The following is a 72089-nucleotide window of genomic DNA, read 5'->3' as shown; positions in this document are numbered from 1 at the left end:
ATAGTATAATGATCACACTGGCAAATAATTGATAATTTCATAATATCATCAAATATTCTATCAGTGTTCAAGTTTCACATTTTAAAAATTTCTTTCAATCAGGATCAAAAAGGTCACACTTCTTTTCCCTCCTTTTTTTTTTCAATGTTATTTATTTGTTGAAGAACCTGGGACATTTGTTCTGTCGTTTCCCACATTCTGGATTTTGTTGAGTGCATGCCTGTTGTGTTGTTCAACAGATTCTTCTCTTCTGTATTTCCTATAGAAGGTAGTTAAATTTTGAGGCTTGTTATGATACAGTTTAACTCCCCCTTTTTTTCTTTTCAAAATTACTTCATGAGTACTAGTGTGTAATTTCATCGGGAGGTACAAAATGCCTGATTGGCTTTTTTTTTTTTTCCTCTTAATAGCAGCTATTGGTGATTATTGCCTACTTATTTTTAAGGTTTGGCAAAAACATGTTATGCACGCTGTATTATCCTGTAGAAAGAGAAATTTACCTTATTGACTATTTTGGGTACTATAGGTAGTTCATATAGGAAAGACAGGTTAAATCCTCAATTTTTTCCTTTACCAGTTTTCAGAGTTTGAATATGAATTAGCTTTCTACTATCTTCTAAAGGTGACCACTGTTTTTTTATTATTATTTATTATAATATATTATAGTTATTTAATAATTACTTATCATTAAGTACTTATTATTATTTAGTATTTGGTATATTTCAGCCCATTGCAGTTACTTTTCTCATGAAAGTGGCTATCCTTACTGAAAGGAAGCTTCTTCAAGTTGGTTCTGAGTTCTTTTTGACAACTTTTCTTTCTAATATGGTAATGTTTCTGGATTATTTAATAAATTTCCTGACTCAAACTACCAGAAGCCATTTCTCAAAGGAGCCTTTGTTCCTTTTAGTGGCAAATGATATTTAGAGACCAAAATGAAGGTTCAAGGGTGATCATGGCTGCTTGTTTCCAGGTCTTTTCATTGGACAGCTAGGACTTTTTTTAAAAAAGTAAATACATCATGAGCTCATTCTGATATTCATAATTAAGTATCTATAGGATTTTTACTTAACCTCATTGATCCTACATTTATTTTTCCTTTATTCCATACAGGAAATCCCAGTTCTCAAAAACACCAACATAATTACTTATTTGTTTTACCACATGATAGACACAGACAGCAGTGTCAAGAACAACATCATCAAGGGCACCTGGGTGGCTCAGTCAGTTAAGTGTCCAACTCTTGGTTTCGGCTCAGGTAGTGATCCCAGGATCCTGGGATTGAGCCCCACATCAGGCTTTGCACTCAGGGCAGATCCTGCTTGAGGTTCTCTCTCTCTCTCTCTCTCTCTCCCCCTTTGCCCCTCCTGCTCTGTGCTCTCTCTTTCTCTCTCAAATAAATAAATCTTAAAAAAAAAAAGAGCAACACCATCAGTGACTGTATACAAGGTCATTGTTCTAAATTGCAAATCTGATCATTTTACATCTTTGTCTAAACTCCTCATTGCTTTCCCATGCCCTGAAGAACAAAACCCAAGCATGTTAATGTGCCATAACAGGTACTTTGTGATCTGACCGTATACCATGGGCTTGTCTGGAAATGCTCTGTTCCTCCTTCCCATTCTATTGAACTCTGAGTCCAGATCAGAAGCCATATGTCCTCTTTCCTAGCACAAATCGTTGCTCTTTCTCTGTGTTCTTCTCTGCCTCATACAGGCTTTTATTCCTGCCTTTACCCAATGGAATTCTAATTATTTACATTATATGTGTGTTCTCTACTAGATTGTGCAATGGCAAGTCCTACTTAATTTTGTATTCCCAGGATCTAAGTTAAGTCCATGATAAATAGAAGATGCTCAATAAATACTTGTTTAATTGATCTGATTTAATATGACCAAAGAGGTACAAAATCTAGCAGTCTTGTTTTCTGATATTGAAGAAACTATTCACAGTGTTTTTAAGAAATTTATTTTCTGCTAGTAATATCACCTTGCTGGGAATTAAAAAGAAGCACAGGAAAATTGTTTGCAAAGGCATAATTGCTCTTGTATCTTTCAGGCTTAGGGTAAATACAACGATAACAGTAATAGTAATATCTGCGAGCATCAATGAACCTCCATTCAGTGACCCTGTGGTCATATCTCTAACAGGCAGGATACTGGAGGGTCTTCAGTGTCTGTGTTTTGCACTTCTGACAGATTGCATTTGTGATATTTCTCTCATCAGGCTCAGTTCTGCCCCTACAGAGAACCAAAGCAGAGAGTAAAGTCATTCTCTGATATTCTTTTCTAAGTTTTAAGCATTAGCTTTTCAGAGTCATCAGGGAAATGAAAGTTAAAACTACAGTAGGATGGAGGGGATGGAGAGGTATAAACTTCCAGTTGTGGAATAGATAAGTCACAGAATGGGGGGTACAGCATGGGGAATATAGCCAATAATATTGTGATAATGTTGTATGGTGACAGATGGTAATTACACTTATCATGGTGAACACTGAGTAATGTATAGAATTGTTGAATCAATGTGTCATACACCTGAAACTAATATAACATCATGTGTCAATTATACTTCAATAGTAATAAACTACAATAAGATGAATGTACTTACCCACTAGAATAGCTAAAATTAAAAGTTTTTTTTTATTGGTTTTCAACTGTTCCATGCCAAAGTATTCATATGTTAATAAATTATGTTTCATTTCCCCTTCTTTTTTTCTAATAGCATCTAATAGATGCCATGCCAGTGCTCTCCCCTACCCTCTTTATTCTTTCATATTTTTCATTATTGTTTGAGTTGGAAATTTTTGGATCATCTATTTTTAAGAGTTTCCTGTAGGTGAGAAGGGGCCAGAATAGCAATCTAGGCTAAGTGATTTTGAATGTTTTCTAATGCACTATCTCTCTTTTCTGTAGTCACAAAATCAACTGCCTTCCTCCAACCTAGGTGGCCTTCGTGATTCTTTATAGAGCCTTGCCTTTTTCCATTTATGTACCTTATAGTTCCAGAAGGGCTTTCGCCAGCCCACTCCTATTCCTGAACCTACTTTAGCAGACAAAGGATATGGCTTTGCACTCAAAAGGTATTGCTCAGTTGAGAAGCAAACATTTCAGTGTGTGTGTGTGCATTAATGGTATGTATCAGTACTGGATTCTCTGTCCTCCACCGTCTCCCTTGATGTATCTTGAATGATAACTGGTTTTATCATCTGAAGTCAGCAGGCTTAGTTCAGGAAACCACACAGTGCCATGAGTGTTTCTGAGAACAGGGTGTGCAGAAGAATTCTAGGAGTGCCAGATGTTAGAAACCAACAGTAAATATTCACTCCCCAAAGGATGGGCTGCTCCTCAGTGACGACTGCTGTGATCAAAGAGGGCAGGTGTGATGGGACAGTTGAAGACAGAAGGTTTAGAACATGTTTGGGTGAGGACTCACACAGAGGTGGCAGATTCTATAAAATAGCACTTCTACAAAAAAGGGGAGTTAGAAAGTGGAAATCAGAAGCAGGACCCTCCAGTGAAGGTGGCTTCTTCACCAGATGTGGTGAAGACACCATAGAAGCTTGGAGCTGATGATAGGGACCTTTTTGAATCAAATTAGGATCTCAAATTTAAGTGAGGCTTTGTCCCCAAAGTGGCTTTGATCATAGTAATAGAGGTTGGAGGACTTTAACTGAGAAACTGGCTACTCCTTCCCTCACTTCAAAAGATCTAAGTGAGAAAATCCAACTCACCCAAATATGATTAGCAAAGTAATTTTGCAACTAGAACTAGATCCAAAGAAAGCTACTCTAGGAAAACAAAAGAGTAAAAAAGAACTGAAAATAGATACAAAACTTCCCTGCAGACTACAAATACTCATTAGAAAAATATTGCTCCAAAGCAGAGGAATATTCCAACACAACATCCCAACATGAATAAAGGTGGATAAATCATAATCCCAGAAAAGAAAACAATAAAAAAACAAATACAAGAACCCAGAGAAGACAGAGCCAACAAAGGGAAGGTTATAGCCAGTCAATGAAGTATGTGAAATGATTAACTAGCAAAATTTAGGAAAGAAATAGAAGACACAGGGGCGCCTGGGTGGCTCAGTGGGTTGGGCATCTGCCTTCGGCTCAGGTCCCGATCCTGGGGTCCTGGGATCAAGCCCCCGGGATCGAGCCCCACTGAGCAGGGAGTCTGTTTCTCCCTCTCCTCCCTGCTCATGTTCTCTCTCACTATCTCTGTCTCTTTCTCTCAAATAAATAAATAAAATCTTAAAAAAAAGAAGAAATAGAAGACACAGACACAAATCATTTTGTAAATAAAGACTAAATTATAAGGAGCATAAGAGGAAATAGATACTCTAGAAAGTGTAACACAAAATAGAGAATATACACACAGTAAAATTGAAGAAAGTGAAAGAGAAATAAGCAAAAAGGTTTTTTAAAAGAGAAAGTGAAAATTATAAAAGATAGGCAAAACTTTTCAAAATAAAATTAATTTGAGCTATTCCATTGCAAGAGAACCAAAAGAATAGAGTAAAACGTACATTATAAAATGTTCTGAAATGACTTGAATTTGTGTATTAAAAGGCACATTCAAGATATGAGGGAACTTTCCCAGAATGACCAACACCAAGACTTCCTACTAACACCAATCATACAAACACTCGACTTACCCTACTAATACTAGTAGCAAACGTTGGGCATCTGGGCAAAAATATTGTGTCATTTCTAAGTGAAAGAAAGCCAAGTTGGTACAGCCACAGTCAGTGCTAACAAATGGAACAATACCTATCAGATACTAAAGGAAAGAAAATTTAAGGCAAAAATTTTAAATCCATTCAAGCTGTCTTTCAAGTGTCAAAGCTACAGGCAAAAATTTCTGCAACTTCAAGAACTCAGGGAATATTGTCCACATTAGGTCTTAGTGAAGCATCTCCCAAAGAACAAAATTCATTCAACCAAAAGATGATCAGGCAGAACTTTATCAAAAGGACTGGGGGTGAACGTTAGAACTAGGACTAAAACAAGAGTTAACTTAAGGGGTACAAAATAAAATGTACGTATGAATATGGTATTTATATACATTTTCAATGTGGAGGCTATTATTTTAAAAATTATAGTTCTTAATATATTTTTATTCTAGTGCCTGCCTTTATAATTAGACTTTTCTTAAGATTTATTTCTTTTATTTATTTTAGAGAGAGAGAGAGCACACACAGAGGGGGAGAGGCAGAGAGAGTCCCAAGCAAACTCCAAGCTGAGCACAGAGCTGGACACAGGGCCGACCCCATGACCCCAAGACCACGACCTGAGCCAAAATCAAGTCAGGTGCCAACTGACTGTGCCACGCAGTGCTATGTTTACAATTAGACTTTTGTATAATACCCTTAGAACCTTCTTTATTCAGACAATATCTTCTGATTCCTATTATGAGCATCAAGTGAGTTAGCTTGTAACTTCTTCCTACTCTCTTTTCTCTATAGCTTTCTCTACCCAATTTTAGTCAATAATATCATTTGCTGTGGGCTAAATTGTGTTCTCCCAAAATTCATGGGGTAGATATATGCTTAGTTTTACAAGAAAATGCCCTACCTTTTCCCAAAGTGGTTATACCACTTTACATTCTCACCAACAATGTGTGAGACCTTCTGTTGTTTTATCACCGTGCCAGCATATGATATTGGTGGCTATTTTAGTTTTAGCCAGTCTGATGAGTATGTAGTGAGTGGTATCCCCTTGTGGTCTTGGTTTGTATTTCTCAATGATGTTAAACAAGTTTTATGTATGTTCCCATGTTTCTCCCCATGATGAAGCTTTTTCTTTAGTACTAAATTGTCCAAGCCCTCAAAATCCTGTTGGGATTATGACTCAAATTGCTTTAATCCCTGTACATTGATTTGGGAGGTGTCACAAACTTAGTCTTTCTCTCCTCTTTCCATTATTCAAATTCATTATTTTATCTCTTTCAGGAAACATTTTTATTTCATATAGTTTTCAAATTGCTTTTTTAGGATTATCCCTAGATATTTTATGTATTTGTGGATATTATAAATAAGAAATATATTTTTTAATGTTTTCTCTGTTTACTGATTATATATTGGAAAGGTTGTTCTGTAGATATTTATCCTATATCCAGCAACATTATTAAACTTTCTTATAAGTTATAATACTTTTTCAGTTCTAGTTATAATCATATTGCATTAAGTAAGTCTTTTTAAACAGATATAGCTTCTTTTCCTTTAGTTTTTCTATTGCGTTGTCTGGAATAGTGGTTCTCAAGGGGAGTGATTTTGCCCTTCAAATGACATTTGGCCATGTCTGGAAACAGTTTTGATTGTCACAACTATCTGGTAAATAAAGGTCAGGGATGCTGCAAGACATCTCAGAATGTATAGGACACCTCCCCACAACAGAGTCATTTGGCTCAAAATGTCAATAGTGCTGAGATTGAGAAACCCTGCTTGAGAACATCCAGTAATATACAAAGTAGTGTTGAGGTTAAAGCAGTCTTGTCTTATTCTTGATTTTAATGTGAATATCTATTATTAATAGGCATAAAATTTGATATGTTGGTAATAATTATAAAAGTAGGAATTTATTCAAGAATACTTTGTGAACTAGTAATTCTCCAGTAGTGACAAGCTATTCGTGGCAGTGGTTCTCTCTCTCTCTTTTTTTTTAAAGATTTGATTTATTTATTTGACAGAAAGAGACACAGGGAGAGAGGGAACACAGGCAGGGGGAGTGGGAGAGGGAGAAGCAGGCTTCCTGCGGAGCAGGGAGCCCAACACAGCCCAACTCCATCCCAGGACTCATGACCCAAGCTGAAGGCAGACACTTAAGGACTGGGCCACCCAGGAACCCCAGTGGTTCTCAAAAAGAGGAAGTTGTAGAAAAGGTGTGAAAAGGTAAGTAAAGAAGTCTATTATGTGGTTGATTATTGCCAGGGGACATGCCCTTCCTCACTGGAATTACTAAAGCATAAAGTACTATGCAAGATTAACTAATATCAGCTAGATTACACCGGACCTGCATCCCTTTCTTTTTTGCCATTAAAACAATATCACTCACAGCGAAGGGCTTCTTTAGGTTAGACGCTTCTGTGAACTCAATATTTTTATGTCTGAGTAGGTCGAACTCAGCCTGAATTCTTATTTTCCACATCAACATTTTGAGGATTTTTTCAATTTTCTCTTTTCATCTAATATTGATGAGAAAGCTGTTATTAATATGTCAGTTATCATTCTTTGTAAATGATATCCTTTATAGGGAGCTTTGTTATCCTTGATGCTCTAAAATTTCACTACCATGGATCTTTTTTCCTCAGTTTCTCTTTCCTCCTGGAGCTCTAATTAGATCTTTTGTTGAAACTGCATGTCTTAACATCTTAAGTACTATATCTTTATTCCTTTGGCTGAGAATTTCTTAGCTTACTTTCAAATCACTTGTTTGATTAGCTATGTTTGAATATTCAGTTTATTTGTTAACTTGATTTCTTTTTACCCCATGGTATCTAATTGGTTCTTATGACTACTTTTTCTTGCTTCAAAAAAGATGCTCCTTTTTGTCTAAGATTAAATGTTTTAAGATTCTGTCTCAATCTCACTGTTCATTGTAATTGCTTCTATCATGTATTGGCTTTCCTCAAGTTTAAGAATTGGCACTATTTTTACAAACTAACGGAATACATAATCTGAGTAGGTATTTTTCTCGATATTTTACAATTTACTTAATCTTGTCAACTATGAACTAAATACTATTAACCCCACTTCATAGACAACTAAACTGAGTCAATGAGTGAGGTAAAAAATTTATTCAAGGCCATGAAAATAGTAAGTTTTGGAGCAAGTACACAGTCCTATAGAGCCACCTTTCTTCCCAGGTCATACTATTGACATGAGGCCCTTGGGTCTGACCCAAGATTGCATGCTCATACTTACTCCTAAAGCAGTTACCCTAGTATTTCCTAGTTGGTGCACAGTGGGGTGAGTAAGGGCATCCACGTACTTGTCTTCAGTGTCTTAATTGCCTGTGTACCCTCCAATTCCCTAAGTCTACCTCCAGCTATGAAAGGACACTTGGGTTGCAGCTGCCTGTCCACTGTCCACTATCCACTTTTAGGTAGCAGCCACCATTTCTAGACCAAGAGCTCTTGTTTTCAAGTTTAGCTTTGTATTTAATTAGAAAACCCTACTATTTTGTAAACTCAAAATATGTATACAAGCTAAGGGGGAGGGGAGCTATAATAAGACCGAAGGAAATTACTTAATTTCTACTGTATCCACTTGGACTGGTTGAATTTATCAAATCTTGACTGTGCATCTGGGTGTCTTGGGACAATGAGGGAAGGTTTTTTTGTTTTTCGTTTTCCTTCTTCAAGTCTAATGTGCCCCCGCTTCCCATCCCTGAGAAGCTTTCACCAAACTCTCAGTGATGGAAATAACCCTCTTGTACTCCAATAGCAATCTCTTTAACACAAAATTGTAATGCAAAACCAAATTTATTTCCATGCATAACAGTGAAGATTGGGATACTAGATTAAAAGGAAAGCAGTCTTCTGTCAAATAGAGATCAAGATTCTTAAGTAGCTGCCTTTGGGAACTACAACAATGGAGGACTTGCTGTCTTGCCTTCAGATGTTAAACCTCTGCCTGATGCTTCCACAGGCTCTTCAGATGTGCCTTCCTCCGCAGTCAGCCTTTCTAATTCCTTCTGATAGCTATGCTGGTATTCCAGATACTTTATGTTCCTCTTCTGTTTAACCAAGAACTTTTTCAGGAATTCTAAGAGCTACAATACAATACCAAAAAAAAAAAAAAAAAAAAGAGAGAGAGAGAGAAGGGAAGGACTCAGTAAAGACCTTGTCTGCAATGGGATACGACCTAAGATCTTTCTACCAACTTCTAGTGAGTGCATGGACCAGCAGCCCTGGGAGCTTGTCAGAAATGCAGAATCTCAAGTCTCACCCAGACCTAAGAAATCAGATTTTAAGACAGCACTAGACTATTCACATGCATATTGAAATTCAAAGAGCACTGATCTAAGACATTCAAGACCTCCAGGTGAATACAAATATCCACTTTTAATGAATATGAGTGTTAGGGTATCTCATCAAAAGTACAGATTAAGTAATGAGTTCCTAGTGCAATGGTTTTTCACCCTGTTTATTTGAATCACGTGGAAGTTTTGAGTAGGCACCCAGATCCCTTTTAGATTTAAGTGGTTTTAGATTTAAGTGGTCTGGTGTAAGACTTAGTCATATGTATCTCTTCAGAACTCCTCAGTGAGAGCAAGGGTTGATAACTTTTATTAGGACATTTTTTTTTCCCACTGACTCAGAGAAGGCAGGGGATTGGTAAGAAAGTTACCACTATAAGGTAGAGTGTTCATCATTAACCAAGAAGACTTCAGAAAAGTTTATAGGATAAGAAGTCACCATTAATGATCAGTTTTGCAAGGACGCTCAAGGATAGTGGTTCTCAAAATGTGGCCCCTGGCCAGTAGCATCATCACCTGAGAACTTGTTAGAAATGCAAATTTTTGGATACCACATAAAACCAATTGAATTAGGAACTCTGGGGATAGGGCCCAGCAGTTTGTTTCAGTAAGTCCTCCAGGTGATTCTGTTATCCATTAAAATTTAGGCACTTTTGGTCTAGGAGATTTATAAGCCAGCAACAGAAGTTATTTTGTTTAATTATCCAGAGTGTATTATTCCTGGAAAGTCTTCTCCATCTTGTGTTGAGTTGCATTCCTCCAACACACCTACTCTTCCCACATCAACCAACTCCCAGAAATAAGTTCATATACTTACTTGGGGAGAAACAAGCACAGATTGGGTGATCCACTGTTTTGGACCCATGTCTTAGAAGTAGGTCATAATGAGAAGTGAAAGATAACCCTGCTTTCAGAACCAATTAACTACTTACATCAGTTTCGCTATTCTTAGAAGCCAAGCTCTTCAGCTCTTGTAGGTGCTTGTGTAACTCTTTTTCCATCTCCAGAGCAATCACTATAGCTTGTAGGTCAGTTCCCCAGTACTCTATGTCAGGCCTCTGTTGAAGAGAACAGGGAGTCACTTTTCCACCTCAGAAGCTTTGTTACACCCTACATCCTGGGTTGGATTATGACTAGGTTTACATAGGCTAGTAGTTTCCAAACATTGTGGCACAATGGAATCAGCAGGACATCTTAAATACTCATGTCTGGCTTTCAACTGCAGAAATTCTGGGCTAATTGATACAGAGTACAAACTTGATATCAAGATTTCCCAAAAGCTCACTAGGTAATTTTAATGTGTTACAAAGCTTGGTTACCACCAGCAGTTACATGCACTATTACATTAGCTTTGGAATTCTGTGATGGTGGTTCAGTTCTGTTGCTAGCAGACATTTAGTTCTCTTTATAAAGCTGGAGTTAAAAGAACACATCAGGTAACTAGGGATGTTTCTACATGTAATACCCCCCAATTAAGATTTAGACTGTTTCTTTGGAGTGTATGTCCTAGTGAAAAAGATTTTGTTTTACTGCATTGGAGACTCAGCCATATTAAATACCTGAAATGTATCTGAATTAGACTAAAGATCTAATATAAGATGCTAACACATTTAGGAAGAAGCCATTAGGAGAGAGTGTCTCAAACTACGTAGAGCATTAGAATCACCTGACAAGCTTATTAAGCTACCACTCCTTGGGGCCCACCCCCTAGAGAATCTGAATCAGTTTGTCCCACTGGGTCCATGAATTTGCATTTCTATTAAGTTCCCAGGTGATGCTGGTGCTGCTGGTCCATTAAAAAAAAACAAACAAGGGGCGCCTGCCTGACTCAGTCTGAAGACCATGCCACTCTTGATCTTGGGGCCGTGAGTTTGAACCCCACATTGGCTGTAGAGATTACTGACATAAATAAAAACTGAAAAAAGAAAGAAAACCCAAACAAACAAAATCAAACAAGCATTTAGTGGTTATGATTTACTCACAGTAATATGAAGAAGTTACAAAGAAGGTATATGCTTGCGCTCAAAGTCAGTGACTGTAATTCCATGTAAGAAAACAAGTAACCAGGGGCGCTTGGGTGGCTCAGTCAGTTAAGCATCCAACTCCTGGTTTCAGCTCAGGTCATGATCTCAGGGTCCTGGGATTGAGCCTCACGTCAGGCTCCACGCTCAGCACAGAGTCTGCTTCAGATTCTCTCTCCCTCCTCCTCTGCTTCTCCCCCTACTCATTCTCTCTCTCTCTCTCTCTCTCTCCCCCCCACCTCTTTTCTCAAATAAATAATCTTAAAAAAGAAAAGAAAAGAAAACAAGTAACCTTACAAGTTAGGTAGCAACTAATCGTTGAGTTCTCTAGACCCAGCAAAAGCCCCGTGGAGATCATCATAGTTATACAGTCACCTTAGTCACCGGAAGGCAGATTTTACTCTGACGCTCTTTTAGGTATTTTATGAACTGCTTTGCATGTGCTCTCTTCACTTCTGCTTGGTCTTGGAAAAAGGGGACATAAACAGGTGCATCAGACTCTTCATCATAGTAACAGGTCTAGAAGAGGGGGTGAGAATGGCAACAGAACGGAGGTGAGAGAAGCTGAATTTCAAGACTGGAAATTTTATACAAGCTCACTTCATTATTTCTGTGGTCTTCTGAAAGAGGCCTTTGTTCTTTCCCTAGTTTGTCCTTTGACTTCCAGACTGCCCAGGCTGTCTCGTTATGCTGGTGCCTAATTTTCGGCCATTATGGCCTTTTTAGGGGTCAGATTTGTGAACCGGACATGCTCATACTTATTTCCAGTAATCATGTGGACTCCTGGCAGAAGTCCAGTATAAATTGACATTTTAAATATCGATCTATTTCATCAATCTTAATACATCTACATTAACTCTAAAATAGTATATGGGTGAAAAATTGTTTATTCAGTCTTCCCACATAGTTGATGCCCATATAGCATTGGGAAACCACTGGAAAGAACTGTGATTCTCCTTATCATCTCCCATAGTTTGCCATCGCAGCTCTGAATCACTGCGTCACAACACAGCAAAACCCTAGCCACTACGTTACTGTCTCATCTAGTATCAAACAACAAAAACAGCCATAACCACCATTACTAAGAATATAGAAGATATGTCATCACCCAAATCAAAGTTGAACCTCTCTCACAATGCCTCAAGAACTCATACTAACCATCGTAAAATAAGCATCACTGATGTTCAGCTCATAAGATGCTACATAATTAACAGCAATCCTACACGCCTCACAGAGAGGTTTCTGAGCCTTGGATGCCATGTCAGCTTTAGGGAAAACCGGGCATAAAAAGCGCTATCCATTAAAGTAGGAGACTTCTTAAATACTAACAGGCAACATAGCCAGCCCACTTCTATCCAGCTGCCAACTAGATGAAATTCCATTCAGCTGAGATTAATAGCTACTAATCTACCAATGAGGATGTTTCTGTGTGAAAGAACCAATCTGACCAAAGGAAAATTAGGGGAAAGTGCCTCATCCTCCTAATTACCCCAGCAGTGTTCAGCATTCTCCCTCATGTTCACTCTGACAATGACTTGAGAAAGCTGATACACTTCCTGAATAGGGACACATTAATAGAGTAGCTGCATTACATCTATTTTTTTTTTCTTTCTTCAAAAACTATGGCACATCATGCTAGGTCCTTTGGGGAATCCAAGAAGACTGACTACACTACATTCTTTGCCTACAAATGATACATCCCCCACCCCATAAGGCCTCAACACACATAATTCGTCTCAAGGCAGGATATGATGGAGTTATAAAGTGTCAAAAGCATATTTAGCTGAGAGGATTGGGGCAGATTTTATTCATAAGTTGGCATTTGAACTTGGCCTTGGAGGGTGGGTAAGAATGTAGAGAAATGGAAATGGAAGCAGGGCATTCCACCTGGAGAACATGCACGTAGAGGCTGTAGGGGCAAGATATAACAGCGGCTTCTCCAAACTGCAGTAAGACTGCTTCATTTGGGAACCTTTCGGCTCTTTCTTCAAACTGTCCCCAAAAGTCCCTACTTGTCCCATCATACAGCTTATTTGCCTCCTTTGAGGGCAGAAACTGTTTTACTTACTTTGGTATTCCCACAGCCCATCATGGAATATTTTGTAAATGATAGGTACTAAATCAACATTCACTAAATAAAAATATATTTTACATGTGCAGCAGTGTAAAATTTCCTACAGTCTGGTGGATTCTTAGTTCGAGGCTTAGCCATGTTTAGTTGAATTGAAAAAGAAGGGACAGGTCACCAAAAGTCTCTCTCTCCTCCTCCGATTTCCCCCTCTTCATTTTTCCCTTCCTACTATCTTTTTTTGTTTGTTTGTTTTAACATATAATGTATCACTTGTTTCAGAGGTACAGGTCTGTATTCAACAGTCTTACACAATTCACAGCGCTCACCATAGCACATACCCTGTCCAATGTCCATCACTCAGCCACCCCATCCCTCCCACCCCCCCCCAAATAAAAGATCTGTCTCTCTAAGGTAATGAGGAGGGAGGGCGTCTCCTAAGGGGGAGCTCTTCTAAGAGAAGTACTCAAGCATTCCAAGTTGGGCCCAGTCACAAAGATAAGGTCATTAAAGGGAAGGCATCATTGTCAAAAGTCCTATTATTTGTCACTTTTGTTCTCTGACCCAACATTGCCCTTTACCCCAATTGAATTCATGCTTTAATCCCAGGGAGGTGCTTTAAGTAGGTGCCTCTCAAACTGTTATTTGAATACGAATCACCTGGGGTTCTTGTTAAAAAGCAGATTCTGATTTAGGGGCCTGAGATTCTGCATTTCTGATAAGTCCACCAAATGCTGTTGGTCCATGAAACCCATTTTGAGAGCAAGGGTGCCAAGACATGGCACACAAATGGCACTGCTGGGGAGCCCTCTACTGGGAGAGGAGAAGGGGGCCTTCCAAGCTGCTTTTCCACACACCGCTTTGGCCTGTCAGCACTTGCAGATCCTTCATGGCAGCCGCCAGGGAAGGCAGCAGGCCGCTGGCAAGATCTGGCCTACCAAGGTTACAGCTGGGGAAGAGGAAAGAAATGAGAGCTGACTGGTTGTGCTCGGAGTCTATGTAAAACATTACCTGAACTCCCGAAAGAATTTGGGGAAACTTTTCTGACCTGTGTGACCAGGTGGGGAAAAGCAGCTATAGATTCTGAACTAGTAACTGTTAATATGACCCCATCTACAAAACAGTAAATTTGGAAGTTAAAGATTTTTACTTCCTGGGAGGTAAGATGAGAGTTTGGATATTTTTAGATGATCTATAAGATCTTTTCATGTAAACATTCCATGACCTACCATTCCATCTAGGCCAGAACAAGGAACTGAATACATAGGAAGAAAATGTTCCTGTTCTTATGGGTTAAATAAGATTAAGAAACATTATCATCTGATCACTTAAGAACAACGTCACCAATATATAGGAAAAAAGAAAAGAAACACATCACCATTAGTAACATGTGGGTGAGTATGGGAGCTTTATTGGTGATTTTTTCTTTTTTCTAATTTTCATGTTTTTTCAAACTTTTATAATCTCTCTTTATATTTTTCATTTTGAAAAAGAACCTAATAAAACCTTTCTAGGGAATTAACATAATGCTTTTCTATAATGGAAACTTCACATACATAGTTATGAATATATTATTTGTTTTCTAATTATAAATGAAGTGTGTGATCATTACAAAGTATTCCAAAATTTCAGTAATATATAATGTAGAAAGTAAAAGCCCATGGGTAATGCCATGGTCCTGATATGTACTTTTAAACCTAATTTGATCCATAACACCACTACTAAATTTTGGTAATGAAAGGAATTGACTTTTGAATTATCAGTTTGTTTCCTGTGATTAAGAGTCTCTTATATTTTGTCTCCCTCTCCGATTCTCTGATTTCCCCTTGTTTTATTTTTTCCTCTCTTCCCCTGTGATCCTCTGTTTTGTTTCTTAAATTCCACATATGCGTGAGATCATATGATAATTGTCTTTCTCTGATTGACTTATTTACCTTAGCAGAATACTCTCTAGTTCCATCCACGTCATTGCAAATGGCAAGATTTCATTTTTTTCATGGCTGAGTACTATTCCATTGTACACCACATCTTCTTTATCCATTCATCTGTCAATGGAAATCTGGGCTGTTTCTATAGTTTAGCCACTGTGGACATTGCTGCTATAAACATTGGGGTGCAAGTTGCCCTTCATATCACGATATATGTATCCTTGGGGTAAACACCCAGTAGTGCAATTGCTGGATCATAGGGTAATTCTATTTTCAACTTTTTGAGGAACCTCCATACTGTTTTCCAGAGTGGCTGCACCAGCTTGCATTCCCACCAACAGTGTAAGAGGGTCCCTCTTCCTTCACATCCTTTTCAACATCTGTCGTTTCCTGACTTGTTAATTTTAGCCATTCTGACTGGTATGCGGTGGTATCTCATTGTGGCTTTCCCTGATGCTCAGGGTTGTGGAGCATTTTTTCATGTGTCTGTTGGCTATTTGGATGTCTTCTTTGGAGAAATGTCTGTTCATGTCTTCTGCCCATTTCTTGATTGGATTACTTATTCTTTGGGTGTTGAGTTTGATAAGTTCTTTATAGAGATTTTGGATACTAGCCCTTCATCTGGTATGTCATTTGCAAATATCTTCTCCTGTTCTGTCGGTTGTCTTCTGGTTTTCTCGACTGTTTCCTTTGCTGTGCAAAAGCTTTTTATTTATTTTTTTTTAAGATTTTATTTTTTTGACAGAGAGAAACACAGTGAGAGAGGGAACACAAGCAGGGGGATTGGCAGAGGGAGAACACGCTGAGCAGGGAGCCCAACGTGAGGCTCGATGCCAGGACCCTGGGACCATGACCTGAACCGAAGGCAGACGCTTAACCAACTGAGCCACCCAGGCTCCCCTTTAAGCTTTTTATCTTGATAAATTCCCGATAGTTCATTTTTGCCTTTGTTTCCCTTGCTTTGGAAATGTTTCTAGCAAGAAGTTGCTGTGGCTGAGGTTACAGGGCTTGCTGCCTGTGTTCTCTAGGATTTTGATGGATTCCTGTCTCACATTTAGGGCTTTCATCCATTTTGAGTCTATTTTTCATATGGTGTAAGGAAATGGTCCAGTTTCATTCTTTTGCTGTGGCTGTCTAATTTTCCCAACACCATTTGTTGAAGAGACTGTCTTTTTTCCATTGGATAGTCTTTCCTGCTTTGTCGAAGATTAGTTGGCCATGGAGTTGAGGGTTCATTTCTGGGTTCTTTCTTCTGTTCCCTTGATCTGTATATCTGTTTTTGTGCCAGTACCGTACTGTCTTAATGATTACAGCTTTGTAATAGAGCTTGAAGTTCAGAATTGTGATGCCACCAGCTCTGGTTTTCTTTTTCAACATTCCTTTCGCTATTTGAGGTCTTTTCTGGTTCCATACAAAGTTTAGGATTATTTGTTCCAGCTCTGTGAAAAAAGTCAATGGTATTTTGATAGGGATTGCATTGAATGTATAGATTGCTCTAGGTAGCATAGACATTTTAACAATATTTGTTCTTCCAACCCATCAGCAGGGAATGTTTTTCCATTTCTTTGTGTCTTCTTCAATTTCTTTCATAAGTGTTCTGTAGTTTCTAGAATACAGATCCTTCACCTCTTTGGTTAGATTTATTCCTAGGTATCTTATGGTTTTTGGTGCAATTGTACATGGGATCGACTCCTCAATTTCTCTTTCTTCTGTCTCATTGTTGTAGAAATGCAACTGATTTCTGTGCATTGATTTTATATCCTGCCACTTTGCTGAATTCCTGTATGAGTTCTAGAAGTTTTGGGGTGGAGTCTGTTGGGTTATCCACATAGGGTATCATGTTATCTACGAAGAGTGAGAGTTTGATTTCTTCTTTGCCAATTTGGATGCCTTCTATTTCTTGTTTGATAGCTGAGACTAGGACTTCTAGTACTATTTTGAATAGCAGTGGTGATGGTGGACACCCTGCCATGTTCCTGACCTTAGGGGGAAAGCTCTCAGTTTTTCCACATTGATAATGATATTCTCTGTGGGCTTTTCATATATGGCTTTTATGATATTGAGCTATGTTCCCCTGTCCCTACATTGTGAAGAGTTTTAATCAAGAAAGGATGCTGTACTTTGTCAAATGCTTTTTCTGCATCTATTGAGAGGATCTGATGGTTCTTTTCCTTTCTTTTATTATGTAATGTATCACACTGATTTATCTGCAGATGTTAAACCACCCTTGAAGCCCAGGAGTAAATCCCACTGGGTCATGGTGAATAATCCTTTAATGTATTGTTGGATCCTATTGGCTAGTATCTTGGTGAGAATTTTGGCATTCATGTTCATCAGGGATTTTGGTCTGTAATTCTCCTTTTTGGTGGGGTCTTTGTCTGGTTTTGGGATCAAAGTAATGCTGGCCTCATAGAAAGAGTTTGGAAGTTTTCCTTCCATTTTTATTTTTTGAAACTGCTTCAGAAGAATAGGTATTAATTCTTCTTTAAATGTTTGGTAGAATTCCCCTGGGAAGCCATCCAGCTCTGGACTCTTGTTTGTTGGGTGATTTTTGATTACCGCTTCAATTTCCTTGCTGGTTATGGGTCTGTTCAGGTTTTCTATTTCTTCCTCTTTCAGTTTTGGTAGTTTATACATCTTTGGGAATGCATCCATTTCTTCCAGATTGCCTAATTTGTCAGCATATAGTTGCTTATAATAGGTTCTTATAATTGTTTGTATTTCTGTGGTGTTGGTTGTGATCTCTCCTCTTTCATTCATGATTTTATTTATTTGGGTCCTTTCTCTTTTCTTTGATAAGCTGGCCAGGGGTTTGTCGATCTTATTAATTCTTTCAGAGAACCAGCTCCTAGTTTCATTCACTTGTTCTACTGTTCTTTTGGTTTCTATTTCATGGATTTCTGCTCTAATCTTTATTAATTTTCTTCTCCTGCTTAGTTTAGACTTTATTTGCTGTTTTTTCTCCAGCTCCTGTAGGTATAAGGTTAGGTTATATATTTGAAACCTTGTTTCTTGGCAAAGGCTTGTATTGCTATATACTTCCCTCTTAGGACTACCTTTGCTGCATCCCAAAGGTTTTGGACAGTTGTATGTTCATTTTAATCTGCTTCCCTGAATTTTTAAATTCTTCTTTAATTTCCTGGTTGACCCATTCATTCTTTAGTAGGGTGCTCTTTAGCCTCCATGTATTTGAGTTCTTACCAAATTTCCTCTCGTGATTGACTTGCAGTTTCAAATCATTGTGGTTTGAAAATATGCAGGGAATGACCCCAGTCTTATGGTACTGGTTGAGACCTGATTTGTGACCCAGGATGTGATCTATTCTGGAGAATGTTCCATGCGCACTCGAGAAGAATGTGTAGTCCATTGCTTTAGGATGGAAGGCTCTGAATATATCTGTGAAATCCATCTGGTCCAGTGTGCCATTCAAAGCCTTTGTTTCCTTGTTGATCTTCTGCATAGATGATTTGTCCATTGCAGTGAGGGGGTGTTAAAGTCCTCTAATATTATTGTATTATTATTGATGTGTTTCTTTAAATTTGTTAATTGGCTTATATAATTGGCTGCTCCCATGTTAGGGACATAAATATTTACAATTGCTAGATCTTATTGTTGGGTAGATCCTTTAATTATGATATAGTGTCCTTCCTCATCTCTTATTACAGTGTTTGGTTTAAAAATCTAATTTGTGTGATATAAGGTTTGCCACCCCAGCTTTCTTTTAATGTCCACTAGCATGATAAATGGTATTTCACCCCCTCACTTTCAGTCTGGAGGTGTCTTTGGGTCTAAAATAAGTCTCTTGCAGACAGTGTATCAATGGGTCCTGCTTTTTTATCCAATCTGATATCCTGTGTTTTTTGATTGTGGCATTTAACCCATTTACATTCAGAGTAACTATTGGAAGAGATGAATTTAGTGCCATTGCATTACCTGTAAAGTCTCTGTTTGTGTATATTGTCTCTGTTCCTTTCTGGTCTGAGTTACTTTTGGGTTCCCTCTTTGCTTAAAGGATCCCTTTAATATTTCTTGTAGGACTGCTTTAGTAATCACAAATTCTTTTAGTTTTTGTTTGTCCTGGAAGCTTTTTATCTCTTCTGTTTTGAATGACAGCCTTGCTGGATAAAGTATTCTTGGCTGCATATTTTTCTCATTTAGCACCCTGACTATATCATGCCAGTCTCTTCTCTCTTGCCAAGTCTCTGTGGTTATGTCTGCTGCCAGTCTAATCTTTCTACCCTTGTAGAGTATGGACCTCCTGTCCCAAGCTGCTTTTAGGGTTTTCTCTTTGTCTCTGAGATTTGCCAAGTGTCACTATTATATGTCTTGGTGTTGACCATTTTTATTGATTTTGAGGGGGGTTCTCTGTGCCTTCTGGACTGTAATGCTTGTTTCCTTCCCCAGATTGGGGAATTTCTCTGCTATAATATGCTCCAATATACCTTCTGTTCCTCTCTCTCTCTCTCTCTCTCTCTTTCTTCTTCTTCTGGGATCCCAATTATTCTAATATTGTTTCACTTTATGATATCATTTATCTCTTGAATTCTCCCCTCGTGATACAGTAATTGTTTATCTCTCTTTTTCTCAGCTTCTTTATTCTCCATCCTTCATCTTCTATATCACTAATTCTCTTTTCTGCCTCATTTATCCCAGCAGTTAGAGTCTCCATTTTTTATTGCATCTCATTAGTAGCCTTTTTTATTTCAACCGGATTAGATTTTATTTCCTTTATTTGTCCAGAAAGAGATTCTCTAGTGTCGTCTATGCTTTTTTTCAAGCCCAGCTAATATCTTTATAATTGTTATTCTGAGCTCTAGTTCTGACATCTTACTTATACCCATACTGATCAGGTCCCTGGCAGTCAGTACTGCCTGTTGTTCTCTTTTTTGAGGTGAGTTTTTCCACCTTGTTATTCTGTCCAGAGAATAGATGAACAAGAGAACAAAATACTAAAATGGCAACAATGACCCCAGAGAAATATACTCTAAGCAAATCAGAAGAGACCTGAAACTAAAAAAAAAAATAATAAAAATTAAAGAAAAAAGAATCTAATCCAACAGGTGAACAGAATAGAGCGATACACTGGATTCTGTGTGTATTTTGTTCTGTTTGTTAGAAAACTAGATCCCAAAACTGTAAAGAAAGAAAAATTTATATATGTACAAAAATAAAATTAAATACAATGAAAAGATAGAATGTAACTGTAAAAATGAAGACTAAAAGAGAAAAAAAAGAAAACAACAACAAAAAAGAAGGAATATAAACAGACAGGTGAACAGAACAGAGCAAAACACTATATCTTGAGTGTATTTTCATTGGTTTGTCAGAAGAAACTGCATCCCAAAATTGTAAAGAAAGAAAAACATATATACATATATTCAAAAATAAAATTAAATACAATGAAAGATAGAATGTAACTGTAAAAATGAAAATTAAAAATGATTTGAAAAATGAGTTGATAAAATAAGAAATTGGTTGGAAAAGGAAAGGGAAAAAATTAAAATTGAAAGACTAAAGAATCATGCAGAAAAAACCATGTATTCTATATACTATTTTCCCTTAGAGCTGGAGTTTTGCAGTTCTCTATGATTGGTAAACTTGGTCTTAGCTGGATGCTCTTGCTGATCCTCTGGGGCAGTGGCCTGTTGTGTTGAATGAATAGAGTTTTACACGTTAATCAAATTTACACATCATAAGTCTGGAAGGCATGATTAACATGCATAATGACAGATTAATGGCCAACAGAACCAAACAGCTAAAATTAAATTGGCTAAAGTTAATATGATAAAATGTAATTAAAGATGAAAAAAAAAATCCTGTGTTTCAGTTCAGTAATTCAATAATCCATAAACAGGAAGAGGGAGAGCTTATTGAACAGCAGTTCATGTGAAAAAAGACTTAGATTTTTAATTGGTTGAATGCTCACCGTGACCACAGAGTTGGCAGAAAAACAAATGCAATTCACTTTTTCCCCCTCAGGCAGATAAAGGCTAATGTTATTGAATAATGATAGCTATACAAGTCCCGAGGCCACTATGTACAGACAAAAGAGGGGGAGCTTTAGTTCTTGGTCTCAGTCTTATTCTCTTTCTTGGCCTGGAGCTGTCCCTCCCAGCACTTATGTGCTTCCTTGATCTTAGACCTGTTGGTCTCAGCCAGGTCAGCCCGCACCTTCTTGCTGCCCCTGTCAGCCTTCAGCTTATGGATGTGTTCCATAAGAATCAGCTTGTTTTTAAACGCATTCCCATTTATATTCATGTATAGGCTGTGATACATGCAGTGGTCAGTCTTCTTAAATTCACCATATCTTCTGAGGATCCAGCTCTGAATTCTTATCCAGGTTACCTTCTCAGGCATTTGACAGTACCCTTTGCATACTTGTGCCCATTATACCTGGCTTTACAGCAGGGCAAGGTGTTTCTTCAACACTGGGTGTGGGAATGGACAGTCATAGGCTTCTGAATGATCAGCCCATCTTTGATTAGCTTTCAGATCCACTGATAGGAGTTGGTATTGGCGATTTCGTTTGTCTCACTGGTTCCAGCCAGACCTTCTTTTTGCCACAGTGAAGGATACTGGAGGTGAGCCCTTCAACAAGTGGTTCTAGGAACCAGATCACAGAAGATAAGCAGTCCTGCTGTTATTAGGTACTGACTCATGTTCTCAGGGTCCACCCATCCAACACATACTTAGCACCTACCAGAAGTAGCTAGCTGGTCAGTGCTGCATGGTAATAAAGATAATCAAGGACTTGAGGAGCTTTTTGTCTAATGTTTTATTTATTTCAATATTTGTATTATATTATAATAAGATTTATAAGTGCTTAAATATTGATGAAATTGATGGATAAAAATTCTTCACAACAAAGAAGGTGTTTTATTCCTTCTTATGAAAGTGAAAAACAAAGTCTAAGAGAGAACAAGTAACCCGCCTACAGTCACACAGCTAATTAGGGGCAGAGTCTGGGTTTGAACTCATCTCTGGCTCCCAAAATCCAGGCTTTTTCTTTCTTTTTTTTTTTTTTAAAGATTTTATTTATTTATTTGACAGAGAGAGAGACAGGAGAAAGGGAACACAAGCCAGGGAAGTGGGAGAGGGAGAAGCAGGCTTCCCCCTGATGAGGGAGCCCGATGTGGGGCTTGATCCCAGGACCCTGGGATCATGACCTGAGCTGAAGTTAGACACTTAACAACTGAGCCACCCAAGCAGCCCCCCAAAATCCAGGCTTTTTCTAACGTGCTATTCATCCCATTGTATTAAAATAAATGCTTTCTTTTTCTGATTTATTAGTGTAAGAATAAGACTTATAAACCCAGAGCCCAGAAATACGTATATGGTCAATTAATTTATAACAGAGGAGCCAAGAATATACAATGGGAAAAGGACAGTTCAATAAATAGTGTGGGGAAAACTAGACAGCCATGTGAAAAAGAATAAGGCTGGACCACCATCTGACACCATACACAAAAATTAACTCAAAATGGATTAGAGACTTGAACATCAGACCTGAAACCTAGAAGAAAATAGGCAGTAAGCTCCTTGACACTAGTCTTGGTGATGATTTTTTTTTTTTAAAGAGAGGGAGAAACAGGGGAGGAGCAGAAGGAGAGGAAGAGAGAGAATCTTAAGCAGCCTCCATGCCCAGCACCCAATAAGGGGCTCAATCTTACAACCCTGAGATCATGACCTGAGCTGAAATCAAGAGTTGGACCTTAACCAACTGAGTCACTTAGAGGCCCCAGTGATGATTTTTTAAATCTGACACCAAAATTAACAGCAACAAAAGCAAAAAAAGACAAATAGAACTACATTAACTAAAGAGCTTCTGCATAGCAAGGGAAACCATCAGCAAAATAAAAAGGCAGCCTACCAAATGTGAGAAAATATTTGCAAATCATATATCTGATAAGGGGTTAATATTCAAAATATATAAAGAACACATACAACTCAACGGCAAAAGAAAAATTGATTAAAAAATTGTCAGATGATCTGAATAGTTTTCTAAAGAAGACATACAGATTGTAACAGATACATGAAAAGATGTTCAACATCACTAATCATCAGAGAAATGCAACTCAAAATGACAATGAGATATTACCTTACACCTGTTAGAATGGCAATTATCAAAGACACAGGAAGTTAACAAATGTTGGTAAGGATGTGGAGAAAATGGAACCCTTGTGCACTGTTGATGTTAATGTAAATTGGTGCAATCACTATGGAGAAGAGCATAGAGGTTCCTCAAAAACTTAAAAATAGAGCTCTCAGCAATTCCACTTCTGGGCATTTACTCGAAGAAAATGAAAACACTAGTTTGAAAAGATTCATGCACCCTTTATGTTTATTACAGCACTATTTGTAACAGTCAATATATGGAAACAAAATAAGAGTCCATCAGTGGATGATGAATAAAGAAATTGTGGTGTATACATACATTGAAATATTGTTCAGTCATAAAAAAAGGAAATTTTGTTATTTGTGATGATATGAATGAAACTCAAGGGCATTGTGCTAAGTGAAAAAATGTCAGCAAAAGACAAATACTGTGTGATCTCTTTTATATGTGGAATCTTAAAAATCAAGCTCATAGATAAAGAAAACAGATTGGTGGTTGCCAGAGTTAGGAGATGGTGGGGTGGGAGAAATGGATGAAGGGGTCAAAGGTAATAAACAAATAAATAATAAATGAAACATTTATATAGAAAGGCAAATGACCTAGCATAGTCAAAACAATGCTGCAGAGGAAAGCAACCTGATTTCAAGACCTACTTTAAAGCTCAAGTAATCAAAAACAGTGTGGTGTTGGCATAAAGGTGTACATATAGATCGATAAAGAACAGAGAGTGTAGAAATAAATCTATATACATATGGTCAGTTGATTTGCAGCAAGGTATCCAAGGCATTTCATTACCAATAAAAACTTCTTAAAAGTACACCTCAAGAAGTTAGAAAAGTTTTCATACATGAAGTTCTGAGAATCAAAATGAAAGATAAGAAACATAAATGTATAGGACTTCCAAATCATGATGGAATTATCTAAAGAATCTAGCAAGTTCTCAGTAGCATTGCTTTCCAAAGTATTTAGGTATAGGGGCACCTGGGTGGCACAGTCAGTTAAACATCTGACTCTTGGTTTTGGCTCAGGTTATGATCTCAGGGTTGTGCGATAGAGCCCTGTGTTGTCCCCGCCTTGGCTTTCTCTCTCCTTCTCTCTCTCTCTCTCTGCATTCCCCACCCCCATATGCTCTCTCTTTCAAATAAATAAATAAATTTTAAAAAAAGTATTTAGATATAATAAGAGCATAATTCCATAGGTTTTTTCAAAAGATTTATTTAGTTGAGAGAGAGAGAGAGCATGCAAATGAGAGGAAGGACAGATGGGGAGAGAGTCTTAAGCACATTCCAAGCTGGGCAGGGAGCCCCAGGCTGTGTTGATCTCATGACCCTGAGATCATGACCTGAGCCTAAACCAAGAGTCAGATGCTTAACTGACTGTGCCACCTGGGTACCCTTAATTCCATACAATTTAATTAAATCAAAGATCAAGTTCTCTGCTGTGTAAATAATTTAAGTGATGATAGATGAATCTGTATTTAAGAGAATTATTTTCTTTAATAATTTATTAAAAATATATGATACTTCTGTTGCATATTTTTCATCATCTTTATTGTCCTTATATTACCTCTGATTAATACCAGAGGACTGACAGTAGCATAGATATTTAGGGTACCTGGGTGGCTCAGTCAGTTAAGCGTCTGCCTTTGGGTTGGGTCTTGATTCTGGGGTCCTGGGATCAAACCCTGAGTCAGGGTCCCTGCTGAACGGGGAGTCTGCTTCTCCCTCTCCCTTGCCTTCTGCCCCTCCCCCCACTTATGCTCTGTCTCTCTCCCTCTCAAATAAATAAAATCTTTAAAAAATTTTTTAAAAAGAAATTGTCCACAAAAGTCTGGACACCCAGGATGACTGGGTCATATGCCCATAATAGGGCTGAAGAGGATGAGGTGATGCAATCCACCCAGCACATGACCACGAAGAAATGCACCTGCAGCAAGATGGTCTGGGTGGCCCTTTTTTCTGAGGTGGTTTGTAAGAAGAGGCTGATATTGTGAAGGTGCTAGGGCTGCCTGTGATACCTGGACAAGAGAATCACCACCATGTATGCACTTGCAAGAAGCATGATTCCTGCAGAGGAGGCATCTCTAAAGTGTGATGGTATGAAAAACGGACTCCAGATGATGTAGTTTATGGAGGAAAGCGAGAAGTATTTATTGATATTTAGCAGATTGGTCTTGGTCACATTAGAAGCCATGGTGTAGCGCATGAGGCTACTACTGAAAGACAAACTGGGGACCCATAAGGAGAAGGAATGGAAGAGGTAATGTGTGGATTTCTGTTTAAACCTCTCCAACCAGGAGATGCTGGGGCTAATGACCATGGCCTGGAGGATGCACAAAAGCAGGTGTTGCAGATGGAGAGGCCCCTTAACATGTTGTTCATGTCGAAAAACACCTTACATTTGAAGTCATTCTGACAATTCAGTGACTCCAAAGTTCTTGGTGAAGACACTAAGAACAGTATTGTGAAGAGCATCACTCTATGGATGAGGGCCAACTAGCAGGTGGTCAGGTCAGTGACCTTAGGCCTGAGATCCAGAAGGAGTGGAAGAGAAGTAGAAGAGTGTTGGCTGAGTCCAATACCAGCTTGGAAAAAAAGGCATTTTTTGTCTATGGTAACATAAGTGGGAAGTGACCATCTTAATGGAAAAGAGGATACATTCTGTATCTCAGGAAAAAAAATCAAGATTAACACTACCATTATCATTTTAATTTTAGCTAATTATTCTCAATTAGCTCTATCTCATATAAATTCTTATTACAGACTTGGCATGAGCTTAGTCACCATGTAATTCATATATTTCAAACACCAACACATCCATAATCATGCCTCTGTAGGGTGCACATTATCTATGCTCCTAGAGCACCTGGGGCTCACTCTTTAGGAAGCATGTCTTTACTTTCTGAATTGTTTCATTTCATATTCAGAACCCAGTATAGTGGTACACATATAAAAATAAATCATGGGTATTTGTACAAATAAACTCAATAAATTTGACGCTAATGGAAAATGAATCAACACATTCCCCCCAACATTTTTTGGGGGGAATAATGTTCTGTTGACTCTATCCCACATCACATCACTTTGACACATTTTATTTTTGTCCATCCTCTAGGTTTAAGTACGCTTGTAATTACTTAGGGCCCATCCCGCTAATGCAAGATAATCTCCCTATCGTAAAGTTAGCTGATTATTAACCTTGATTCCCTACTCTCCTTAACTCCCTTTTACCATATTACCATCAAGGGTCTTTGGTTTGGGATGTGGACATCTTTTTACTAACTGTATCTCCTAAAAATGATCCGGCTCTCTCCTCCTTTAGTTTCCATACCAGAGACCCCTTATGTAAACTCTTTTCATTTCAGGGGGAGATCGTGAATGCCCTCAAGTTTCAAGAGGACAAACAAACACATTTAGTTATACTTATGGACTCTTACATTAAAGAAAATGAAAATATAGTAAACAAAATATAATATTTGATACATAATCCTGTGATGCAACATCACTGGCTTTGAAAATGAAGCAAGGGGGCCATGAGTCAATGTGGAACAATGAGTTGGGAACACTAGAAGCTTCTAGAACCTGAGCATGGCAAGGGAATGGATTTTCTTAGAGTCTCCAGAGAATAACGCAGCCCTTCCAATACTTTGACTTATCTCATTGCGGCTCGTGTTGGATTGCTGATATAAAGAACCATAAGATAAAGTTGTGTTGTTTTAAGATAAGTCTGTGGTTATCTGTTATGACAGCTATTATAGCACTAATGTATGGACCCAGCACTATTTATGGAAAAGACATCTTTTACCCACTGTTCTGGGTAAAACAGCTCTACTTTTGTCATAATTGTGTGTCCATCCAAGCATTATCTATTTCTCCATTTTTAATTTTGTGCCAGTGGGCTTTTTGTCCATTTTTGTGCAAGTACTGCACTCCTTTAACCTATGTAGCTTTTTAATATTTTAAAAATAATTTAATAATTCCTCTAAATAATTCTCAGTAAGGCAAAGTTTCCCATGGTGTTCTTTAACAGTGACTTGGCTCTCCTTACTTCTTTATATCTCAATATAAATTATATAATCACCTTGTCAATTTCGACAGCAATAGTAACAAAAACTTACTGGGATTTTGATTGGTATGGCACTTGTTCCATAGATCAATTCAGGAAGTTGATGTCTTCATAATACTGATTTTGAAAAACCCATTAATGGCATTTTGTCATTTATTTGATCTTCCTTAATTTTTTTTAATAATGCTTGTAGTTTTCTATGCAGAGGACTTGTACAACTTTTGTTAGATTTATTCTTAAGCATTTAATCTTATTTTATTGCAAACAATATACTTTAAATTTTTTCTTTTTTTTTGCTAATGTATACAATTTATTTTTGTATACTATATATACAGTTTTTATATATTGATTATTCCAGTATCTTTGCTAATACACTTATTAATATTAAAATTTATCTGTAGATTCTTTTGGAATTTACATATACAAACGTATGATCTGTAAATAATGACAGTTTTCTTTTCCTGTCCTTACAACTTTTATTTTGTGTTTTGCTTTATTCCAAAGCTAGAACCTCTAATACAGTGGTGAATAAAAGTGAGGAGAGCAGGTATTTTTTTTTTTAAAGATTTTATTTATTTATTTGAGACAGAGAGAATGAGAGAGAGAGAGAGAGAGCACATGAGAGGGGGTTGGGTCAGAGGGAGAAGCAGACTCCCCGCTGAGCAGGGAGCCTGATGTGGGGCTCGATCCCAGGACTCCAGGATCATGACCTGAGCCGAAGGCAGTCGCTTAACCAACTGAGCCACCCAGGGGCCCCAGGAGAGCAGGTATTTATTTTGTTCTTTATATTAAAGAAAAGTTTCAATATTTCTCCAAGAAGTATGATGTTTGTTGTATGTCTTTTTAGAACAGCTTTTGATTAGATTTGGAAATTTATCTATTACCAGTTGGTTAGGAGTTATTTTTTAATTGTATTTTTTATTTTGAGATAATTTGTAGATTTTTTTCCCCAAATTCCTTGGAGATTCATCCAAGTTGTTTCATATATAAATACTGTAGCTCATCCTTTTTTGTTGCTGAGTAGTATTCCATAGTACAGATACATCACATTTTGTTTAACATTTACACATTGAAGGGCCTCTGGATTGTTTCAGTTTTTGATTATCATGAATAAAGCTGCTATGAACATGTATGTATAGATTTTTGTGTGAATGTAAGTTTTCATTTCTCTGGGATAAATGTCCATGAGTGCAATTGCTGGATCATCTGGGGCCTCTAGGTCTAGCTTTATAAGAAATTGCCAAACTATTTCTCAGTGTAGCAGTATTAAAAAGGTTTTTTTTTTAATCAGGAATAAATGCTAAAGTTTATCAAATGCCTTTATCTTCACCTGTTTAGATGATCTTATGATTTTTCCCTTTTATTCTATTATTATGATGAATTATGTTGCTTAATCTTTGAATTTAAAGGAATCTTACATTCTCAGCTAAATATAACTTGTTCAGGATGGATTATCCTCTTTTTTTTTTAAGATTTTATTTATCTATTTGAGAGAGAGAGAGCACAAGTGGCAGGGGGGAGGGGCAGAGAGAGAAGGGAAAAGCAGACTCCCTGCTGAGCAGGGAGCCTGATGGAGGGCTCCATCTCAGGACCCCGGGATCATGACCTGAGCGGAAGGCAGGTGCTTAACTGACTGAGCCACACAGGCGCTCCCAGGGATAGATTATCCTTTCTATTATATTTTTGGACTTTGTTAATGTTTTGCCCAGAATTTTTGCCTCTGTGTTGATTAGTGTAGTTGTCTTGAAATTTTCCTTTCTCATGACATCCTTGCAGAGTTTTAGTATCAGGGTTATGCTGCCTCACAGAATGAGTTAGGAAATATTTCCACTTTTTGAAATATATGAATGAAGTTGTGTGATATCAGTGTTACTTCTTCTTAACTATTTGGTAATATTCACTGCTGAAGTCTGCTGGGCCTGGAATATTTTGTGGAAAGGTTTTAAAAGTGCATACTGCTATATCTTTGTGGCATATTGATGGTTTCATCATTATGAAGTATCCCTTTTTAACTCTAGTAACACTTTTGCCTTAAAATCATTTTGTCTAATATCAATTTAGCTACAAAAGTGTTTGTATGTTATTTTGCCCATCTTTTAACTTTTTAAAAAGATTTTATTTATTTATTTGAGAGAGATAAAGCACAGAGGGGGAGGGACAGGGAGAAGCAGATTCCACAGTGAGCAGAGCGCCCAACTCAGGGCTCAATCCCAGGACCCTGAGATCATGAAGGAAGACACTTAACTGACTGCATCACCCAGGTTCCCCCATCTTTTAACTTTTCTATATGTTTATAATTAAGATCTACCTACTATTGGAAGCCTACAGTTGTTGTGTTTTATTTTTAAAATCCAGTCTGAGGGGCAGCTGGTTGGCTTAGTTGGTAGAGCATGTGACTCTTGACCTTGGGGTCATGAGTTCAGGTTCCATGTTCATTGTGGAGCTTACTTAAAATTAAAAAAAAAAAAAAGGGCACCCAGGTGGCTCAGATGTTAAGCATCTGCCTTTGGCTCAGGTCATGATCCCGAGGTCCTGGGATCGAGTCCTGCATCGGGTTCCCTGCTCAGTGGGGAGCCTGCTTCTCCCTCTGCCTCTGCCTCTCTCTCTCTCCCTGTCTGTCATGAATAAATAAATAAAATCTTTAAAAAAAATTAAAAAAAAATCTTGTCTGAAAATTATTTTTTTCTTTGGGGAATTTATATTTAAGGTGAGTACCAATATATTTGAGTTTAAATATACTATATTAGTGTCCAGTTTTTATATGTCATACCTGTTTCTTTTCTCTCTTTCCTGCCTTCTTTTGGATTGATTTCATTATTATTATTGTTCCATTTAATGTTCTTTTAGTTAAGCTATACCCAGATTTCTGACCTATAGAAACTGGGATATAATAAATGGTGTTGTTTTAAGCCATTAAATTTGTGGTAAGTTGTTATGTAGTAATTGAAACTAATGCATGCTCCGTCATACTTGAAGGGTATTTTGTTGGATGAAGAATTTCAGATTGGCAATGTTTATTTTTCAGAACTCTGTAAATCATTCCAGTGTGTTTTGGATGCCATTATTTATTTACTAAGTCAGCTTCCAGTTGAATTATTGCTCTTTTGAAGATAATCTCAATAATTCTTGTTCTTTTTTAAGATTTTCTCTTTCATTTTCATCAGTTTACCTTGATAGACCTAGATTTTTTTTTTCATTAATTCTGCAGAGGACTCATACGGCTTTTGAATTCTAAAGTGGATTTATACTTATCTGAGGAGTGTCTAGAACTACTAGCAATGCAAGTTCACTTTGATAATAGTATCAAGGATTAAGATATTTTATGACTAAGCTAAATCTCAATCTCTATACTCTTACAGCTTAGTCTTTGGGACATTTACTAGCCCCCCCCCAATCCCCACCCCCATTCCTTGATTAGCCCTATTATCCAGTTTTTGTCTTCCATCCAGATGAGGGTATTAACAAACTCTGCTCAGCTTCTTATTCATCTCTTCCATAGTTGGTATACACCCTTAGGACAAAAGTGACCAAACTGGTAGGCTCATCTGTATTATTCCACTCTTATTCTTTTCTCTCCTTTCCTCACTCTTGACCCTAATGATCTTCACTGACTTGTTAGCTCTCCAATACCTACAAGTAGATTTTTTTGGAAAAAAAGTTTGTCTAGATTTTTCTGATTATTCCGGTTTTTTGAAAAAAGTTTGTTGAGATTTTCTGGGGGCTACTGGTCAAAATTATTCTGTCTGCCATTACCAGAAGTTGAAAATTCATTGTGGATTTTAAGATACATATCCCACTGCAGCTGTCTTTCAACTGACTGTGGTCCCTGTTGTAGGCTACTAGTTTTTAAATCAGTTCCTAGCAAGTCTGTTAGATCCTTAGATGTTTTAATGAACATTTAATCAATGTTAATCTAATTTTAAAGAAGAATTCCTTGGTCACATGCAGTATGGGTCACCTAGGTGAGGTCTTATTGGAAATAAGAGAAGTCTAAAACTAATTTCATGCTATTAGGTATGTAAGAAACAGGAAAAAAAAAAGTATGAGAGTTGTGGTGTTGGTGTTAAAAGAAAAAAAAAAGCGGGGCGCCTGGGTGGCTCAGTCAGTTAGGCATCTGACTCTTGGTTTCAGTTCAGGTCATGATCTCAGGGTCCTGGGATGGAGTTCGATGCTCAGTGGGGAGTCTTGCTTGAGGATTCTCTCTCTCCCTTTCTGCCCCTCCCTGCTTTCTCTCTCTAAAATAAATAAATATTTAAACAAGAAAGAAAGAAAAAACTAAAATCCACACTGCATTCAATAATCTCTCTTCTGTTGGTGAAAAATGAGTTGTTTTTCATATTTTTATCTATCCATTTTATACTTTTGGAGGGAAGGTGATGAACTCATATTTCATATTTTAACATTGAATCATTTGTTTATAAGACTTTAAGTATCATTTGAAAATGCCCATGAATACACTCCCAAGAGAAAATTAAATTTCAAAGAAAGATATTTGCTGTAAATTTTTCTTATGAAATGTTAGCCAAATGACTCCTTGATGCTCTTCTGACCAGAAGTCTGCTGATGAACACTGATAGAGTTACTGATTGCTTCTGTGGTAGAATTTAAAAATATTTAATGAGACTAGACACTGCGTAAAAGAGTATTTGAATAAATGCTCATTTCCTGGGTATTCTGATTTTCTCATACTGTAAAACATTTGGTTATGACTTTAGGGTTAGATTTTCCTTTTAGTAAGCTTTAGGGAAAATCAATTCATTTCAAAAAATTGTATGTAGTTAATGGCTAATTCACTTCTTTTGTCTTTTCATATATGATGTGAAAATTAAGGGACTAAAAAAGAATGTTCACTAATAAAAGCTGAAAGTACATTCAGTATACCTGTACCTAGATCATCAAGGCTTACATATAAAAACATTTTATTTATGTTTATTTATTTATGTGTTTATTTGCAAACTACTGCTCTGAGAGCCTTTGTAAGAACAATAGTAAGAATGAAGTGAGTTCATTTGCTCTTGGACCAAAATTAGCAAGTTTATCTCATCGTTTGCCGAGTGACAGTGGGAAGAATTAGAATTGATGAGCTTTTAGAGAGTGTTTTAGGAAACTCCACGTTAATTCATGTGAATAATATTGTCATGTGACGATCATATACTCTGAACCTCAAATTTGAACACATTATCTGATAATTTAGAGTGTATGTATGAGATCATTCTGGAAAATCCAGGCTTGTGGTCACAGTAAACATGAATATTATGACACCCTAAATCAGGATCATGCTGGATACCGTGTGTGCTGTTACCTTGCCCACCTGTACCCATGGCTGACATTAAGGCAATTGTGACATTCCTCCCTGCTGAGTGTGATATGGCCACACCACCAGTTAGTTGGAGTTGGCCCTAATCAACAAGAAACCTCTTTACCATCTGGTTTAGAGGTAGTTTTTGTGACCTCTTGATCAATTGGCACCATGTAGAAATGATTAAGCCAATTGGCCAGTGGGGCAAAAAGTCTATTTGAAATATGATAAGTATGTGTAAAGATTGCTCAAACCTACCCTTTGCTACTCGTTTTTTTTTTTTTTTTAATTCACATGGAAGCAAGCTAGTCACATGGAAGACACTTAAACTGAAACTTTAGTGAACTTAAAGGTCATGTGGTTCTCATCTCTTCTTCCATTTGGCCATGGTTCTCATCCTCAAAGACCTTGTTGTCTAGTAAGAGGGAGAAAATTATAAACAAGTAACTATGGTGCAAGGTATAATGTGAAAAAATTCTGTGAGAATGATTAGGGTGTTCACAAAAAGGAGCATTTCTCCTCAAGATGAACAGGTACATCCATCTTGCAGTTTGTTTTCTATTTTTCTCATCTTTTTGTTTCTCTGTTCCCCCTTTGTTCCCTTCTCTTGAATTAATAAAAAATGTTTAGTATTCTGTCTTAATTTCTCTATTGTTGCCTTACCTCTTTGTTTTTTTAACTGGTGTTCTAGTGATTACATTATTCATCCTTAAGTCATCTCAATCTACTTGGAGTTAATATTGTGATACTTCATGTAAAATTAAGACCATCACAACAGCAGATCCCATATACTTATTCCCTCATCCTTTGGGCTATTGTTGTCATATGTTTTATACAGACATATGTTAAAAACCCATAGTTCAATGTTATTTTTCATTTAAGCAGTTAGTTTCTTTTTTATATTAAGAAATAAAAATAGTCTTTGATAGTCTAATAGTGATTAATTCTTTCAGCTTTTACTTATCTGAAAATGTTTTTATTTTACTCTCATTTTTGAGGAAGATTTTCATTGGATGTAGACTTCTGGGTTGATAGATTTTTTTCTTTTGGAACTTAAGTATATAATTTTATTGTCTTATGGTCTCCATTAGAAGTCAGACATTTTTCATATATTTTTCTTTTTGTATGAAATATGCCTTTTGTCTTTGGAGATTTTCTCTTTATTTGGTGCTCTTTAGTTTGACTATAATGTTCCAAAGTGTGGTTTGTTTTGTATTTATCCTACTTAATATTTGTTAACCTCTTATATTTGTGAACTGACGTTTTTGGCCAAATTTGGGAAATTTGGGCCATTATTTCCTCAAATATTTTTTCTGCCCATTTCCTCCCTTCTCCCTCCCCCTTCTCTCCCTCTGACTACAAAGATATATAACTTCTTGATATTGTCTCACAAACTGAGTCCCACTGAAGTTCTGTTCAACCTTATTTCAGTCATTTTTTCCTCCATTGTTCAGTTTCTATTGAATTGAAATTATCAATAGCTAATTTCTATTGATTTGTCTTCAAGTTAATAATTTTTTTTAAATCTTCAGTTGTTAAGCCCATCCACTGCATTTTTTCATTTCAGATATTGCAATTTCCAGTTCTAGCATTTCCACTTGAATATCATGGGTTAATTTCAGCTCATCTGGATTGACCAAATGCTGATCTGCTGAGACATTTACCCTTGGTCAATGCTATTGAATTTACTATCTACAGATAAAAGATGTTCTTTAACCATCTAGAGGTGAAACAGTCATGAGAAACAAACATCTCTGCTGTGAATGTCTAAGGGAAAGAATTCTAAAAATTTTGTAATCAGAGGCAAACTACTGTACTGGATATTGGGGTCTGATTCATTCTTCACTTTGATTCTTAACAAATCAATTAACTTCCACATTAATGAAAGTTTATCATAGTTATTCCAGAATAAAAAGAAAGGCAGAGGAGATGGGAAGAAATAAAAAATAAGAGAGCCCAGAATTAGAGTGGATCCTAAAAGAAAAGATGGAAAGATACTAAAGAAAAAAATTAACCTCTTTCAAATTTTTATTAATTTGGTCTATCAGAGATCCATGCCAAAGAAGAAACTAAACATTTTCAAATAATTGCTATCAGGCACTGTGCTAAATAGCTAACATATCTTATTTCCTTTTATTGATATAAAAACACTGAGAAATCTTTCTTATTATCTGTATTTTACAGGTGAAGAACAGAGGTTCAGTGAGGTAAATTAAGAATAGAAGTTGCTAAGCCCAATAATGGACTGAATCAGGTGGGTACACATTCTCTGGACCAGGTAAATTTTGAGTTTGATTTTGAACATAGAAAAGACAGTAAGAAAGATTGTGTGGAGTGCTCCTGTTGGGTTTGAGCTACCAAATGTGGGGCATCCCTGTTGGGTGGGGGCCGGGGACCGGTGGCCCGGGCAGTGGAAGAATTCATCAAGGCCAAACAAAAGAGATAGAAGTTTATTGAATATACCACTGCAAGGAAGTGGCGGGCAGGACAGCAAAGGGGAGACTGTTTGCCACAAGACGGTGGGGAGAGGTCACAGTTATAAGGCAGAGTGAAGGAGTATGGGGATGTATGGAATTTCCCCTTTTTTTGTAATCTTAAGAACCGTGCCTGGTTGTAACTGGTCGGTGAGGGTCTATGACTATTTTGAGGTGGGTCGCTTAGTGAGCCCTGTTTGTATTCCACTCAGTAGTCACTGTGGGCCCTTTTGCCTTGCTCTGGTTTCCATTGCTCAAGCCTCTTGCCTAAAAGTAGCCTCTACAGGTTGGAATTGGGTAATGTTTCTCCTGTGAATTATCAGGACATTGCCACGTTGTTTTCTGTCTAAACTACTGACCTTCACAGTATCCGGCGGGAAATGCGCCTCTGTGTTTAACTGGTAATGACCTTTAATGGATGTTTGATAATGCCAAGGATGATGATGATGACCAATGTTTGGGAGGACTGAAGGTCTCCACTTCAATGCAGGACTGTCATTCAAAGCTTGCTTTGATTCTCTCTAGACAGAGAAGCAGCTTTGCTACATTAAACAAATTCCAGGCAGGAGACATCAAAGTTCCAAAGTTTGTATCCCTCCTTCTTGGAAATCCTTCTCTGGATCTAAGTTAATCCTTCTTCTCACCCCTCACACATTCCAATTTGTCCTTCTTCTTGACTCACTGATCTAACTCCAAAGAAACCATTAACCAAACTTCATTCTCTACCATGAATTTGTATAGTACCCTCAGTTTTCTTTCTGTGCATCCCCCCCATTGCCTTTGCACTCCACTCAGATAATTAGTACCTCTCTGGGACTCATTTTTGTCCTCCATAAAATGGAAGAATTGGTTTAATCATTATCTCTGCTTCTCTAGGTCCTAGGGGTTCAAATAATTAAATTACATGATAGGATGTGGGAGGCATTGCCAAGCAGAAACCTCTTTCAATAGAAGCAGCTCTGCTTTCTGTCCACATATTAATTGAACTTTTTCATAGGATTTCATTTCAAGGGATCTGATACTAAAACAAATTTGAAAACCATTGGATTAGGTTCTATCTCAAGCTGTCTAAGGTAATACCCTATGATTCTTCCATCTTAACAACTCTAACAGAGGGAAGAGCTGTTCCATCTATTTACATTTTGCATGTTTTCAGAGACTTAGAATCAGATATGTTTCTGAGAGACTTAAGAGACTAGATAAAAAGCTTGGCTGAGTGCACAAGCAGGCACTGATATTGCAGAGCCGCCCCCAGGGATAAATTCCTTTCTCATGAAATCACCCAGCCACTCCTCAGGTATTAAAGAAAAGACTCGGGTAGCTATTTTACCTGGGCTGGCACTGTTGACTCTGCTAATTTGACGGTAGCTAGACAGTGTTGGTGAATTCCAGGCAGAGTCAAAGCGGGAGACTGTGACCTTAGCTCTCCCATCCTCCCTCCCCTCTCCGGCTCCCCCTGGCAGCCCCTCCCATTCTGGCTGGGTGGTGATAGAGCAGAAGTTTGTTTCTCTAATGTCAGTCACTTCAGAGTTGCCATGGTTCCTGGAAATCTACCCCACCACCTACAGGATCACCAAGTGAGATGCAGAACTATCTCCCTTCTCAGCTTCTGGTGCCATGGAGAGCAGTCCAGTTTTTCCTTGGTGACTGCATAGCTCACATGAGTCCTATTTGCAGGATCTACTGCCTCAAAACCTAAGGAGCATGCCCACTGGGTACTATATACACCATAAAGTGTATGTGGATCATAGGGTGGAGTGGAGAGAGAGTGTTTTATTACAAACCTGACTCTATTTTGAGCTCCTAAGAAGAAAGGATTTGTAAGGTTCAAATTGTTATTATTAGAGTCACTAATGTGAATAATCCTAATGCTTTCTGGAGACTCTTCCTTAGGATGAAAAGGAGCCGCGTTACAATCTTAAAACTAACTGCTCAAGCTCCTCTATCCATCTGCTTCCAGCCTCACCCCTCACATTCCATCCCCCACTCTGCTTGCAGAGCGGATCTATCTCAAATGTAAATCTAATGCTGCCACCTTTAGCCTCAGTGCCTTCAGAGGATTTCCACTGACTTCTGAATAAAGTACAAGTTCTTTAGAGAACATGCAAAGACCAGCCTTATTTTGCTCCATTCATCCTGCACCTTTGGTTCTTGCCATTCCATTACCACTCAGCAGAGGGTCAGGACCTGAAGTCTTAGCCTGGCTGCAGAGTATCAGGAGAATATGTATTTTTCTTTTAAGAGTGGTCATGTGTTCCTCAAATCTTCCCACAACAAAATCAGTGAATGTCTTTATTAAAAATAGTGCTTGTAGGGGCCTGGGTGGCTCAGTCATTAAGTGTCTGCCTTCAGCTTAGGTCATGATCCCAGGGTCCTGGGATCGAGCCCCGCATCAGGCTCCCTGCTCAGTGGGAAGCTTGCTTCTCCCTCTCCCCTCCCCCTGCTTGTGTTCCCTCTCTCACTGTCTCTTTCTCTGTCAAATAAATAAAATCTTAAAAAAAATAATGTTTGTAAAAGTTAAAAATAGAACTACCTTAAGACCCAGCAATTGCACATACTAGGTATTTACCCCAAAGATACAGACGTAGTGAAAAAAGGGGCACATGCACCCCAATGTTCATGGCAGCAATGTCCACAATAGCCAAACTGTGGAAGGAGCCAAGATGTCCTTCAACAGATAAATGGATAAAGATGTGGTTCATATATACAACGGACTATTACTCAGCCATCAGAAAGGGTGGATACCCACCACCGGCATTGGCATGGATGGAACCGGAGGGGATTATAAGTGTAATAAGTCAAGCAGAGAAGGACAATTATCATATGGTTTCACTCACATGTGGAACATAAGCAATAGCACAGAGGACCAAAGGGGAAGGGAGAGAAAACTGAAGGGGAAGAAATCAGAGAGGGAGACGAACCATGAGAGACTCTGGACTCTGGGAACCAAACTGAGGGTTTCAGAGGGGAGAGGGGTAGGGGAATGGGGTAACCGGGGGATGGGTATCAAGGAGGGCACGTGTTGGGATGAGCAATGGGTGTTATACAAAACTATTGAATTGCTGAACACTACATCAAAAACTAATGATGTACTATATGTTGGCTAACTGAACATAATAAAAAAAGTAAACAACAAAACAAAACAAAACTAATGCTTGTAATAATAGAGTGAATATTTATTACCAGGCACTAGGTTGTATGTTCTAAGTTAACTCGTTTAATCATTCATTATAACAACCCTAAAAGGTAAGTGCTATTCCTTCCTTCCTTTCTTCCATTTTTTTTTTTTTTTTTTTTTTTTTTTTTTTTTTTTTTAGGTAAGTGCCATTTCTAACTTCATCTGATGGATGAGAAACAGCACACAGATTAAATAATTGTTCACTTTCACAAGCTGCAAAGGTAGGGTTCAAATCCTGACAGTCAGGCTCCACAAGCCATCCTCTTTACCAAGCTCGCATAGAGTCTCTCATTAAAAAAGATTCATAGGCCCCTCCACAGCCCAAAGGTATACATTTTAAACAAGATCCCAAGGTGATTCTTCTATGCACTGGTTTGAAAACCATTACTGTAGATTTGTTCAAACAGAAAATAGTAGATGAGTGCCCTCTGGTGTATATACCTGAGCATTACACATTTGTTGGTGTTGAATCAGATCTTTTATCATTTTGTACAAAATAGCCAAATTTCAAGATGTACAAATTTTAAGGGCTGTATTAGGATAAATTATTTCCATGTCAATGTCTTAACTTATGAATGCTACCTTAAATTGATTTTTGTCTCAAAAGGATTCTATAAATATTGCCAGATAACTGTCTCTCTCATCAGACCTCAGCAGGTCCTGGGAATTCAATTTAAATAATGGAAGGCTCCAATCCAACAAGTTTGTTAGGAATGAAGGCTCATATCCTTAGTGCACAGTAGGTGGTAATTGGGAACCGCCACATTCACTGTGTTCAAGGGGCAGATTTTACTCATCCTATTTGTGGTGGCTTCACTGCATCATTAATTGTCCTCAGTAGGTCCCACTCAGTTTATTATGTCAGAAAAGGATTAGACTCAGGCCCTTCTACTTTTCTCTTGTCCTCTTTAGAATAAGTTGGAAGGGAGGAGAATCCATTCACTCTTTAGTATGATGTGTAAAAATCCCCTGTTTACTATGTTAGGCTATTGCTTATTCCCCATCAGGAAGCCATCCATATATTTTTTAGGTTAGAGTTATGTTTGTAACAAAAAGACCCAAAATGTAATGGTCGAAACAAGATTGACTTTTATTCTCTCTGAGATAACTATCCAGAGATAGTAGTCCATATAGCGAAGCTCTGACACCCATGCTCAACACACAGTTCCATTTCTGGGTTCAAAATGTCGGCTCCACGTCCTGCTCTTGCATCTGTATCCCAGCCAGTGGAGAAGAAGCCAGGGAAGAGCACATCGATTCTTTTAAAGGACAAAACCCGAAGTGGCAGACAACAGCTTTACCCACAACCCACTGACCAGAATTTGGTCATAAGCTCTAAGAGAGTATGGGAACATGGTCCTTAGTGAGGCAGCTACCTGGCCCACGAAACCTGTAGTACCATCATTAAAGGAAGAAAGGCAACGTGGAATCTCAGCAGTTGTCTCTACTACAAACCACTGCCTCTATTTGGATATTTCTTATGTCATTTTCTAAGCAGCCAGTTACTTACAGAAAATAGTCAAGAAAATAAGTCTCAGGTATTCCAAGAATTCCAGTTAATAAAACGATAACATTTTTACACAGATGCTGTGAACTGAGAACCTTGTTTGCTTTGCCTTATGGTTCTTTTTTTTTTTTAAGATTTTATTTATTTATTTGAGAGAGCGAATGAGAGGGGAGAGGGTCAGAGGGAGAAGCAGACTCCCCGCTGAGCAGGGAGCCCGATGCGGGACTTGATCCCGGGACTCCAGGATCATGATCTGAGCCGAAGGCAGTCGCTTAACCAACTGAGCCACCCAGGCGCCCTGCCTGATGGTTCTTCATGTTAGAAACTTCTAAATTATAGATCTAGACAACTGGTTTCAAAGTAAATACAGGCAGTCCTTGCACTGCATGGTTTCAGGATGCACAAATTACAGTTAGTTACCATGGCTTCATTAAATATCACCAGTTCTCCCAACAACACAGTTCAATTTTCAGTTACCACATTATATAACTGTGGGTAACTGCACAAAGTACAAACCTCGGGCTAGCTCTTCAGCCCACAAATAACAACATAAATAACAGGTGCACATAAGGTTCACCAACCAATCACACTATTTCTCTCAAAGTCCGTCGGTGATTCGTCACTGCCTGCATGTTATTCAGTTTAAAATGCACAGAAGCAAAGTATGGAGCTATGTTGCTTCCTTGTCTCAGTGATCAGCCTACATGACATTTTACAAAAATGGATAAGGGAAAGAGGTAATTGGCCAACAAAGATGAAAGTGTAGTAAAGAAACAAAATGTGGTAACACTGGAAATGAAATTCTAATTGAATATACTTGAAATTATAGACAAAAGAGCTGACCGTGGAAATTTTGTTACTGCCTCATTTTGAGACAGATATTCAGCCACAGGAACTGTAATAGAGTTCTCCAGAGAAACAGAGCCAATAGTGTGTGTGTGTGTGTGTGTGTGTGTGTGTGTGTGTGTAGAGAGATTTGTTTTAAGGAATTGGCTCACGTGATTGTGGAGGCTGACAGGTCCAAGATCTGCAGAGTGAGCCCACAGTCTGGAGACCCAGAGGAAAGCTGACGCTGTAGTTCAAGGTTTGACCAAATATGTGGGCACCACGACCCAACCAAGTTGAGACAGAAATTTAGGCATCACAGGAACTTATTAATAGAAATGAATAGGGACGCCTGGGTGGCTCAGTCGGTTAAGCGTCTGCCTTCGGCTCAGGTCATGATCCCGGGATCCTGGGATCAAGTCCCGCATCGGGCTCCTTGCTCAGCAGGGAGCCTGCTTCTCCCTCTGCTTGTGCTCTCTCTCTCTCTCTCTGACAAATGAATAAATAAAAAATCTTTAAAAAAAATAGAAATGAATAAAGTGGTTATGACAAGCCAGAAGGGATGCTGATAAAACAACAACAACTTCACATTAAAGGAGCTCTTGGCAGGGCTGGGAGCCTGACTGACTCAGTCAGAGGACTCTTGATCTCAAAGTCAGGAGTTGAAGCCCCATATTGGGTGTAGAAATCACTTAAATAAAGAAAACTTAGAGCAACTCTTGGGATATTCTACTACATTGAAAGCACAAAGAATAAAATGTTGGGAGCTAATTTAAACTTGATGTTCATGTCATGTCAGAAGTTACAGAATAAAGAGGGAAGGCCAGCACTTTTCAAACTATTCTTGATAAGTACAGAGAAATAAGACACTTTAATTCTGAATGCTTCTAACCCTTTAAATTGTAGTGCATTAAATATTAGTTTTGATATTTTTTCATTTATAACCTATAATAACTGAGTTTTTAATGTCTTGACAAAAAGTTTTAAAGACCACAGAACGATCATCATTTTTTTTCATATTGATTATTAAGATTGACTTGTTTGGCTTCTGCTTGCACAGTGATTTTTTTTTTTTTTTTTAGGTGGGAGGAGGGGCAGAAGGAGAAAGAGAGAGAATCTTAAGCAGGCTCCACACCCAGTGCGGAGTCTGAGGTGGGGCTCTATCTCACAACCCTGAGATCATGACCTGAGCCAAAATCAAGAGTGGGACATTAGACTGACTGAGCCACAAATGTGCCCCTTGCACTGTGATTTTTATGGTCCCGAAGTACCATGCAAGGTGGGGACTGCCTGTATAGTATTTCATTGGAAGAGATTATCTGGTGGTTCAAATAGAATCTCTGTTTCTGGAAGGATAGGAGAAGGGTGGTAACTTCTTTGTGTACCCTGACATTCCTAGTAAGGTATAGATGTTTAGAAAATACTGGTTTCATTGTTTTAGTGAAAAGCAATTCTGGGTTAGATGAAGAACAGTGGAGTAACGTTAAGAGGGCATAAGGAACAAGACCCACACTTGGTCTATGCCTAAACCTAAGCTTCAGTTTCCTGATCCATCACATAAGGGCAGTAACAGTGTTTCCATCTACCTTATGGGGTGCTTTTGAACATAGCACATGAAAGTGATAAATAAATGTCTATAGAGGAAAATGAATGATCCAGGACTTAGTTCGATCAAGAGTAGTTACCCTACAAAGTTCTCATAACCCTTCAATTATAGTTGAGGCTAGAACATTAAGGCTGCCTGGGTGTTGGTTAGGGTGAGAGTGGGAGGGCAGATATTTGGAGCAAGAAGTTCAGGTCCCTTGAAGGTACATATCTGAGGACCCAGTGTGTTTAATCCTTTGGCCCGGTACTCTTTCCCATTCCCCTGTGGTCTCTGAATGGAGGCCGAATGGTTCAATTTAGGAGAAGGAGCTGAGAAGACAAACTTTGGTCTTGGCCATGGGGTCTCCTAGTGGTTCATATTCTTGCATTTTTAGTTTCTCTCTGTTGCCACATTCCTTTTGGCAAAAACAAACATAAAACATGCTCTAATTTTCCACCTCAAACAAAAGATCAATCTTATAACTGCTTACCCTGAATTACTATTGTTCTATGTATTCTTTCAATTTAGCAGCCACCTCATCTGGTTTCTGAAGCTCTGTCTCAAAGGAAGTCAGTGACTTTATAATTTCCGGTATCTGGTACTCAGCACTTGTGTTCTCTGAGCAGAGAGGGTAGCTTTCTGCCCACTGACCACACTCTCTTCCTTGATGACTTCTTCCCTTCATGCTGCGGAGACATGGCACCAAAGGCCCTACGACTTCTTGTTTCCCTCATCCCTAAATGTGTCTGTTTCCCGTGTTCTGACTTGGGGCACTTTATCCTTTTGTCCTAAAAGTTCTCCCATGAAATTTTCATCATTCCAGAGCTGTGGGCATCTCACAAATCTTTACCCTTCCAGCCCTCCCTCCTCTGGACCCACATTTCCACTTGTAACCCACCAGCATCTCACCAGGTCTTGCAGTAAAAGAGACTGTTTCAAATGTGCCTTTTTCTCCCTCTGCTTTCTTTTTTTTTTTTAGATTTTTACTTATTTATGCATTTATTTATTTTTAGATTTTGTTTATTTATCAGAGAGAGAGAGAGAGAGAGCACAAGCAGGGGGGAGTGGCAAGCAGAGGGAGAAGGAGACAGAGGGAGAAGCAGGCTCTCCCCACGGAGCAGGGAGCAGGGAGCCTGATGTGGGACTCGATCATGGGATCGAGTGGGATCGTGACCTGAGCTGTAGGCAGACGTTTAACTCACTGAGCCACCCAGGCATCCATCTCCCTCTGCTTTCATTCAACCTCATCACTTCTAGAAAGAGGTCCTGGTCCTAGCTGAACAGTTAGACGTAGAAGAAAATGTTGCTGTAGATAGATGCAGAGAACTAAGGGAACTGATTTTTGACTCCTAAATTTAAAAAGATGTTGATATGGGCTTAAGTTAAAAAGTCTTAGATGTGTATTTTCCAAGAGAGCATTCTAGTTCACCAGATGAGATGAACTCACCATGACATGAGTGAAAGCATCTTTGTATATCTTGAGCAAATACCACCATTTGCAAGTGCCATGAAATCACCATGGACGCAGATACACATGAGCAATGTTAAATGTTTTTCTTATTGCTGTCTGATGTCTTATTGCCCCATGCCCGTTGTTCCTTGATTGCCAAAACAGAAGAGATATCTGCATAGGCCCCAACAGTCTGTCCCAACATCTTCCCAAACAACTCTTCCTTTCAGTTGGCCCATGGCATTCTTTTCTTTTCTTTTTTTTTTTAAGATTTTTATTTTATTTATTTGACAGAGAGAGAGAGACACAGTGATAGAGGGAACACAAGCAGGGGGAGTGGGAGAGGGAGAAGCAGGCTTCCTGTGGAGCAGGGAGCCCGATGTGGAGCTTGATCCCAGGACCCTGGGATCATGACCTGAGCTGAAGGCAGACGCTTAATGATTGAGCCACCCAGGCGCCTGGGCCCATGGCATTCTTAAGCCTCTGAGAATTGTTGTTGAGAGCACTGTATAGTGAAGGGGTGAGGTAATCAGGAAGCTTCTGTACCTAGGCAAATGGAACAGCTGGAGACTTTGGCTGAACTGGTGGAAATAACTTTTTTTTTTTTAAGGATTTATTATTTGAGAGAAGGAGGGGAGAGGGAGAGGGAGAGAGAGACTCCCCAAGCAGACTGCCGGCTGAGCATGGAGCCTGATGTGGGGCTGAATCCCAGGACCCTGAGATCATGACCTGAGCCAAAATCAAGAGTCGGCTGCCTAACCAACTAAGCCACCCAGCTCCGGTAGAAATAACTTTTAATAATTGTCAAGATTAAACCTATTACCTCCTATACACCTAAACTTGCTACTTCTTTCTTAATTCCATATTTTTGTTCATCTTAGATTCACAAGCTCAATGCCCCAGAATTATCTTCCTAAATTTCTTTCTACAGTGAGCATCAGTGGTATTGTCTGCTTATCATATTTCCTTTTTTTCTAGAAATGATATCCCACACTTACCATTCCCCCCAGTTATAGTGGGAGGTCACCATGTTCTAACATGATTCCATCCTTTACCCCTGGCCATTATTGGTTGGTTCTAGGGTGGACATCCAAATCAAGATGGAATAATTAGGATGTTAGAAAGACTTAAGCTGACAAACAGCACCTTAATTTATTTTTTTTCTCATATAACAAGAACTCCAGCCCAGGGCTATGACATCTGCTCAAGGATGTATCAGGACCCAGACTACTTCTATCTTACTGCTCTGCAAACTTTTTCATGTGACCTTTATAATCTTCATCACAAATGGTTGCTGCAACTCCAGATATATGCATATTACTGTAGAGAAAAAATATGGAGGGGCTAAAGGCTAAAGGCTAAGGGGCAGGCACCATGACTCCTCTCTTTCATAAAACTTTTCTGGAATATTTGGGTGGTATCTATACCTCTCTGAAAAACTAATTTTAAAATTATTTCAGTTAAAGAAAAAGCAAGACAGCAACACCAAATTGCATTGGATATTTAACCTACATTTAACTTTAAGAACCAATTGCTTTAATGAAGTATGTAAATACTTGCCTCTAAAGACATAAACATTTAAAAAAATAAATTGTAAAAAAAAGCATAAAAATATCAAAAAGTTCATTTTTTTGTGAATTTCACTACCACCACCCCACCAACATCCCCATTAGAATTTTTAATAAATTGGCAGAAGTGCATCAAGGTAAACACATCTGTTTGGCAATACTTTGTTAATAACTAGCCTGAGTCTAATTATTTATCTGGGAGTAGCAGAACCGAGTCACTTCGATCATGCATTTCTTAAGTTTAGATCTTAAAATTCGGGAATTGGTGAAAATAGTACAATTTAGTAAAGCTAGTGGGACTTATGAGTCTCTGTGTGTGTGTGCGTGTGTGTGCATGTGTGTGTGTGTGCGCGCGCACGTGTGTGTGTGTGTGTGTGTTGTTAAAAGGGTAAAAGGCTGTCAGGGGGGTGAAGTCAGAGTTCCTTCTGACTCTCTCTAGAAAAGGGCAGGCCTAAATTCAGTTATGTTCAAGGCTTTAGGGAATAGAGGAGGGGAAAAATTCATAAGGGTTCTGAGAAGCATGTGGAGTTTCAAAAATTCATGAGTTTGTATAAAGCTATTCAGAATCTTTTTGCTTGGTAGTGTCATATAGAACATAAAGTGGTACAGGCAACTGGGCTCAAAAAAGGATGAGAACACTTACCTTACCCCTTATGTTTTATAACTTATTGTAAACTTATTATTTGTTCCCACTAGCTTTCTGATGCTTGAAATTGTTTGAATAGGGGATTTTTTTTTTTTTTTTTTTTAATTCCACCCTGAAAAATAAGGCTTAAATCCCTTGGAGACAATTTGAATCCCAGGAAGATGATTTAAACTCATACTAACCAGGCTGTGTGAAAATGAATAAAGGAAACCCAATTCAAAATAGGGTTGGGAGCAATGAAGGGATGGTGCTCACTCAGTATTGGTCACAGCTTACTTTACATAACCCTGTAGGAAGAAGGAAGATTTTCTCCTCACCCAGCAACAACACAGCCAATTAGAAGCCACCACAACATGGAACTCTCCTTCTCCTCCTATGAACTTTCCTCCAAAACAACCTCTTCCAGCTCCCTCCTTTCCTCTATAAAAGCAAGTCCCTCTCCTCTGTTCTTTGTTCCTCTCTATTATTCTTGCCTCTTTGTGCTGTAGTCTGCATGTCCTGAGTTGCAATACCTCTGCTATTCCCAGATAAACTCATCTTTGTTGATTAAATAACTGGTTATTTTATTTTTAAGGTTGATAGCCGTAAAGGCCTTTCTTAAGCATAGTATAATTAGGTAGGGTACGGAGGGCTCTGGATATCAGCAGGAAGGAGAGGAGCCCTTCGCACAGAGAGGCTAAGGACAGGGAGGTATGGAAACATGCAAACTAGTACAAACTAGACTGGGCATATGTTCAAAATGGCCTGTGCCTGCTTATCTTTTCCTAGCTTTATGATTCTCAGAATCAGAGCAATAATGAAAGGGGGTTCTTATAGAAAGATGGGCTAGAGAAGTTTTTTTTTTCCATTAATGAGGTTCAATTACACAGGTCCAGCCAAACCCTATCACAGGCATCTAGGAGAAGCAAACAGCCCTCCCGGAAGTGATAGTTCTTATCTTCCCTTTCCTCCTGCAACTCAGCCTGGCAGCATGTTACACTATGGCTAAAAGCCATTGGTTTTCTCCCCCCCCCACCCCCAGGTAGTTTATTCACTTCTCAGTCCAAGCCTTTACCTTTCATTGAATCTGCTAGCCCTAACATTGTGTCCCAGTATGAGAGTTGCCAGATGCAGTTGCAGATGGTTAAGATACACTGGCTTGAACAGCTGGTCTGACCCATAGCCATGGAAGTTCCATCACAGCATCTAGCCACTAAGAAAAAACTTGTAGAGCCCACCACCAGTGGCTTAAATTATCATCTACCATTAGAAATTAAAATCATTCCATGACAGTCATTCTAACACTTTTATGTCTAGACAACATAGAACTGTGGTATGCTTACAGGAACAAAAACAACAAAAATCTGTCAAATATATGTTAGTTTCTTTCCTCTTTTTAAAAGAGCGAGCGAGAGAGAGAGCGAGCGAGAGAGAGTGTGTGTGTGTGTGCACGTGCGCACATGCCTGTGTATGTTGAGGGTAGCAGGGAGGAAGCAATGTGAATGTTTGCTGGACCTAGTTTACAGGAGTTGTTGAAAGTACTACAGGTGAGAAATACTTGCCAGCACCCCACAACTGTAGGATTTTAAGTATTTTTATTTTGTATTTTATGTTCTTTAAAAGATTTTATTTATTTGTCAGAGACCAAGCACAAGCAAGGGGAGCGGCAGGCAGAGGGAAAAGCAGGCTCCCTGCTGAGCAAGAAGCCCACGGGACTGGACCCCAGGACCCTGTCATGACCTGAGCCAGAGGCAGACGCTTAACTGACTGAGCCACCCAGGTGTCCCCAATTTTAACTATTTTTAAATCTGTTATTCCTTGGTCACCCAAACACACCAGGTCATTAGTTTTATGCTGGTTTAGTAAAACAATCACTTTGCTTTTCCTATTTCTAAAATAATCAAGTGGGCAGTGCAGGAGCAAGACCTGGGAAGATTTTAATGATGAACTGTGATATGAATTGATCCCAGAAAGTCTTTTACTAGGATTTTCTTACGCGCCCTTTACTAGCTTGCCCTTGCGGATTCCCCTTAGAAAGGGCTGGTAAGTAAGGAGTCTACCAGGCTCCGCCCCCAGCCAATCCTGCAAGCTCTAGAAGGTCTCATGAACTGGAACCAGGCTCAAAGGGTCTGTCTATAGATTCAGAACCAGGATTTGCAACCCTGTTTGAAAATGTAAATTGGGGCAGGGGTCTCGGGCCATATTTCTGCCCCGTTAGTCCTCAGCGTTCAGCCCCTTCTTCTCCCTGTGGTTGATTGGACAGCAGACCAGAAGTTGTACGTGACCAGAAAGCCTCTTATCTCTGCCTTCGCTTCAGCCGCCCCTCGCCTCCTTGGCACCCAGTTCCCTTGTTTTGGGACCCGCCCTTCTGGGGACTGTGGAGTCTTTATCTCCCCGGCGCGCCCCTGCAGGCGGCGATAGGAGCCGGACTACAGCTCCCAGCATCCACCGCCTCCCGCCGGCAGCCCGGGAACTGACCCGGTAGTAGCTCTTCTCCGCCAAAGGTTCCCTCTCCCAGAGCTGCTCGCCAGCGTGGGACTCCCAGGGAGCTCAGGGGCAGGTCTTCGGGACGTGGGCATTCCCAGGGGTGACAGCGCGGGAGCATGGCCTTGCACCTGGGCAGGCTGAGCGCGGGCTCCTGCTGGCGAGCGGCGCGGGGCGGCCGCGGAGGGCTGTGCGCTTGGCCCGGGCGCTGCACGGCCGCACGCCTCTGCCGGTTCCCGGGCGCGGCTGGCACCAAGCAGTGCCGGGGGCTGGGGCACATCCCTACGGCGGGAGGAGGCCCCCGGCTGGGGACCGGGCTTACCGCGGCGCTGGCGGGGCTGGCCGGGCTGGCGGGGCTGGCCGCCGCCGCCTTCGGGCACGTAGAGCGGGCGGAGATGGTGCCCAGGAGCTCGGGGGCACGGAGCCCTTTGTCCGGGACGCCGGAGGAGGACGATGAGCTGACCCGCCGCTGCAGCTGCTTCATGGCCCCTCCTGTGACCGACCTGCGCGAGCTGCGGCGGAGGCCGAGCGACATGAAGACCAAGATGGAGCTGCTGATCCTGGAGACCCAGGCCCAGGTGTGCCAGGCGCTGGCACAGGTAGACGGGGGCGCCCGCTTCTCCGTGGACCAGTGGGAGAGGAAGGAAGGTGAGGAGGCCCCTAGGCGGGAGGTGGAGATGGCAATTAGAGGTCGGACTTTAGGTTGCTGGCGGAAAACGAGAATAGTGGATGAGAGTAGGAAAGAGGTACCTGAAAGAGCGGCTGCTAGGTTAGAAGGGACACCTTTAGAAAGATGGATACTAAAAGGGTCATCAGACGTATGGATGCATATCTTTGGTCGCTCTAAAAGTGTACATTCTAAATTCTATGCGATTTTATGATGGCCTTTTCTAGAAGCCCTGCCGTTATTTTTAGCCAACAAGCTTGGATGTCTAAAGTTGTAACTGAGCATCGATCTTACCCACATTTCATCTGTTTCTCTGGGTGCATTTACCCTCTCTCCTCCTTTAGAGATGGAAAGATGAACTTTCCTCCTCTTTGCTAAGTATCTGGCCAGACTCCTCCAGCCGAGGGTGTAATTGTGTCAGTATGTCTTTTATTAAGTTGCACAAGAAATATTTGGCTTGTCAGTAATTCTTCCAAATGCACGCATCAGAATTCCTGCTAGGAAAATCTTTCTTTCCAATGGCAAAAAGACTTCAGTATTAAAACCCAGTTCTTTAGATTGGTGGTTGTCAGAAGGAGGGGGTGAGGGGAGTGGGCAAAATGAGTGAAGGGGATCAAGAGGTACAAACTCCCAGTTATAACAAATATGTCATAGGATGTCATGTACAGCATGGTGACTATAGTCAAAAATATTGCATGTTTTAAGGTTGCTAAGAGAATAGATCTTGGAAATTCTCCTTGTAAGAAAAATTTTGTAACTGTGATGATGGTAACTAGACTTATTTTGCAATGTATACAAATATTGAATCATTGCATTGTACACCTGAAACTAATATGTTATATGTCAATAATACTTCAACAATGAAAAACCCAGTTTTTATAGAATCATGTATTCCTGACCATATTATTGCCTATGGAGTGAAACTCCCCATCTTGGTCATAAACTTGAAGAATTCCTGACTTCTTAGCTAGGAATAAATACTACAGTAGCCTCTCATCAGCAGATTTTGAGCTGTGATACTGCCACATCTATATTAAATGAAGTTAAATCTGGTCTTCAAAGTTTTTTCCATCTTGTCATGTTTTCAAGTGAAGACCATTGAACCAAACCACTACCTCAAGTACTAGACTAGCTAGTGTGGCCTTCAGAACTTACTTAATTTTTTGTGTGCCTCTGTTTCCTCGTCTATGAAATGAGATTAGAAATAATATATGAGGATGAAGAATGAAGTGCTTAAAATATTGTCTGATGCATAGAAAGACCGATTGTTTGGGCCACTTGCCAGCTGTGTGATCATGGATAAGGTGTTTTGTCTTTCTGGGCCTCATTTTCTCATTAGAAATGTGCAGGGGTTGGGGGGGTGTTGCACTGGATCATCTTACGTCCCAACCAGCTCTAAAAATTCTTAGAAAATAAAACAAGACAAATAGGTACTTCCGTGAAACAGTTGCCTTGGTAGTAACTCTAGTGTCTTAAAAACAAAGTATTAATAATAAAGCTCAGATACCTAAATATTAATGTGTGTCTTAGTTTAAGCCTCCAAATCCCTGAAGAGTTCGACTATCTACTGTTTTTTTAATTGCCTGTAAACAAAATTAAATGGTAAACAACACACTGCGAAGAAGCAATTGAAATAATATGGAGCTCTTAAACTCGGTAATAATAGAACATTCCACAAATATACCCATACCTGTTTTTAACCTCAGCCTTCTCTCACATATCATAACCAGTGGATGTCATTCTGAACAGTAGTTGAAGAGAAAATATTGGTGTGATTTATTTCAGATGTGGAAGAAATCCTCAGTTTAGTGATGTGGGGGAGACACAATATTTGCCCACTATCAGTAGCAATGTCATCAAGCTAAGCTGATTATCTAATTTTATTGTACTTAAAAATTTCAAATATACTGATATTATAGAAGATTTGGAAAATAAAGGAGGAAAATAACTCCTAATCCCACCACCTTCATGCAAGGGTTGTTTTGGATTTTGCTCCTACCCTTATACTGTCTCCTCATTTTCTATTTCTGTAAACAGGAGGTGGCGGCATCAGCTGTGTACTTCAAGATGGGCATGTTTTTGAAAAGGCTGGGGTGAGCATTTCTGTTGTTCATGGGAATCTTTCTGAAGAAGCAGCCAAACAAATGAGAAGCCGAGGAAAAATTCTGAAGACTAAAGATGGTAAATCAAGACAGTATCCACAGCCTGTAATAGTCCCTGCAAACCTTCCCCCCCCCCCAAGTTTTATGTGTAAAATAAGTAGTGCTTCTGTAAGAATCCATTTGGTCGCGTATGCCAGAGAAGCATGTTCACATTTCCTTTTTAAAAATTGTTTTTTAAGAGACAAAAAGCAGCTTTGGACAACTGATCCAGAAACTGTGTTGGCGTTAATCAAGCTGGCTGATTGAGTGTCACTCACTGTATGTTTTACTTTCCAGGTAAATTGCCATTTTCTGCTCTGGGCGTGAGCTCCGTTATCCACCCCAAGAACCCTCATGCTCCTACTGTCCATTTCAACTATAGATACTTTGAGGTAGAAGAGGCCGATGGTGAGCATCCCTGGAAATATTATTGTGCAAACTGTGTATCTTAAAACAAGCTAGAGGGTATAATCTAAGGGTGAGAAAGAATGTATAAACCTTAACTAGGTTTTTCAGGAGGCAGATGAAGCCTTGGCAGGTGCAATGGATTATGTGCTAGAGGTGAAAAGAAGAAAATAGCATGGGCTGGGCTCTGACTTCCCCATATTTCCTCCAACACAGAAGGACTGATTTAATGAATCTCAAACTCAAAGTGCATGCAGGGTTCTTTGCACAGGAAAGGAAATCCAAAGGAAAACCTTATGCACAAGATTACATTGAAATAGAGGACTTGCTTATGGAACATGCATTGCTTCACTGGTCACCAGCACATTGTCAGTGGGTTTAAGATGGGATTGATGGTGCCACGTAGGGACATGTGGTTCCAGCCCCTGTCTGCAGTTAGCTGGGCCAAGTGTTCCCAACCGGCAGAGCATCTGTGCAGTGCCTCCGGGGCTGTGGGTGTCTCTGCAGGTGATGGTATTTAAAGTTCATGTATTTAACTTGCATTTTGAAGACATTTAGTTTGGTCCAGCCTTTTAATGTTCGAAGTTGGTAACTGGTACTAACAACTATAGACCCGACTAAGCACATGAAATAGTCTCAAATGGTAAGTTGTGTCCCTCTGCAAACGTTTTAACCCCTTCTGGGGTAAGGGGAGTGGGGCAGTGGTTTTTAATACAGGGAACCTCAGAATCTCCTGAGGAGTTTTTATAAACTGTAGATGCTTGGACCAGAGATTTGCTTGTCTTTTGTTTGTTTTTTGTGACCTAACAGAGGCATTTTACGCTCCTCCCGTGATTTGATAACGCAGCCAGAGTCCAGCCCCACGTGATGTTTCGTCATTCACGGCCGTGCATGTCCTTTTCCTCCTGGTTCTACTCTCTCGCTTTTTTAATTTCCTACTTCTTTTTCTTTCTGCATTTACCTTTTCTTTCCTGCCTAGGCTTTACTGGCCATTCAGAACTAACTTTAGTTAAATATTTTTTGATTGTCACACATTTCATGATTAAAAAGCTAAGCTGATAAATTCGGTTTGCAAATACAGTGAGTAGAGTGCTACGTCTCAGAGCCCAAAGCCTACATGAGAATCTCGTGTGTTGATTTTGTAGGTAACAAGCAGTGGTGGTTTGGTGGTGGGTGTGACCTTACTCCAACATACTTGAACCAAGACGATGCTGTCCATTTTCACAGAACTCTAAAGGAGGCTTGTGACCGGCATGGTCCCGATCTCTACCCTAAATTTAAAAAATGGTAAGTAAAGGTATTGTCATGACACCTAAAATATATTTCATTCCTTCCTTCTGTAGATCCTGAAGGCAACTACTGTGTCACTAAAGACCTTTTTCATCTTATGAGGGTTCATCTATTTTCTCTGCCCACTGGAAGTGGGATACTAGTTTGAAGTGGTTTTACTTAGAAATATTTACTTAGAAATATATGAATATCTGTAATAAAAATTGGGTAGCAGCATCTTTTTTGATCCCAAATGATTTAGGATATAAATTTTAACATGATCTATACCTCAGAATTAGAAGCTTTTTAATCCTCGGGTGGATATTAACTTCTCATCCTAGATGAGAACTGTTGTTGCCACAGGAATGTTAGGACATGGGAAGGGTTGGAGAACTATTAGGGAAAGATGCAAATATACCAGATGCTTTGGACACAGAGAAGAGTGGGATTGGAAACTCTGTTAAAGAAACTCTAATGTTAAAGGAAAGGGAAATGAGTTGTGAGGAGATCCAGGATATTTGGTAAATGTGAAATGGAGTCTAGGCATAAATTGTTTGGAATAAGAGTAAAGCCCCCAATTCTACTTAGAGCTAATTGGCATTCTTGAAAAAGGAAGAACAGAAGAGGTTTTGGTGTTTGTTTGTCTTTTTTGGGGGGGGTGGCTTTGCTTAGCTTTTAGAGCTAATAACTGGAATCTTGATATTTATGTAAGATTTGGAGTTCAGTTTTTTAAAATCCTCGGAAAAGACATATTCTCCTTTTGATTGGTACTACCCCTGAAAACGGCACAGCTGTGGAAGCTTGGATGTGTGAGGGAGGGTGGTTTTTTTTTCTCTCACAAATCAGCATCCTTCCAGGAGGAGGACGGGTATGGGTGACATCATTTTTTGGTTTCCTTTTACTGCTGTTATTGAGATGACCGCATCTGAGCGACATTAGTTACTAAGATATGTAGGATGCAGGCTAGTTAAAAAGTTTTTAGTGTAAGTATTTAGAACATTTCTTAATTTCATAACTTCATGGAGCTTTTGAAATAGTGTGATTTGGTTAAAGCTGACTTCACAACGTTGCTCAGGATGTACTTCAACTATGTTAATAAAATGTGCATGTAAAGGAAAGCCAACAAGGCACAGTCCAGGTGAATTAGACCAGTGCATCAGCTCTAGGGATTTGCAGCTGCTACCCCTTTTTTTTAAGCTATTAAGGTTTTTTATTAAAGCTATTTTTAATAGAACCTTTTAAATAGCTTTTAGTTTTTGTTCAGGTTTTTCTATTTACAGACCCTTATTCTTCTAGAGATCATCTAACAAGCCATTTCAACCATGTAAAGTAGTCTACAAATTTAGCATTTAAGAAACCTGCTCTAGTCGGCACAAAGAGGGGGAAGACTCAAGACCAGGTGGCTCATTTGATGTGCTGGCTCACAGGGGGAACCTTTTGTACGTCTGTAGGTGTTTTCTGAGCGTCTCCTTCCACCAGCCCCTCCCTCAGCCCTGCATGCTCTGGGGCCTCCACGGTTTATTGCTGAAAGAGACCTTAGAGATTATCTATTGTATCTTCCCTCGGTGAAGAAAGAACTGACTCAAGAGCTGAAGGGTTGGCGCCCAGACGCAGACCTGGTTAGTGTTGCTGCTAGTAGAGGATTCTTGTCTTGCCTCCTGCAAAAGCCACAGTGCTGCCGAGGGCAGTCACATCACTTGTTTTAAGAAATACCCGATTAATACTGGGCTCTTTGTTTCTTCCTCACTAAAGTTTTTAGAGTTCCATATGCTTTCGATAGACATGTGTTAAATTCCTTCCTTGCTTCGCAGATGAAAGCGTAAGCATTTTCTACATGGGTGCTGACTACAGGAAGTCTGTCGAAAGCCCTAGTTTCGTTTTCATAGCCGGACAGAAAGTAAGGACACCGTGTTGGCGTGAGTCAAAGAGAGAGCGCCACGCTGAAATGCTCACACTGATTTTCATGTCTTTTTTTTTTCCCCCACTTTGATCCTTGCCATGGCCCCGCTGTGTTTCCCAGGTGTGATGATTACTTCTTTATCGTCCATCGTGGGGAGAGGAGGGGCATCGGGGGCATCTTTTTTGATGACCTTGACTCTCCATCCAAGGAGGAAGTATTTCACTTTGTGCAGAGCTGCGCCCAGGCCGTCGTTCCTTCTTACATTCCTCTTGTGAAAAAGCACTGTGATGACTCATTCACACCCCGGGAGAAGCTGTGGCAGCAGCTCCGGAGAGGACGGTGAGTGGCGACAGGAGGATGGGTCGCCCTGTTGTGTAATTGGCGCGGCAAGGTGGAGCATTTGGAGTCATCGTGGGTGCTTGTTGTCTTGTTAGGGTTGTGTTAAGACTATCCAGAGCTGCTTTTTTAAAACTAGATGAATATTAAATGAATATTAAAAATTGTGTGCAATAGTACTGTAAAAAGAGCAAAGTTGGGGCGCCTGGGTGGGTAAGCGTCTGCCTTTGACTCTGGTTGTGATCTCGGGGTGCTGGAATCGAGCTCCGCATCGGGCTCCCTTCCTCAGTGGGGAGTCTGCTTCTCTGGCTCCCTCTGCTTCTTCCCCGTTCCCCCCCCCACCACCATGGTCTCTCTCTCTCTCTCTCTCTGCCTCTCAAAGAGATAAAAACTTTAAAAAAAACAAAATTTATTTCATTTGTACATTGGCAACTCATAGCAGCCATGTAGTGGTACTTGCTGAATTTAATTCAGCTGATTTCTTTTAGTCTTCTAGCAATACCTTCCAGCCTTATGCCAAGATAGGGGCATCATTTAATGTTTTTGCTGCTTTATAAATTTGGAATCCCTTACTTTTCCGTTCATCTGTAAGATTTCATGGAGGTCGTTATGATGGACATAATCGTTTCAGAAATTATTTATAGTTAATTACAATATTAACTAATTATGGAGTCCTTACTATGTGCCAGCCAATATGTTAGACGCTTCCTTCTGCTCCACATAGGAGCTTCCCTTATTTATTGTATGTACGTATGTATGTATGTTAGTACTCTCTACACCCAACGTGGGGCTCAAATTCACAACCCCTAGATCAGGAGTCTTGTGCTCCACCGACTAAGCCAGAAACAAACAAAACAAAACTAGACTCAAACACGGAGAACAAACTAGTGGTTACCAACAGGGAGGTGTGGGGGGTCGGTGAAATAAGGTGAAGGGGATTAAGAGTCCACTTTTGGTGATGAGCGAGGAGTAATGTACACAATTGTTGAATCACTATATTGTACACCTGAAACTAATACAACAGTTATGTCAATAAAATAGCCAATGAAAATTTGTTTAATAAAAAAAAACCACCTTTGGAAAGGGCAATGTTCTAGTTTTGCATAGGATTTTATATGCAAAGCTGACAAGTTTTGTGAATATGAATTAGGTGAAACCTTAAAACTTCTGAGACATAGGAACCATGTTTTGTGTTCTTTTTGGTGTTTTTCTGTGTTGGTTTTGGTTTTTGTGACTTTCTCACAGAGAACCTCCTTCTTCCACCCTTATCTCTGGGCCTTAACATGGCACTAAACTCTGGGGCTTCAGATAAACCACAGCTCTTCCCTACGGTTGTCAGCATTGTCACCTTCTTACACACGACGCTCCTCACCCCATCTGTATCCTTCACAGGTTACACTTACTCCACTTCCTTCTGCCCCAAATAGGAGCTTCCCTGATTGACTGATTGATTGTATGTTTGTATTTATGTATTGTATGTGTGTGTGTACGTATGTACGTTAGTACTCTCTACACCTAGCGTCGGGCTCAAACTCATAACCACCAGATCGGGAGTCGCATGCTCTACCGACTAAGCCAGTCAGGCACTCCAGAAACTAAAGATCTTTAACTTATTGTCTCTTTGCTGTGTTTTAGGAAAGGGAAACAGGATAAAATTTAGGCATCTGTTAAATCGAAGGGAATGGCTAAGGTTCATGGTTTGCAGGCACCTCAGAGAGGATAAATACACGAGAAAGAAGAGAAAGATTAGATCTAAGTGAAACCTGGTAGGAGTCAGAGAGGCATTCTTCACTCAAAAAAGGAAAGCAGTACAGGGATCCTTACAGAAAATTCATTTAGGGAGTTCCCTACGAGGGCCTTTGAAAGAGACATCCATACAAATTAGAGAATCACGGCCATCCCTTAAATACCATGTTTCAGAAAGGCAGCATCGGGGGTGAAAAAAGGTGACTGAAGGCTGAAATTCTTTTCCATGGTCTTAGGAAGAAAGTAAGAAGTTTTGCTTTATATTATCTTTTGAAACAGGTATAAGAAGGTATTAGTTATTAATGCACAAAATTCAGTCTCTGATGAATCAATACTGAGGCCTAGAAAGGGATCCATGGATATAATTTATTTAAATGTTCTCAGGGCTTTTGGCATGTTTGCACACAGAAGTGTGTTTTCTAAGAATTCAAGTATTTTGGGATTCTAGAGGTTATCTTCCTCCAGGTGTGATTAAAGACGAATCAGTGGGTAAACAAGACTATCTGAGGGAAGTTTAGACCAAGAGAATAGTTTCTGCATGAGTTGAGAAATGATCTGAAAGGGGGACTATTCATTGAATTTTCAGCTTTATGGGTCATTCTAAATCCATATCAGTAGTAAAAATTATCTTTGAAGTTTAAATAACCTTTTATAAAAGATCCCATGATGTTAAAGGCAGTCAGAGATTTTTAAGCTACACAGAGTTTAGATCTGACCCCATGGCAGTTAATGGAAGTAAATTTATTGAACCAAGTTTTAGTTGATGCTAAGGATATTTTTCTTAGCAAAATAAAATTTGAGCACTGCAACTCAACCACTGCTTATTGATTGCTGCTAATCTGCAAGGAGACTGAATTATATGACTGCTTATCAATGCTATTAACTACTTTGGGAAAAGGAAATCTCTAGGATATATTAGTAATTATTAATAGATTGCCGTTAGCTGTACTTGGCCTTTCAATTACAAAAGTTTTAGATCTTAGTATGTGGAAGTTATAGGTGGTAAAATGAAGTCTTCTGAAACCTCTCAGACCACGGGGGAAGGCCAGAACGAACTGTTCTAGGGTGCCATTTCTTTCTCTTAATTGTTTTTGTGCCTTAAAGTTCTCAGCTTTGTGTTCATTCTGTTTATTGGAAAACATAACCTTCTTGTTTGATAACTGCTCTGTGTTGGGGCCAAATCTATATCCTATTGTTTGTTGGGTAGAATACCCTTTTATTTATGCCTGTCCAGATGGAGAAGACTCAGCTGGCTGGCTGTAGTAGACTGGCGTTCCCTGTGCCTGTTCCAGCTGACTGAGAGGGGGAGGGGTGATGGGAAGGAAGAAACCTCCCACCCCCTTTGGAGTATTCGTTACGGGCTAGTTTTAAGAAAGATTTTATTCAACTGGCCTTTAATGTTATTTGTTGTCTTTATGTCAGGTATGTAGAATTTAACCTGTTGTATGATCGGGGTACAAAGTTTGGCCTCTTCACTCCAGGATCCAGGATTGAAAGCATCTTGATGTCTTTACCTCTAACTGCTCGGTAAGAATTACTCATAATTATTCCTCCACTCTCAGTCCACTAACCCCTACAAAACATGAACGTTAACACTGCAAATGTCTAACCTAAAGACTTCATTGGTTTTGACTTTGCTGATTTTAATAATAAAATCAGAGTCAAATAATAAGGAAAATAATTTTTTCTTTTAAAGAATGAATGGCAGGATGAATGACATGGCTTTGTGGGTGACAGCTGGGAAAGGACAGAGGGAGTAAGAAGTTAGGGTGGATGGTGGTGTCCTTGCCTACTTGGTAATTTTCTAGGAAGAGTTATGGGCAAAGCAAATTTATTTGAGCATGTTAGGTTTTTCAGCTTAATTTTGTTAGAAATTGTATTTATTTGAAGGAAAAGTCTTACTCTCCAATATGAAGTATCAGGTTTGTTCGAAAGTATAAGGGATTGTTGCCAGTGCTTGGCATTCTCTTTTTGCTTTATATGTTGCTGTGGTGAGCCTCCATAAAGGTTAATTGAATCTATGGAGGGAATTTTTTTAGTAGGCTCCGTGCTCATTGTGGAGCCTGACACAGGGCTTGAACTCACAACCCTGAGATCAAGACCTGAGCTGAGATCATGAATCAGATGCTTAACTGACTGAGCTAGCCAGGCACCCCTCAGGGGGGAATTTTAAAGACAGATATATTTATGTTGGTGCAATTAACTTGACTTTTTGGCTATATGAAAGTCAGAATGATGTGTGTCCAGATTGAAATAGAAAAGATCAGAAAAAAAGAAAAATTACATTGCTTGTTTTATAAGAGCTAGAATCTTCTTTTTTCTATGAGTGTAAATGTCCAAGTAAGAATGGACTGCTGTATGGCACTGGAGGAATGCCCTGCCTCGCTCTGCTGTCCAGACCTAGCCTGGTGAGATTAGTACCCTGTATGGTTGTGCCTGCCTTCCAAATGGCATTGGCTCTGTCCTTGTATAATTGCTGCTCTTGGGGTCTCATGTCCTTAGCCGAAAGCTCTCATGCACATCACTGCTAGGTGTTCCTACCACCCCAGAGACGAGATGTGAACAAAAAGTAGAGATAAGTTTTTAAGGCCTCCAGTAGTCTTCTTGATTACTACTGGCCCCTAATTATAAGGTACATTCTAAGCGGCAGATATGGGTGGATTATACATCAGTCCCTTGTTCATTTGAATAGTTACCATGACAGGTCACTTTTGGCTTCTTACAGTCTATACCAAGGGTGTGCAAACTTCAGGCTATAAGATGAATTCAGGTCCACTTGTGATGTGTTTTTGTGCAGTCCTTGAGCTAAGAATGAATTTTACATTTTTAAAGGATTATTAAAAACAAACAAAAAAGAATATGCAGAAGACTGTATGTGGCCCCACAAAGCCTAAATTAAAGTTATTATGTGACACTTTACAGGAAAAGTTTGCTACCCCCTGGTCTAAGCCAGTATCTGCCAGACTTCATACTAGAGCTTAACCATCTTGACTATATTTGTATATTATCTGAGGTATTATTTACTTAAATTTTCTACTCTTATTTTTTCTGAGAGAGAATTTATTTAAAAACGCAAACCGATATTATTGCCATAAATAGGAAGTAACACATTAAAATAAATGCGTAAGTATTAAGCTAAAAAACAAAGTTTGCCCATGGATCATCGGAGGGTCTACAATTTATGAAACCCTGGTTTATACTGTAAGTGTATTTTGGCTCTGGGGTATTAATATTAGGCAAAGAATGCTCAGGAATTATTAAAATACTTTATTTCCTTAGCAGCAACTATTTTAAAAAAGGCTAGTGGGTAAAAGGCATATTAGGTACATTGGAGACAAGGAGGTGTAAGACATTTTTACTCTTAGAATTTTATTTTTCGGGGCACCTGGGTGGCTCAGATGGTTAAGCGTGTGCCTTCGGCTCAGGTCATGATCCCGGGGTCCTGGGATCGAGCCCCGCATCAGGCTCCCTGCTAGGCAGGGAGCCTGCTTCTCCCTCTGCCTCTGCCTCTCTCTCTCTCTGACTCTCATGAATAAATAAATAAAATATTTAAAAAAAAAAAAAAAAAGAATTTTATTTTTCATCGATTTTAAGTAAAGAGGTGTGTGTATTGTTCATTATAATTTTTATTAGTAGTACATGTTTTGCTTTTGTTTTGGACCTTTATAGGTGGGAGTACATGCATTCAACCCCAGAGAACTCCAAAGAAGCGGAAATTCTGGAAGTTCTGCGCCATCCGAGAGACTGGGTGCATTGATGCACACAGAGCAGCCTTCCTGGGGCTTGGGGGACACTGAATGTGTGCCCCGTTCCCCGGGCTGGCAGCCTTGCCACTGTGTGGCAGTTCATAACCACTGTCTTCGAGCTCTAGTCTTCACTCTGCAGCCTGCTTCCTTGGCAGATGCTGACATGTGTTTTAAGTACTGCAAGTTTCCGTTGGAAGCTGCCAGCGACAGGTGGTGGTATGGCAGCTTGTCAGCGTCAATTGGTTGATATAAAACTCATTTATACTTTTAGACTCATTTCATATGACTAGTTTACAAAATATGAAATTGAGTTTCCAAGTGTTGCGCTAAGGGTATCTAAATATGGTTTGTATCAGGAAACTGCTCATGCTATTTTCGTTTCATGTATTTGTTGAAGTTTTTGTTTCTGCCCTAAAAATCTGTCGTGGGATAAATTTTATTTTCATTAATTCAGTGAGGTTGAGACTTAATAACGTTTAGAAAGCAGCTTGAAAGGAAGGTAAAATTTTTACTTTGTCATGACTGAAGTTTCGTTGATCATGATCTTTATATGTCTTTCTCTAGAGATCATAATATTGTAAAATGTTCATTTTTATAATGATATTTAGGAACACTTGAAGTTTTCTTAATCTCTCCATGTGTTTCAATTCAGTGATTCCCTGTAGTTGTTAACTCTGAAGTGACATCACTGTTATTTAAATAAGGGAGATCTAAGATGTGGTTCTGATTTTTGAAGAACTATAATTTAATGTTGGATTCTCTGCACTTTTGAATGTGAGAGCTTAAAACCTTGGAGTCTGATATTTAAAATTTCCTATTCCACATTTTTCTATGTGGAAGTTCAGACTAAGAACAATCCTGGGGATGTTGTGAGTTAGGAAATGTTTCTCATCTGGCAAATGAGAGATATTGTTCTTTGTTAATTAAAGTCAACATAACTAGTGTGAGAAGCGTGTAGGCATTTTATAAATATATTTCTTTGGAAGGTGGACTAATTAAAATTGTCGTCTTTTTAAATTAGAGATTCTGCAGCTCTTTGCCCTTAAGAGAAAATCACAACAGAATTCTTAGTGTAGCTTCTTTGTTCATATAATAGTATGAATGTTTTTTTTTTTGAGTGTATTTTATTTTACATAATATATTGAAGTTTGTAAGGAATAGGATCTTCCTACATATTATTAAGCATTACCTTGGAATATGTTAAATGTATGTGATTGTGTGTGACTCTTTAGGCCTGGAAAATATATGAACTCTTCAACTATCTTACAACAGATCCGCTGATAAATTTTATTATGAAATATGGCTAAGAAATGTTTGTATTTTTTATTTTTTAAAGGATAATTGATAAAAGGACTATAAATATTTTTAGTACTAAAACCATGGTTCCTCATTCCTAGGTACTTTACCCAGGAAAAATAGAAGTTTTGCACTCAGATTTCCATAGCTTTATTCACAATAGACAAAACTTAGAAACAACAGAAATGCCCATTAACAGATGACTGGATAAACAGATGATGATGTATCAGGATGTGAAAATACTACTCATTAGTGAAAAGGAACAACTACTTGGGTGAATAGTAAAATGGCATTACGCCAAGTGAAAGAAGCCAGACACAAAAGAGAACTCACTGTATGACTACGCTATGTGAAAACCTAGAAAATCCAAAATTCAAACAAAAGAAAGCACGTCAGTGGTTGCTAGGGCAAGGACTAGGGGATTGATTGGGAAGGGAACAAAAGAATATTTTGAAGGGATGGAAATGTTCTATATATTGATTGTGGTAGTGGTTACCAGACTGTTTACATGTATCAAAACTCATTGACCTTGGCACTTAAAATCATGGAATTTTATTGTATATGTGATTTATACTTTAATAAAGCTGATTAAATGAAAAAATACAGGCATATAGGAACAAATGTTCAAATAAACCTCAGTTGACTTTTTACAATAAAAATCTCTTGGCATATAGTTCTGCTAGTTTATTTAATTGTGTTTAGGACTGTCAGGTCTGGGCATTGGACTAAGATGAAATTTCAAAATTTCAGAGTATCAGTTTTTCATACTCAATAACCGTGTATTTCTCTTACAGATGAGAACTATGGGGGGAAAAAGAATTGAGTAACTGTTGGAAAATAGATCATTCTACTCTTATTCAAAATGAACTTCTCTTTTAAATTCATATTGATGTTTATTCTGAGTCTGCTAGAGGCCCACGGTGTACCTCCAAATGGCCTGAACACCTAACTGCTGGCCTCTTAAACATGCATATTAGTGGTCAGAAGGGGTGGAAATTTGGGGGATGGCATGTAAATGCTTTGGAGCAAATTTCTAACCACTACTTTATATCCATCACTATACTCAGCTTACCCACCTAATGCAACCAAGTGTTTAATAAGAGAAAAAACTTCTTTATGCTAAAGAGTGCCATATTAGAAGGCCGAATAATCTGTTCCTTTATGATTTATCCTTCCATGTGTCTTTTGCCGTTACAGTTGATCAAGCCAGAAATCATCTGACACCTCTAAGCCTAGGCTAGGACAACTTGAAGGCTAGGTTCAGCTCAAGACTCAAGACTGTATGTAGACCACGGTGCCTTCAGGTGGCTCAGAACACGTATTCCAGCAAACAAGACAAGGCAGAGGCAGCGTGGTTGCCTTCTGATCTAGTCTGAGAGGTTACATAGTATCACTTCCTCCAAACTGCATTGGTCACCAGTGAATCACTAAGGCCAGCTCCAGATTCAAGGGGAAGAGAATTAGATTCCAAAACCACAAAGTAAATCCGACCCTTTCCCTCTTTCATTGCCCTAGTCAAATCCTGTTGAGTATACCTTTGAAATATTTCTTGACTTCCCAATCTTTTGACCACTGCCACCACTCTACCTTGGTCCCACATTCCCTCTTACTTGAACTTCGGCAATGTCCTACCTGTCTCTGGTCACTCTGACCTCCATTCTCTTAATGTTAATGTCCTACTAAAGGGAAAAACAACCTTAACTTGACAATGGCAAAGGCTTCCAGTATCTTGTAGTTCGTCTTTAGCATGTGAAAGTTCTTTTGGAAAACCTCCCCTTTTTCCCTACCCCCAACTCCCAAGTTAATAATGAGGCCGGGCGCAAAACCCCTGGGGCAGTTGCTCTTTCTGCCCATGGATTCTGTCCCTGGGCTTTAATAAAACCACCATTTTGCACCCCCTTCTACAGAAAAGATGCTAAACTCAACCCGACATTCAAAGCAATCCACCATTTGACCTCTCTTTTCTGCCCTTTCTTCTACATTCCTCCTCCACACTTTGGCCTCAGACCTCATACCCACCACTCATGCTGCTGAGCATTTCCTAAACCTCTCCCATCTGGCCTGTAGTCAGGCTGCTGCCACCCCTGCTTGGAATCTCTCAGGCTTCCATCCATCCTTCCATGCCCAGTTCAGATTTCCAAGAAACCTGCCATGGAGTCAATCTCTTCTACCCCTCCACACATCTCATCTTTAGTATTGCTCTCCTCACAGTCTGTATGCACATAGTCATTTAACATACACTACGATTACTCGCAAATACCTAGGGTGGGTCTTTCCTTATTTATAGTGCCAGCTACCTTGTGAATGACTTGTTAACCCTTGTCTCCCAACACTGTTTTACCAATATATTGTGTAATTAAGCTTAGTATCGTTTGGCTTTCTATATAACTGTCTTATTCCTAGTCTGTGAGGAGAGAAGTTCCCATTAAGAGAAGTACGCATCTTTTAAAACCCATTTAGAAATGGTTTTCACGGGGCGCGTGCGTGGCTAAGTCGTTAAGCGGCTGCCTTCGGCTCAGGTCATGATCCCAGCATCCTGGGATTGAGCCCTGCATCGGGTTCCCTGCTCCGCGGGAAGCCTGCTTCTCCCTCTTCCTCTGCCTCTCCTCCTGCTTGTGAACTCTCTCTTTCTCTGTCAAATAAATAAAATCTTTAAAAAAAAGAAAGAAATGGTTTTCAGGAATGTATTGTAGTATTCCTGACTTAAGTACCGTGCATTTGAAATCCCACATTTTTAAAAAATTGATCCCTCTTCCTAAAGAAACACACTTGTAAAATTCCCATTTCATAATAAACCTAAATTAGCACCTTTAAGTTAGTGAAGCTTAGACGTTTATAGATAGTTGACTAAGTTTAGTATTTTTTGTTACCTGAAACCAAGTCATAGGGGGTACAATATAAAACCTCACAGACCTGTTTCTACAGGTTAGTTAATACCAGATACACACTAGCAGACCAGCAGAGCAAGGTAATTAACCTTCATTTCACCTTCCAATCAATGTACTTGGTTTTGATTCTAGAAGTTAAGCTCATGAATCAGTAATCAGCATTTTAAAGAATGCTTCACCTATTAATTCCATTCATACTTCAAAACATGCTTGAATATAAGAGTTGACACAGTTTAATCCATCATGGTTTCAAGGAGTTGACACAAATACAGTCATTTAGGAAAGCAGATTGGCTTTGTCGTAGTTTAGAGTTGCAACATCGACTCTGTCACAGACACATTTGCTTATGAAATGGTGAGGGAAGTATCAAATTAAAGTTTATAAATAAAGTTGCATCAGTTGGATGCCTCTATTTAACAGCAAGGGAATAATGCATCTATAAATTAAAAATGCAGACTGGTTAAGTTGCTTTCCTTTTCTGACTTGGTGAGGCAGCCTGAGGTTTTCAGAATGTTCCATGTCTGCTGTTTGACATCCTTCTAATAAGTTTAATATAGAAAATTTCAAGCCAACTTATCAATTGCTTGTAGCTAAAGTAGTTTCTTTAAAAACTTCAGTAGGGGGGTGCCTGGGTGGCTCAGTCATTAAGCATCTGCCTTTGGTTCAGATCATGATCCCAGGGTCCTGGGATCGAGCCCCGCATGGGGCTCCCTGCTCGGCGGGGAGCCTGCTTCTCCCTCTCCCACTCCCCCTGCTTGTGTTCCCTCTCTCGCTGTGTCTCTCTCTGTCAAATAAATAAAACATTTTTAAAAATTAAAATAAAAATTGCAGTAGATATTCTCTCTCTCTGACAAAGAAATAAATAAAATCTTAAAAAATTTAAATGTTCTCAGAAGAACATTTTAAATTATATCAATACAAATTAACTTCTGCTGGAAGTAGTTTTTATTCTTTATTATGAACTTGATCTTGATATGCTATTTAACATGAGTGTGATACTTAAAAATAATGTGACTATTTCTAGGAAACAAAGAACAAGGACCTTCTTTTCATCTTTACCTTCCTCTCCACCGTTTTGGTAATGTGAGGGAAATATGATATCTTGTAACAGCAGGACAATCTTCTCAGCTGACGCCCTGGTATGTGGAGCAGAGACAAGCCAACCCTGCTGTGTCATAACTCTTGACTCAAAGAAGCTGTGAAAATAAAATGGTTGCTGTTTTATGTCATTAAATTTGGGGTGGCTTGTTCAATAGCAGTGGATAAGGTTAGATGTCATGAACAGAAGAGAGGACAGCAGTTTGGATGAGCTTGACGTGCCTGCAAGCTAGTATTTAGAGATGTGCGTCTAAGACTCAGAAGTTCAATCTAGAAACAAATATTTACCAATTATTTGTGTAAAGGCAATAATTGAACAAGGGGAAGAAGGTGAGTCACCCAAGGAAGTGCAGTAAGAGAGGAAAGTCAGAGACTGAACTGGAGGCAGAAAAATGAACTTGGGAAGAGGAGTCCGGGGAAGGAGGATGAGAAGTTCCTGAGCCAAAGGAATAGGGAAGAAGGAAATCAGAAAGGGACAAGTTGGGGGCGCCTGGGTGCCCTAGTCCGTTTGGCAACTGACTCTATTTCAGCTCAGGTCGAGATCTCAGGGTCCTGGGATTGAACCCCACATCCAGCTCCATGCTCAGTGGGGAGGTTGCTTGAGATTCCCTCCCTTTCCCTTTTCTTTTGCCCCTCTCCCTGCTCGCATTCTCTATCTGAATAAATAAACAAATCTTTTATAAAAAAGAGACAAGTTGGATATGATTGTGATAAGTTTTAAAACATTACAATAGCTGTGTTTCTACATATGAGAGAATTTTTTTTTAAAGATTATTTACTTATTTATTTGACAGAGAGAGAGTGAGAGGGAACACAAGCAGGGGGAGAAGCAGAGGGAGAGGGAGAAGCAGGCTCCCCGCTGAGCAGGGAGCCCGATGCAGGGCTCGATCCCAGGACCCTGCCAAAGGCAGATGTTTAACCGACTGAGTCACCCAGGGGTCCCATATGAGAGGATAGTAAAATAATACATGCTCCATGTGAATATGTTTGATAAATCACGTATTAAGTTTAGATTTTTAGAAATGATCTTAGTCCATAAATTACCAAGATCTTCTGAGGTACTAAAATTTAGGTAATAAAATAATTTCCATTAACATATCTGATCGCAGTTTCTCAAATTGTATTTAAATTTGAAATTCTTTAAAGTACCAGTAGGTGGAGCACATTCGTTGAAGAAAAGCTAATCCTGGGTTTTGGGGGCTTACTGGGGGCCAGGAGGAGACAGAAGAGAAAGTGAAGAGAAGTGAACAGGGAGGGAGAGACAGGGAGAGGAGGGACATGAGAGAGGGAGACCATGACAGAAAAGGAGAGGGAGACAGGAGAGAAGATAAGAGAACTGTTGGGGATCGCACCTTCATTCAACTATGGTACTAGTGGAGAGATTATCTAAACGCGTTATTACGTATTTAATCAAGCAGGGTTAGTTTGACTATCATGTTTATATCTTGGCAAATGGCTCTATTGTTTCATTTTTCTCTTCATTCTCTCTTCATTCAATATCCGATTATGTTGAATTCCTAGGGAGTTCCTGAGTTGTGATTTGCCCGACATCATGTGAAATGGGTGCATTTTCCTTAGAGTTCATAATGCTAATTTGACTCTCAAAAGGATACATAATCCTGAAAGGACTGAGGACTCTTCATCTAAATCAGGAGAGTGTCTCTACTCTAGGGAATGTGCATGGTAATTCAGTGAAGAAAGGTAAGAAAACATTTTTATCCTTTCAAAAATTCTACTTTTGTGTGTAATTAATCATTTGTCCATAATAAATTAGTACATTAGTGCATATATTTAATTTACAAATAAGCAAGGATATTTTAGGGGTCAAAATTAGTAGCACATGATCAAAAAATTTCAAAATTTGCTTGTCCATATAAATGGTGTACATTTTTACTTTTAAGGACTAAAAATGAAAGTGGAGAAATCAGAAGGCAGAATATATTGATAAATCAAAGGAAGAAAACATACAAACAATACAGCTTGACTTCTGGCTGGAATTACAGGGGAGGAAATGTAAATCTGCTAATTTCTCATTGATATTAGAGGGAACTAATGGATACTGTCTGAAGAAATGAAAAACTAAGATGATAAATAAAAATGTGATAATAAAAGTATTCACTAGAATAGAAATATAAATGCCAGAATTATCCACAAAACTCACAAACATAATATGGAGTGAAGAAAAACCCCTGTAGAATAAGACATACAGTATGATTTCATTTGTATAAAATTCAAAAGATACAAAGCTAGACCATAGACTTTTTTCTTATTATTGAAGTGTAGTTGACAATTTTTATTAGTTTCGAGTGTACAACACAGTGCTTCAACAGTTCTATACATTATTCAATGCTCACCACAAAGTGTAGTCACCGTCTGTCACCATATAACATTATTAGGATACTATTGAGTATACTCCCCAGGCTGTAATTTTCACATAGGCTGTTTTTAGGTGATAAAACTAATGAAAAACCAATGACAACACAAATTCAGGTGAGTAGGGAGAAGGATTGAGTCAGGACTTGCAAAGCACTTTCAAGTTCTCAAGTGGCCATTTCAATATTTCAACATATCAATAGGAAATTTCTTAGCATACTACTCATATTTTCTAAATGTAAACAAATATTAAATATTTAACTGTAAACCTTTAAAGCTAGGAGCTGAGAAACTTTACTCAGATATCAACATACACCTCTGTGGGTTTTCTTGTTGGCATCTTGATACATGTTTTTTTAAAAAACAAGTATTTTTTTCCCTAATATTTAAATTAATGTTTATACTTTGTGGAAATTTTGGAAAATAAACAAAAGTATCGAGAAGCAAATAACCATCACATTTTATACAGTACTCAGAAATAATCAAAACTACTCAATATTTTGGTGTATTTCTTTCTAGCTATTTCATGCATGCTTGAATATAGGTAAATCATACTGTGTATATAATTTTGTATCCTGATGTTTCCCCTTTAACTTTATATCTTAAGCATTTCTCCCTGTTATTTAAGACTTTCAAAGGCAGAGGACAGGCTGGGACTGAAAATGGGTTTTTTGAAAATGTGCTACTGACTGGGGGCTCAAAACCATTGCTCACCCTCTTTCTCCAAGGGAATTTGTCTTCCAGCTGGGCAGGAGATTCAAGGGCTGTTTTCTAGAAAATTATTTTCTAGAACAGTTCTAAAGGAAAAAAATAATACTTTACCACTGGGAGCTTTGGTGTTTTCACCACAAAATGATTAACTCTTTCCTTTGTATGCATACCCCGTCTCTGCACACCCATCTCTTCATGCCCAGGGCACCCAATCCAGTTTTTAGTGCCTCTTTAGAGGAATGGATCATCAGATTTTTGGGGAAAATCTCCAAATATGAGAAAGAGAGAGAGAGAGAGAGAAATAAGCAGAGACAACAGACAAACAGACCTGTAGTATTAATATCTTCAGACAGGTAAGAGATTAAATTTATTATTTAGAAATATGGAGGTAAACAGAAGATAGACCTAGAAGATTTAAAGTCATTGCCTTGGAGAGCAGGACTGGGGTGGATAGAAATGAGATAGAAAATGGCTGTTTTCATTATAAGACTTTATTTATATTTGATTTTTAACTGTAGGCATTCATTTATTAGATTAATACAAATATTAAAAAGTAAAAGCCATGGATTTTTTTAGGGTCTCAAAGCATCATTTTCTTTATGCATATTTTTCCATCATGTAGGTGTTTCTTATCAGAAAGAACTTTCCATTCTGTTACATTAATTTTTTATCATGAGTTGTCATTACTTTATCAGTGTTTTTAAAGAGCTCTTCCTGTTTTTAACCTCACTGTTAAGATTAATTAAATGCATGTTATGTTCTAAATAGTTCTACTTTAAGAGATCAGATATGGTAGAAAAAAGAATTATTTCACAGGTTCTAATAATTCTTCAGGATTCATAGAACTTTCTGTGCAGCACTCAAGTATCTTTTCTATATATGCTAATAAGTAAAATTAGTGTTCATAAAATTCAAACTGTATAGTCACAGATTTCATAGACATCTAGGTATATGGGGAAGGTGGGTATTTCAGAGAGTGGGTGCTGGACAATGCCCCAGATATGTGACCTCTTTAAGGTTTTAGCTTGGGAGTTTAGAAGTTACATTGAAATTAATGACCATCTAACAAGTTGACCACAGTTTCTGGGTTATGTTTTCTAAGGGCAGCAGCCTTCTGTCTCAACCACAAAGGCATCTCATGAGTTGTAGAGGAACTTGAGCATATTTGTGTTTATAAAGAAAGAAACCTAAAACAAACAAAAAAATTCCAGTTTTTATAGTGTTACTTTTTGTTTTCTTCAAATTATATTTTAGAGACACTTGAAGGGCCTGCTACCAATGGCTGAAAAACCTCAACATGGTTTCCTTGGCAATCCCTAGAATGGGGAAATGAAAGGAAAGTTCCCCAATTAAAGAACAAAAACCCACAACCCCTCATGCTCCCCTTTGATTCCCACCAAATTAGAGGAAGCTGTATGGAGGGAATAAGCCAACCCAGGTCTTAGAGAAAAATATCTGGCCTCCTTTCACACAATCTATGGGCAGCTACCATAACACCATTACTTCATGGTCAGATTGGTATGAGATACAACACAGGTGAGCAAAGAGATAAGACTGAAAGATACATTGTGTTGAGGAAAAATGAGTTACAAGCTGAAGAACACTTCTTCCTAAAATCTTTAGGCTCTCTTTCAGTGTCGTTACATGGTTGGGTTTGCACCCTGGCCAGGTTCTGATGTGGGCAGGTGGGGTGGAGTCCTCTCGTTCTTATTACACTTCTGCAGTGGGACATTCTTTTACTGCTGTTTGTCCCTCATAATTTTTCAGTGCCTTGCTATCATCTTACATAAAGTCATAAATGCCTCAGACTCCTCTTATTGGCATAGCATGAATTGTACCTGAGTTATTAGTTTAGAAAAATACCTTACACATTTGAAATGCATATGTACAAAGACAACAGAGCAACATGTTTTCATTGTTTCACAATGTTTTCTCTACTCATATGTCTTTTCCTTGAACCCTTTAATTTTCTTCCATCATAAAATATTTTTTAATTATGTAAATCTCGTAAAAATTTAGGTAGATATACTAACACAAACTCATTTTCTCTTTTTTGTAACTCATCTTTTATGTTTTTAATGTAGAGTTTTTGGTTCTTTATCACATCTCTGTGGCTTGGTGTTTTATCCTCTGGATTAATTTCAATACTTTCTTTTCTCTTACTACAATATTTTCCCTTGCACACACACTTGGACTTTTACTGAACATCTTTTTAAATTCTGGTCATTTATCATCTATATCTCCTCATCATTTCTTCTTTGATTTGGATAATTCATGTGTCCCTTCCTTATATGTGGAAATCTAAATCTAGCCTTACATAATTGCTTCAAATGATGAGACTCTATTTACTTATGTATACTCCTAACGTATCCTAAAAAAGAATTAAGGTGATTTATAATCACACATAAAATGGGATGGGATGAATTCAATTAGAAATAAGAAAAGTTAGCAAAGAGAAACTAATGCTGAGAAATTAAGAAGCCAAGACTGCAGTCAATACCCGTATGTTGCCAAACAGAGCCACAGTTCGTTTTCTTAGCGCTGTATCCCTGGTTTCTGTTCACCAGCTTCAATCTTCCTTCTTGTAGTCTGAGGATTACAACTCACTTGTATTAGTCAGGGTTCTCCAGAGAAATCAAACCAGTAGGATGTAAAGGGGATGTATATATGGGCATATATATATATATATATACACACACACATCAAGGTATATATGTATATAAAGAGATCTATTTTAAGGAATAGCCTCATGCGGTTATGGAGGCTGGCAAGTCCGAAATCTTAATCCCAGAGACTGGAGACCCAGGAAAGAGCTGATGCTACAGTTCAAGTCCAAATGAAGACCGACGACTGCAGCATTTCCTCTTGCTCAGGGGAGGCGAGTCTTTTGTTCTCTTCAGGCCTTCAGAGGATTGGAGGAGGCCCACCCACATTATGGAAGGCAATCTGCTTTGCTCAAAGTTCACTGATTTCAGTGTTAATCTTATTGAAAAACACCCTCACAGAAACATCCAGAATAGTTTTTGACCACCTGTCTGGGCACTGTAGCACAGCCAAGTCAACCTATAAACTTGAGCCCTCACACCACTAAAGCCTGCTCTTTGCCTTTACCCTCCGCTTACCTTCTTTTCCTCTGTGCGTGCCCCCTTTCCATTCTTCCTAGGCTTTGAAACTTCTCTTAATCCTTTTTTCTTTTTTTTAAATTTTTTTTTTGATGTAGGGTCCCATGTTTCATTATTTGCGTATAACACCCAGTGCTCCGTGCAGAACATGCCCTCTTTAATACCCATCACCAGGCTAACCCATCCCCCACCCCCTCCCCTCTAGCACCCTCAGT

At 38.9% G+C, this 72089-nt stretch overlaps 1 protein-coding gene across 1 annotated transcript; it reads left to right on the top strand.

The window, feature by feature from the left end:
- The first annotated feature begins 48109 nt into the window (after positions 1-48109).
- Positions 48110-62357, top strand: CPOX (coproporphyrinogen oxidase). Its single transcript, XM_028119235.2, has 7 exons — positions 48110-48824; positions 50881-51024; positions 51282-51392; positions 52535-52676; positions 54679-54897; positions 58063-58167; positions 60310-62357. Exons 1-7 carry the CDS (start codon positions 48296-48298, stop codon positions 60395-60397), a joined length of 1338 nt encoding a protein of 445 aa, XP_027975036.2. The 5' UTR covers positions 48110-48295; the 3' UTR covers positions 60398-62357.
- Positions 62358-72089: the final 9732 nt, after the last annotated feature.

The sequence above is a fragment of the Eumetopias jubatus genome, unplaced genomic scaffold, assembly GCF_037043125.1.
Source record: "Eumetopias jubatus isolate StellerSeaLion01/CBP00866 unplaced genomic scaffold, mEumJub1_p1.0 scaffold_1, whole genome shotgun sequence".
NCBI lineage: Eukaryota > Metazoa > Chordata > Mammalia > Carnivora > Otariidae > Eumetopias > Eumetopias jubatus.
Note: the sequence above shows the minus strand (reverse complement) of the source record. Positions and strands in the feature narration are given on the sequence as shown.

Excerpts from the sequence above, each read along its gene's own strand:
- CPOX (XM_028119235.2), top strand. The coding sequence starts at position 48,296 with ATGGCCTTGCACCTGGGCAGGCTGAGCGCGGGCTCCTGCTGGCGAGCG. Across the intron at positions 54,898-58,062 it reads CAGCAGCTCCGGAGAGGACG|GTATGTAGAATTTAACCTGT; the intron begins GTGAGTGGCGAC and ends TCTTTATGTCAG. Across the intron at positions 58,168-60,309 it reads TCTTTACCTCTAACTGCTCG|GTGGGAGTACATGCATTCAA; the intron begins GTAAGAATTACT and ends GGACCTTTATAG.